General features: G+C 43.3%; 1 protein-coding gene across 1 annotated transcript; it reads right to left on the reverse strand.

The window, feature by feature from the left end:
- Window positions 1-20,093: 20,093 nt before the first annotated feature.
- Window positions 20,094-56,557, reverse strand: LOC119971345 (epithelial splicing regulatory protein 2-like). The gene is given in 17 exon segments (XM_038806758.1): window positions 20,094-20,971; window positions 22,366-22,483; window positions 25,533-25,713; window positions 26,767-26,959; window positions 27,608-27,806; window positions 31,718-31,936; window positions 33,240-33,541; window positions 35,006-35,048; window positions 35,138-35,270; window positions 41,834-41,944; window positions 42,383-42,437; window positions 42,522-42,545; window positions 42,548-42,619; window positions 45,086-45,200; window positions 50,478-50,591; window positions 55,271-55,399; window positions 55,583-56,557. Coding segments are annotated over 16 exon segments (2,112 nt in total). The 5' UTR covers window positions 55,715-56,557; the 3' UTR covers window positions 20,094-20,971; window positions 22,366-22,393.
- Window positions 56,558-72,089: the final 15,532 nt, after the last annotated feature.

Here is a 72,089-nt window from a genome sequence, read left to right on the forward strand (position 1 = left end):
ATTCATTGATCAAGCCCTACTTTGCAGTTGATTAATTTAAATTAGATTAAAATTAAGCTTGCTCCCCTCTGTGGCTCCTTGACCTGTGTTATCACTTTGCGATAGGTTTGTTGTTTCCTTCCTGCTCGATTTGAAGTTGCAGTCCGGGATTCGCCGATTCTCCAAGCTGGCAATGCCAAGGTGGCAGTTTGCCAGGGATCGGGCCCGGGGGTGCCCTGCCCGTATGAGGTGGGGCGCAGTGGTGCTCGATCACCGGCTTATAGCTGCGTTGAAGTATTGTGGGGGTCTGGAGACCACGATGCGCGTCTAAAGATCGGGCGCCACTTAAAAATGGTGCCCCGATCTCTTCCTCCATAGGTCAATAGAGCTCATTGGTGCAGGAAAGTGCAGCCTCGGTCGGGCGCGTTCCTCGCTGAGGCCCCAAAATTAAGCAGAGTACCGTTTAATAGCAGGGTTGCTCTCGATGCTGCCAGTACCGGGAAACACCAGGGTAAACACGCTTGACGCGGGATTCTGTTTCATTGCTGTTAAATCGCGCCCTTAGTCATTTTTTGGGGTCTTGGGGAGTTTCTCCACAGTCTAGCTCACATTCCAAAATTCTTTCAGCAATGGGCAACTGAATTCGCCGGCAAGACAGGCACCTCAGAAATTGGGACGCCATTTCTGAGTGAGCATGAGGGTCCCCCGCACCCTCCCATCCACAGACAATGTCACCCACCTAATGGTTCATTCAAATATGCTCATCTGGATCTCTCCCAGCGAGGGCTACGTCTTGGGAGGCTCAGTTGTATCTCACGAGACGTTTCGGGCGTCACGAATCCCGCAAGACTCCTCCAGCGAAATTCAACGGCCTCATCCTGACACCAAGTCGGGCGCGACATGGCCGTCACATTGCTCCCGAAGGCCCTGTACAGCTGCTGTGAAACCTCCCTGTTTTTATATTCCATTCCTCTTGCAATCAAGTCAACATTCCATTTGCCTTCCTAATCGGGCCTAGATAAGGAAGACAAAGAAAAGCTGTCCCAATTAGCTGAAGGTACAAGGATGATGCAAGGACTAAGAGAATCAGATTTAAGGTTTTTATGCAAAGGGTGATAATTCTGAAACGGACTGTCTGCGAGAGTGGGGAAGTGGAGATGATCAATGATTTCAGAAGGAAGTTGGATGTGCACTTGAGGGAAATTAACTTGCAGGGATAGAGTGGGGGAATGGGGCTGACTGTATTGCTCTATACAGAGCCAACATACATTTGCTGGGCAGAACGATCTCCTTCTGCAAAGACTAGGGCCTGACCTTCCTCATTGTCACTCTGCTCCTACTTCATAGCCCAAATTCTTTTCCATCCTGCCTCTGTGATAGTCACCACTGATGTATTATACTGTATATATGGGTTTTACAGTAAGGCCCCTGTACTACAGGTACGGGGGTAGATCCCTGTCTGCTGGCTCCGCCCAGTAGGCGGAGTATAAATATGTGTGTTCTCCGTACTGCAGCCAATTCGTCAGCTGCTGTAGGAGGCCACACATCTCTGTGCAATAAAGCCTCGATTACATTCTACTCTCGTCTCGTCGTAATTGATAGTGCATCAATTTATTACACAGAGATTTTTCAGAGATGGACCTCCGCATCAAGCCGGATCGCCTGCAGCTACATCCTCAAGCAGACAACACCAAAAAAGACTTAGAACATTGGCTAGCCTGTTTTGAAGCTTACATCGGGACTGCGCCAGACCCAATCCCAGAAGCACAGAAGCTCCAGGTTCTGTACATGCGGCTGAGCTCCAATGTACAATGTCCCTCCTCAGGACCCCTGCCCATCGGGCACCTCATCAGGCCGCTCATCGCCTGCAACCGCCGACGACCAACCGGGTCTCGCTCGGTCACAATTGACCAGTCTCGACCACCAACCTCGCGACCGCTCCGACAAAGGTGAAGGTCGATGGGCACAAGATAGCCTGCCTTCTGGACTCCGGGAGCACTGAGAGCTTCATCCATCCCGATACGGTAAGGCGCAGCTCCCTCGCGGTACACCCCACTAACCAGAGAATCTCCCTGGCCTCCAGATCCCATTCCCCCACACCGTGATGATCCGGGGGTACTGCATCGCCACCTTCACCGTCCAGGGTGTGGAGTTCAGCAGCTTCCGGCTCTACATCCTCCCCAACCTCTGCGCTGCCTTGCTACTCGGCCTGGACCTCCAGTGCAACCTCCAGAGCCTAACCCTGAAATTTGGCGGGCCCTTACCAAACCTTACTGTTTGCGGCCTCGCGACCCTTAAGGTCGACACACCCCGGATTGCAAACCCGTCGCCACCAGGAGCAGGCGTACAGCGCCCAGGACAGGACCTTCATCAGGTCTGAGGTCCAGCGGCTGCTGCGGGAAGGTATTATCGAGGCCAGCAACAGCCCCTGGAGAGCCCAAGTGGTAGTGGTGAAAACCAGGGAGAAAAGCAGGATGGTCATTGACTACAGTCAGACCATCAATGGGTACACGCAGCTCGATGCATACCCCCTCCCACGCATATCTGATATGGTCGATCAGACTGCACAATACCGGGTCTTCTCGACAGTGGACCTGAACTCTGCCTACCACCAGCTTCCCATTCGTAAGGCGGACCACCCATATACTGCGTTCGAAGAAGACGGCCGCCTTTACCATTTCCTTAGGGTTCCCTTCGGCATCACCAACGGGGTCTCGGTCTTCCAACGGGAGATGGACCAAATGGTTGACCGGTATGGACTGCGGGCCACTTTCCCGTACCTGGATAATGTCACCATCTGCGGCCACGACCAGCAGGATCACGACGCTAACCTTTCCACATTTCTCCACATCGCCACTCTCCTCAACCTCACTTACAACAAGGAGAATTGCGTGTTCAGCACAAACCGATTAGCCATCCTCGGCTATGTGGTTCAGAACGGAGTTCTGGGCCCGACCCCGATCGCATTTGCCCCCTCATGGAACTCCCCCTCCCTCACTGCGCCAAGGCCCTCAAATGATGCCTGGGGTTCTTTTCGTATTACGCCCAGTGGGTCCCAAACTATGCGGACAAGGCCCGCCCACTCATTCAATCCACCGTTTTCCCACTGACGGCCGAGGCTCATCAGGCCTTCGACCGTATCAAGGCCGACATTTCGCGATGCACGAGGTCGACGAGACGCTCCCCTTCCAAGGCGAGAGCGATGCATCAGACGTCGCTCTCGCCGCCACCCTTAATCAGGTAGGCAGGCCCGTTGAATTCTTTTCCCGCACCCTCCATGCCTCCAAAATGCAGAACTCCTCCATCGAAAAGGAGGCCCAAGCAATCGTTGAAGCTGTGCAACATTGGAGGCATTACCTGGCCGGCAGGAGATTCAGTCTCCTCACTGACCAACGGTCGGTTGCCTTCATGTTCAACAACACGCAGCAGGGCAAGATCAAAAACGATAAAATCTTGAGGTGGAGGATCGAGCTCTCCACCTACAATTACGAGATTTTGTATCACCCCGGTAAGCTCAACGAGCCCCCCGATGCCCTATCCCGAGGTACATGTGCCAGCGCACAAGTGGACTGTCCCCGGACCCTATACGACAATCTCTGTCACCCAGGAGTCACCTGATTTTAACACTTCATTAAGGCCCGCAATCTGTCCTACTCCATCAAGGAAGTCAGGGCTATCACCAGAGACTGCCAGGTCTGCGCGGAGTGTAAACCGCACTTCTACCGGCCAGACCGTGGCGCCTGGTGAAGGCCTCCCGCCCCTTTGAACGCCTCAGCATGGACTCCAAAGGCCCCCTCCCCTCCACCAACCGAAACACGTACTTCCTCAGTGTGGTGAACTAATATTCCCGATTCCCCTTTGTGTCCTCAACACCATCTTCACTCTGTTCGGTTTCCCCGCCTACGTCTACAGCAACCGGGGATCCTCATTTATGAGCGATGAGCTGTGCCAGTTCCTGCTCAACAGGGGCATTGCCTCCAGCAGGACAACCAGCAATAACCTTCGGGGGCAACAGGCAGGTGGAGCGGGAGAATGGGACGGTCTGGAGGGCCGTCCAGCTGGCCCTATGGTCCAGAAATCTCCCGACCTCCTGCTGGCAGGAGGTCCTCCCCGACGCAGTTCACTCCATTTGGTCGCTCCCGTGCACCGCGACTAACAAAACCCCCCATGAACGTCTCTTTGCCTTCCCCAGGAAGTCCACCTCCAGGGTTTTCGCTCCCAATGTGGCTGGCAGCTCCAGGACCCGTTCTTCTCCGTAGACATGTGCGACTCCACAAAGCGGACCAGTTGGTTGAGAGGGTACAGCTGCTCCACGCCAACCCACAGTACGCTTACATAGCGTACCCCGATGGCCGCCAAACATAGTCTCCCTCAGGGACCTGGCACCCCCCGCCCCCCCCCCCTCTGCCCCAGCGCCACCATCCCTTCCCCCGGCGCACCCCACTGCAGCCCCCATTCCAGGACAACCCGTCCTCCCCTTGCTCCCACCCGGGGATGAAGAGGATTCCGACACGCTCCCGGAGTCACCGAAGACCAAGCTGCCATCTGAGTCGCCACCAGCATTGCGGCGCTCTCAACGACAGATCAAGGCACCGGACCGCCTGAATTTGTAATATTCTCTGTGATTTTAAATGCAACTTGTCTGTATATAGTTCTCCACCACCCCCACTGAACTTATTTCTAACAGGGGGTGAATGTGATAGTCACCACTGATGTATTATACTGTATATATGGGTTTTACGGTAAGGCCCCTGTACTACAGGTACGGGGGTAGATTCCTGCCTGCTGGCTCCGCCCAGTAGGTGGAGTATAAATATGTGTGCTCTCCGTACAGCAGCCATTTCGTCAGCTGCTGTAGGAGGCCACACATCTCTGTGTAATAAAGCCTCGATTACATTCTACTCTTGTCTCGTCGGAATTGATAGTGCATCTGCCTCGCCTGACTGTTCGACTCAGGTCGGGCGAGATCTGGGCATTGCAGTGTCTCCCTGGGGCCTAACGTCGAAAGGCTGTGGAGTCGGATGAAAAGAGACCATGCCCACTTTTTACTGCACTTGCTGCCATAAACCAGGTAAGCTTACGGTCAGCCAAGTTTAAAGGTCCTTGGTGATGGGGGTGGGTTTTCAGTGGGGAGCTATCGAGTCAGTATGGATCATGGGGTGGGGTGTCGGGTTGGGTTGGGTCAAGCATCAGGTTGTGGGGTTGTGGCCACAGGGGGTGCGACAGGCATCGGCGAAGTGGTCAAGAGTTGTGGAGTAGGGTTGGGTCAGACATTGGGGTCAGGTCAGGCTGAGCCTTAGTGGGTGTTGAGTTGGGTCTTGGGTCGGGCCTGGGGTTCGGGTCGGGTATTGGGGGGAGGTGGGGGTGTCAGATGCCGGCCTGGCGGTGGGAGAGAGGAAAGCGTCCTCGCGAATGAGGGAAGCGTCCCGTGAGGGGGGTGTATTGTCAGGTTGGGTGGGGGCTAGAGGCAGATGGGTGTGTCCCTTGCAGGGTCGGGAAAGGGTGAAGGCTGGTTGTGTGGGGATATTAGAAGCATTTTAAATTCTTCTAACATTTTCTGGGTAACCATTTGGAACTATCTGCAGGGCAATTGCCCAGAGGAAGTTTGATCACCTGGGAAACTGCTCTGTAAACTCTTACCTGTCAACATCCTGGGGGAGGGGTTTTTGAACGTATCTTTGGGGTACCCCCTGCCCCCACCCCTCCCCAATAAGATGCCCTGGAACTCAGAAGTTGCAGTGTGACTCAATAACAATATTATAGCAAAATAACGATTTAATAAAATAACATCATGTTATTCAGCTTTTCTCCACATGGGGGAGACTGGTGCACGTATCACGGCTGATGGTTTGTCACAAGTGTATCTGAGCTGAGAAAATCCACACGAAAAACAAGTCTCAATTAACCCTTTGAAGATTGACATTCATTTATTTAATTATGCTCCTTTTTTTGGGTGGGGGGGAAGGTCTGAAAATGAATCGTACGATCCCTCAATGGAGCAATCAATTTAAATTTCACAAATGTGCGGGAGATTTTCCTAAAATTAAATCATTTTAGGATTCTGTTGGATTTTTAAAATGCAATATTCATGCACTGACACAAACAATGTCCCTCTGAGAATCTCTGACACTTTTACCACCTTTGTGATTTTGCATCTTTAGAAACATGGAAAATAGGCGCAGGAATAGGCCATTTGGCCCTTCAAGTCTGCACCATTCAATAGGATCATGGCTGATCATACAAATTCAGTAACCCACTCCCGCTTTCTCTCCATACCCCTTGATCCCTTTAGGCTCTGTATAACTGCAGCAATACATCCCTCCTCCTATACTCAAATCCTCTGGCTATGAAGGTCAGCATGCCATTGGCTTTCCTCACTGTCTGCTGTACCTGCATGCCAACCTCCAACAACTTAATAAAATAACATCAGGTTTTGTTGCATTTCCCCTTTTCCTAATCTGCTACCATTCAGATAATAATTCGCCTTCCTGTTTTTGCCACCAAAGTGGATAACCTCACATTTACCCACATTATATTGCATTTGTCAAGTGTTTGCCCACTGAGCCAGCTTGTCCAAGTCACCCTGCAGCCTCTTTGCATCCTCTTCACAGCACACACTGCCACCCAGCGTAGTGTCGTCTGCAAATTTGGAGGTATTGCATGCAATTCCTTTGTCCAAACCATTAATGTATATTGTGAATAACTGGGGTCCCAGCTCTGAACCCTGCGGTACCCCACTAGTCACTGCCTGCCACTCTGAAAAGGACCTGTTTATTCCCACTCTCTGCTTCCTGTCTGCCAACCAGCTCTCTATCCATGTCGATACATTACTCCCAATACCATGAGCTTTAATTTTGCACACTAATCTCTTGTGTAGGAACTTGTCAAAAGTCTTTTGAAAGTCCAGATATACAACATCCACTGGTTCACCCTTGTCCACTCTACTGGTCACATCCTCAAAAAATTCAAGATTTGTCAAGTATAATTTCCCTTTAGTGAATCCATGCTGACTTAGAGTGATTACATTCCCGCTTTCCAAATGCTCAGTTATTTCATCCGTAATAATTGACTCCAGGATTTTTCCCACTACCGATGTCAGGCTAACTAGTCTAGAATTCCCCGTTTTCTCTTTCCCACCTTTTTTTAAATGTGGGGTTATATTAGCTACCCTCCAATCCATTGGAACTCTTTCAGAGTCTATAGAATGCTGGAAAATGATCACTGATGTGTCCACTACTTCTGGGGCCACTTTCTAAGTACTCTGGAATCCAGAGCATCTGGCCCTGGGGACTTATCGGTTTTTAATCCCATCAATTTCTCCAATACAATTTCATGACTTAAAAGGATTTCCTTCAGTTCCTCCTTTATGCTAGACCCTCTGTCCTCTAGTATTTCCGTAAGGTTATTTATGTCCTTAGTGAAGACAGATCCAAAGAATTTGTTCAACTGGTCTGCCATCTCTTTGTTGCCCATTATGAATTCACCTGATTCGAACTGTAAGGCACCTACATTTGCCTTCACCAGTCTTTTTCTCTTCACATATCTATAGAAGCTTTTGCAGTCAGTTTTTAAGTTTTCTGCAAGCTTACTCTCGTACTCTATTTTTCCCCTTCTGAGTTAAACCTTTTGACCACCTCTGCTGAATTTAAAATTTCTCCCAGTCTTCAGGCTTGCTGCTTTTTCTGGCCAATTTATATGCCTCCTCTTTGGCTTTAACACTATCCCTGATTTCCCTTTTTAGCCATGGTTGAGCCACCTTCCCCATCTTATTCTTGCGCCAGACAGTTATATACAATTGTTGAAGTTCATCCATGTGTTCTTTAAATGTTTGCCATTGCCTATTCACTATCAACCCCTTAAGTATCCTTTGCCAGCTTATCCTAGCCAATGCACGTCTCATACCATCAAAGTTAGGTTTCTTTAAGTTCAGGATCAAGTCTCAGACTTAATTGTGTCACTCTCCATCTTAATGAAGAATTCTGACCATATTATGGCCATTATTCCCTGAAGGATATTGCACTACAACATTGCTAATTAATCCCCTCTCATTGCACAATATCCAGACGAGGGTGGCCTGCTCTCTAATTGGTTCCACGACATATTGGTCGAGAAAACCAATCCTTAAACATTCCAGGAAATCCTCCTCCATCGCATTGCTATCAGTTTGATTAGCCCAATCAATATGCAGATTGAAGTCACCCATAATAACTGCTGTACCCTTACTGCACACATCTCTAATTTCCTGTTTGATATCATCCACAACCTCACAACGACTGTTTTGGGGTCTGTACACAACTCCCACTAATGTTTTTTGCCATTTGTCTTTTTGCCATTTGCGTTAATCTCCTCTTTAACCAGCAACGCTACCTTTCCTTTCCTTCTATTTTTCCTGAATATTGAATACCCCTGGATGTTGAATTCCCATTCTTGGTCACCCTGGAGCCAGGTCTCCGTGATCCCAATTACATCACTTCCGTTAATGATTGTCAGGCTGTTAATTCCTCAACCGTATTACAAATGCTCCTCGCATTGAGATACGGGGCCTTCAGGCTTGTTTTTTTGACATTTATTGCCCTTTTAGGATTATGATGTAATGTGGCCCTTTTTGATTTTTGCCTTTAGTTGCTCTGCCTTCCACTTTTCCCTTTGCTGCCTTTTGTTTCTATTCCCACCTTCCTTCCCTCCAACTTGCTGCATTGGTTCCCATCCCCCTGCCATATTCGTCTAAACCCTCCGGAAGTGCAGTAGCAAACACTCCCCTGAGGACATTGGTTCCGGTCCTGCCCCGCTGCGGACCGTCGGTTTGTACTGGTCCTGTGGGCGCAGTAACAGAAACCAATATAACTTAATCACTCGACCCCTCACACAAAAATACAGTATTGTAGACATGTGTTATGTGTTAATTCTGTGGAACATTCAGTATTTGAATGACCTACAGTAGCTGGATAGAATGGGGGAGGTTTGCACATAATCACCACTCAACAATCCTATGGTGTCAGTCATAGCTCAGTGATAAACTCTCACTTATGAACCAGAAAGTTTGTGGCTTCAAGTTCCATCCATGGACTTGAGCGTAAAATCCGTGCTAAGAGAACAGTGATGTAGAAGGGGATTGCAGTATTGTTGGGAGTGCAGTCTTTTGAATAGGATAACCTGAAGCCCTGTCTGCCAAGTCAGACTTTCTTTCCAATGGCCTGAAAAACACTGTGTGTCATATACCCAATAGGAATGGATGTAAGGTGAATTTGGCCATAGTGCTTTGTATAAACATTTGCAGTTCAAAGTGGCCCGATCAGTTACTGATCAGTTCAAAAGTCTTTGATTGTTATAGCGGGGATGGGGGTGGTGAGGGAGGGGGAGATGGAGAAGTGGTGGGCTGCGGAGCTGGATGGATTGGGGTGGGGGGGAGGGGGGTGTTGGTGTGGTGAGAGATGAAGGGAAGCTGGGCGGGGAGATGGTGGTAGGGTGTTGCTGGATTGGGAAGGTGATGGGTTAGGGTGGTGAGGTGCCAGGATTGGGGCAGTGGTGGGGTGGGTGGGATGTTGGTTGGGGGAATGTGGTGGTCCTGTGAATTTTGTGTATTTCCAAATTAGATATGCAGCAATAATTAACTCAGCAAAGTGAGTTTGCGGTGTGATTTGAGTTCATCATGTCGGACTTATACATTCGGAAGGGCTGGGTTCTTAGAATCCCGACTATGCAGAAGGAGGCCTCTTGGCCCATCAAGTCTGCACCAACCCTTCAAAAGAGCACCCTACCCAGATCCACTGCCCTGCCCACTCCGCAACCTAACTTGTACATCCCTGGACACTAAGAGCAGTTTAGCATGGCCAATCCACCTAACCTGCAAATCTTTGGACTGTGGGAGGAAATCGGAGCACCCGGAGGAAACCCACGCAGCCACGGGGATAACGTGCACATTCCACACAGACAAGGCCGGAATCGAACTTGGGCCCCTGGCGCTGTGCGGCAGCAGTGCTAACCACTGTGCCACCCTGGGATCTAAAGCAAGTACAACAATTTACTAGTCTGCTCCCCTTTTTACCGCAGAATTAAAGGAGCTACAGGCTGAACCTTTGACTGAATTAGGCCATTTTGAACTTCAGATCACAGACAGTGAACACATCACAAGTGGTGGTTATTTTGAACACTTTTAGTGAACACACATGAGAGTAGGAAGTTTCAGGAATCCAAGTATTTCCCAGTGTAAAGCTACTTAATGTGACAACAGTAGGATTATAACGTATATATGCCTCAGGATGTTTTTTTTCCTGAAAGTATTACATGCAACAACTTGCATTTAAATAGCGCCTTTAACACAGTAACCATAGAAACATAGTCCTGAACTAAATACCAAAGTCGACATTAAAGTGAAATACTGCTGCATTCTGCAACTGTACATTTCTAAGGATGGTCTTCATTAACTATAACCATGAATACATATATAAAATATACAGAATCAATACAATAATACTTTGAAAACCTAACTAATCTGTCTGTCTCTCTCTCTGATTTTGGGGCAGAAATATTACAAGTTAAACAGCGATCTCAAACCAAGAATTGAAGCAGAAAATTCTCAGTTGGTCAGGCATCATCTGTGCTGAGAGAAACAGACGGACCTTACACCAGAACCGAAAATGTTCACTGACTCCCTCTCTCATCACGGACGCTGCCCAACCTGTCAGGAATTTGTAGCATTTTTGCTTTTAATTCCAGATTCCCACAGCATTTTGCTTTCGAACTGGAACTGCGAAAATGGTCTCTAAGTTGCAATGCTTCAAAGGGAAGTTTTCAGAACTCATTCCAAAGCAAATGAATTGCGAACTGATGGAAGAATATGTACGGTAACACAAATATTAATAACAAATCTCTAGCTCGGATGATAAAACTTTTGTTTCAGCATTAGCACACCAACCTTTTCGAGTCCAGCCGGGGTTGTGGAGAGGTTTATTGCCAGCTTCCAGCTAATAGCAGAAGCTTAACCAGATTTATTGCTCTGCAAATAATCGCAGACAGTCTCTTGTACTTTGTTGGCAAATCTACACGATCTTCCGGGTCACGCATCATTATGCCAGGACACGGAGGCAGATAGGAATATTATCAAAAAGCTACTTGCATTTTTATCCAGCCATTTATGGAATAGAATGTCCCAGGTTGCTTTGCATGTGGGCAATGGCAACAGGGAGTAAAGCAGGCTGGAAAACAGTCAAAATGAGGAGACCTTTCAAAAGAGAGAGAAATAGGTGAAGAGCATAAACCTCAGTCATCGATAACATCCTCTGTGACTGAGCATAGCATGTTCTCCCTTCCTAACTTCCAGTGTTCAACATAATTAAAAAATATATATTTTTATTCCAAACAATACAAAATGTTTCACAGAGACATAAAAGCACTTTTGTTTTACAAACTAACCGCAATAAACCCAAGACCCCCACCCACTGGCCGACCGATTTCTCTCCCCCCTCCCGCATATGTTCGGGACCTTCCCAAAATTGGTTGGGTTCTGGGGCTCATTCTTTGAGACCATGTTGAAGATCGTGGCGGTTAGGATTAGGCTGGTGCCGTGATCTCTGGTAGCGATGTTTGGAGTGTTGGTCTTGCTGGATCCTCTTGAGGAAAGGAGGGCCGATTGTTCAACATAATTAACCATTCACTCCTTCAGCTCTTTTTCCTTCTCTTGTGTCATCAGCACAACTCCCTGCCTGGCCGCTCAAATAAGTGATGATTCCATCCTGCACGTTTCCTGTTCTTCGATTGCCATGCTGCTCCTCAGTAACATCCCTATTCTTAAGGTCTCTGTCCGAAGGCAAGTCTAACGCACTTGTGTACAGAAGAAACTTAATAAGTGTGCCATCTGGTTAATATCAGATATGTCATCTCCCATCATGGGTAGGGCAAGGAAGGAGGCCCCACGTCCATCCAAACATGAATGGGAATCAAACTCCAGGTTGCTGACACCAATCTGACCCATAGCAGATGCCACGGATAATCTGGTGTTATTGTGGCAATGTTGTATGTCTGAAGCTGTGGATAGTGATGGTAGCAGCTCCAATTTCTTACCACCACATAGCTGACCAGGAATCTCTCCCACTCCTCGAGGATGATTTATATGTTGATAATCGGTCTGTTTGGTGACTTTCTGAACACATCTTCCTTAGTCCTGGAGTGGGACTTGAACTCAGAACTTCTAACTCAAAGGCAGCAACACTACCCAATGCACCACAAGACCCCACTCAGAAATACTGTGCACTAGTTTTACACGCTGACTATACCACAACTTTAATGCATCACCACACTTCATGGCACAATCATCCAGGCTGTCCAATTAACAAGTCATCGATAAGCCAGAACGTTCGGCAACTGAAATACAACATTAAACAACCTGGATTTATATAGCACCTTTAATGTATTGTAACACCCCAAGACACTTCGCAGGAACATTGTAAAATAAAGTATGACACGGCAGAATATTACTGGCCCCCAGGAGGCAGAAATGAAGGGGGAGGTGGGGGATGGTAATATTATGGAGAGCCCATATTGGATCAGTTCTCTGACCATGTCCCGCCACTGGGGTATTAACTGACAATGTTCAATTCCGACCTTGGGTAACTGTCTGTGTTGTTATGTTCTGTGTTGTGGCCATGGTAAAGATGCACACAGAACATCTAGTTCTTGACTAGTAAGATAGTTTATTAACAAATGAACACTTGTTAAAACATTAGGTGGGGTTATGGGGGAGCGGGCCTTGGTAGGGCATGCTTTCAGAGGGTCGGTACAGACTCGATGGGCTGAATGGCCTCCTTCTTCACTGTAGGGATTCTATGATATGACTGGAATTGGGCAGTGTGCCCACGTCAAGGAGGCAGGCAGCCTATTTAAATGTACAACGTCCATTTTGTCAGGCTGTTGACATTGAGCAGATGGTGGGCAGATCCCTGTCAGGTGGGAAGGCTGCCATTAGATGGAGGCAGCCTTCCATTAGCATCCAGAAGTTAGGAGTTTTGAAGCAAAGGGAAGGCCGCACCCTTGGCCTCCAAAGTTTACCTGAAAGGACTGTCCCTGTCAGCATTCAGACTCACGTTTTAATTTTATTTTTAACTTGCCACTGAATGGCACAGGGGTCTCCAGACTGCCTCAGTGGTGGTCAATGCTCTTGGTGGCACAGGTGAAGTTGATGAGCAAGCCAGCAGCTCTGGAGGTTGGTGGTCACCCTGAAAGGACACGCATGCCCGCAACTGGCTTTCCTCGACAATGCCAACCCGGTCGGCAAAATTCAGTCCATTACTCAGGTGACCAAAAGCTTGGTGAAAGAGATGAATTGTAAGGAGTGTCTCAAATATGAAAAGCAAGGTAGAGATTTAGGGAGGAAATTCCAGAGTTCGGAGCCTAGCAGCAGCTAAAGGTATCATAGAATTTACAGTGCAGAAGGAGGCCATTCGGCCCAACGAGTCTGCAACGGCTCTTGGAAAGAGCACCCTACCCAAGATCAACACCTCCACCCTATCCCCATAACCCAGTAACCCCACCCAACACTAAGGGCAATTTTGGACTCTAAGGGCAATTTATCATGGCGAATCCACCTGCCCTGCATATCTTGGACTGTGGGAGGAAACCGGAGCACCCGGAGGAAGCCCACGCACACACGAGGAGGATGTGCAGACTCCACACAGACAGTGACCCAAGCCGTAATCGAACCTGGGACCCTGGAGCTGTGAAGCATTTGTGCTATCCACAATGCTACCGTGCTGCCCCACCAATGGTGGAGCAATTAAAATTGGGGATGCAGAAAAGGCCAGAATGAGAGAATATCTCAAAGGGTTGCAATGCTGGAGGAAATTCCAGAGATAGGAAGGGGGAGATGGAGTATAGGGATCAGGACTTGCTGTGAGTTAAGACGGTTAAACATTTGCATGACTTCAGATATAATGATGTGGAGGTGCCGGCGTTGGACTAGGGTGAGAACAGTAAGAAGTCTTACAACACCAGGTTAAAGTACAACAGGTTTGTTTTGAATCACTAGCTTTCAGAGCACTGCTCCTTCCTCAGGTGAATGTTCACCTGAGGAAGCTGTGCTCCGAAAGCTAGTGATTTGAAACAAACCTGTTGGATTTTAACTTGGTGTTGAAAGACTTCTTACTGTTCAAATATAATGTGATAGAGCAGCCAGGAGTGTGTTGGAATAGTCAAGTCCAAAGGAAACACAATTTCAGCAGCAAATGAACTGAGACAAAGGAAAGTCAGGCAATGCAGAGGTGAAAGTAGGCATCGTAGTGGTGGCAGGACTATGGAGTCCAGAGGCTCATCTCAGGTTGGAATGGGTCATTGACATTGCAAACAGACTGGTTTAATTTCAGACCATTGCCGAGAGGGATGGAGTCGATAGCTAGGGAATGAAGTTTGGAGCTTGTACCAAAATCAGTGGCTTCAGCCTTCTCAATGTTTAATTGGAGGAAATCTCTGCCCATCCAGTACTGGATGTTGGATGAGCTGCCTCATAATTTAGCTGAGGAGTCGATGGAGGTGGTGATGAGATAACACTGGGTGCTGTCTGTTGAACAGAGATGTGTGTAGAAACAAGCATGGAGGCAGTTCCTAGCCTGGACCTTTACTGTATCTGTGTCTATAGTTTCTAATAGTTAATAAGTTCTTCCTGCTGAACTACCCAAGACTATGACAACCTTGATAAAACTAATTGAACTTCAATCAACACCTTACAGCATTTTGCAGTAAAAACCCATCTGATTCACAAAGGTCCTTCAAGGAAGGAAATCTACCGTCCTTACGTAGTTTGCCCCACCTATGGGACGCGATCTTCCGGCTGTGCTGCGCTGGAAAAGCATCTCATTGCAGTGCAGTGTGACCGGTAAAAGCCGGGAGACCCTGCTTCCGGGATCCACCCCGCTTGCAACGTCGCGAGATAACGCAATCTCACAAGAAGTTGCAAGGAGAATCAGTTTTTGGCAAATCTGCATATTAGACAGTTAGCCTTATTCTAATGTGGCAATTCCCAAGGTACCGGAGGCTTTGGGATTCAATCTCTTCACCTTGGGTGAGCACGGTTTGGTACTAGTCCCCAGACTAATGGTAATCAAGCTGTGCGTAGACCCCGGGTATGCAAACACCAAGTGTCACTACATACTGAGGTTCTACCTGTCCCTGGTGTTACGAAGGATGGGCCTGGCCTCATTGCCGCGGAACGCTCCAAGCAGTTGGACCGTGCTGTACCACCTGTCCTTCGTGGAAAAGATTTTGAAGAAAAACACCTTTGACCACAAAGCAATGAAGCAGTGGTCAGCACGTAATGTCCTCGAGACCCTCAGAGAAAAGGAGACTGTGGAGGACATTGGATGGTTCCCTGAGCCGACTGTAAGAGCCATCTGGCAGAACGCCTCATCACCAGAACTTTCAAACAAGCACCAAGACCTAGCTTGGCTGGTGGTGAGAAGGGCCCTCCCCGTCAGATTCTTCATGTACACCCGAAGGCTCAGCGCCATTGCACGCTGCCCTCGGAGTGGCTGTGGGGGAGACGAGACGGTCACACACCTCCTTGTGGAATGTGCCTTTGCAAAGAAGGTCTGGAGAAAGATGCAGTGGTATCTGTCAAGGTTCATCCCGAGCAGCTCTGTAACACAGGACTCTGTGCTCTACGGACTGTTTCCAGGGACACACATCGAGACAAACATCAACTGCTGCTGGAAGGTCATCAACTCGGTGAAAGACGCTCTTTGGTCTGCCCGAAACCTGCTGATCTTCCAGTGCAAAGAATTGTCCTCGACCGAGTGTTGCAGACTGGCACATTCCAAGGTCCAGGACAACGTGCTGAGGGACGCACTCAAGCTTGGGGCAGCTGCCGCCAAGGCATAATGGGGAAAGACCACTGTGTAAGGTCTTACCAGCAAATGTACACCGAGGGGTTGGTAACAGTGTATAACCCCGCGGTCCGGGTCTTCAATACCACAATGTATGCAAGAAACAAAGCAATGTAAATATTTAAGAAAGAACTGTAACTTATAGTAGGATATGTGTGTAACGTTATCCCAATTGAATTGAAGACAAATGAATGTAACTCAGATGGAAATGTACAGACAAGACAATTTGAAATGTTCTGTAAAGTTTATGATAAATTTTATGAATAAAGTATATTTTTTGAAAAAAAAAACAAACGGCACGAGGGTTCCAAGGGTATTGGAGACCCCCAGCATCATGCTCATTGGGCAAGGTGGTGCCCTGGCACTGCAGGTGCCACCTGGGTATCCTGGCACTGCCAAGGTGGCAGGGGAACTATCAAGCTGGCATTTTTTACATGCGTGCGATTAGACTGGAGCTGTCCATCATAGGTGTGAGAGGGGGAGCCCCGTGTTGCGTTTGGGCTGGGTGGAGGTCGGGGATTTTTGTTTGTCGGCCTTGGAGATCGGGGCACCATTTAAAAATGCTGTGCCGATCACTCGCTACAATGCAGAGCTCTGCTCACCAGAACTCCGCACTGTAGAAAAACTGGGCTATGTGTGGCCTCGGCACGTGCTCCCCATTCAGGCCCCTTATTCAACACGAGTAGCGTTGAATAGCCGCGTGTTTCTTGGCACTGCGAGTGCTGGGAAACATGCGACTAACGGCGTCGCTAGGGAACTTTGTTCACTTTGAGGAAGATTGCGCCCATGATTCCAGACTCCTGCAACGTGGTTGTTTCTTAACTACCCCATGAAGTGCTCTAGCTAGCCAGTCAGTTCAATGAAACTGAACTGACCTCCCAGCATCGATGAGAGACAGGAAATAACAATCGGACACCCTGCCCAGTCAACGGTGCAGTCCTCCACACTAACATCTGTGGACTTCATCTGTCCTGCAGACTAATCAAGACAAAGCCTAACATTTTCATACTCATACCTAACAGCCAATATCCCAGACACCACCATCACCATCCCTGGGTATGTCCTCTCCCACTGCCAGAGTGCCAACGGCATTTAATGTACTATTAAGTGGATGACATCAATGCCCACTACCAAGAGTGACTCTGTTGGTCAGCTTAACCAGTAGTGGGTGACTCAGGTCCTGAAGGATGTATGTGCCAGACTGGGCCTGTAAAAGGTGGGGAGAGAACCAACAAAAAGGAAAACTACTGCACTTCATCCTCCTTAATCCACTTGTTGCAGATGCATTTTCCCATGATGGCATCAGTAAGGGTGACCACAGTACACTCCTTGTTGAGATCAAGTCCCGTCTCACATCGAGGATACTCTCCATTGTGTTGTGTGGCACTGCCACCCTGCTCAATGGCATAGATTTTGAACAGATTGAGCAACTAAAAATGGCCTCCATGAGCCACTGTGGGCTATCAGCAGCAGAACCATAATCACAATCAACCACAACCTGTAACCTCAATCGCTCTCTCTACCATTACTAAAGTCAGGAGCAGCATCAGATATACGTTAAAAACGAGGTGGAACCTCGTGAAGCTACCACACAGAACTAATTAATCAGCAGAAGCAGCATGTAATAAACAGAGCCAAGCAATTCCACAACCAATGCATATACTGGAGGAGGCTCTAAAATGGCAGAAAGCACTGAATACTGTAAAAGTTCTGGGACCCGACAACAGCCCTGCAATAGTATGGAAGGCTTATCCTAGAACTTGTTGTGCCTGTGGCTAAGCTGTACCAGTAAAGCTACATTGGCACATAGCCAACAATATGGAAAACTGCCCAGCTAAGTGATGTAAGGGGTCATTAACAGTGCTATAAAGTGACTTACACAGCAGTAACCAGTTTACTGACACTTAGCTTGGGTTTCTTCCAATGCCAATTAGCTGCTGACCTTGGTCAAAATGGACCAAAGCATTGGGTGGCGAGCCGAGAGCGACTGTCCTCAATTTCAAGGCAGCATTTGACCCAGTGTTGCATCAAGGAGCTCTAGCAAAAGTGAAGTCAATGGAAATCAAGAGGGAAAACTCTGCTGGTTGGAGTCTTACCCTACTTTGGGTAAGGATTGTGGTTATTGGACGTCAACCATCTGAGTCCCAGGATTTCATTGTAGAAGTTGGGTCGTGTCCAAGACTCAACCACCTTTAGTTGCTTCATCAATGGTCTTCCCGCTTGTGATTACACAATGCGGAGTACTATTAGCAATTCCTCAAATACAGAAGCAGTCCGTGTCTAAATGCAGTAAGACCTGGACAGCAGCCAGGCTTGGGCTGAAAAGTAGTAGTCAATGAAGCACCAGGCAATGACCATCTCAAATGAGAGAGAATCTAACCATGCCCCTTAACATTCTCCTCTACTATCAACAACCTGGTGCTGCAATTGGACCAGCCATATACCGTGGCTGCAGGAGCAGTTAGAGGCTAGGAATTCAGTGACGAGTAACCCATGACTCTTCAAAGCACATCAAGAGTGCGATGAATATTCCCCACTTGCCTGGATGACTGCAACCCAAAATACTCAACTCAAAAGCGCAACACCATCCAGGACAAAGCAACCTGCTTGCTTCACACTCCCTCCACCAAAATGCAGTGGCAAGAGTTTACCATCTATTAGATGAACTGCAGCAACTTCCAAACCTCTGACAGCACCTTCCAAATGCCCAACCTCTAATATCTACAAGGACAAATGGGTGCATGGGAATACCACCGTCCACAAGTTCCCCTCCAAGTCATTCACCACCCCAACTTCAACTATTATTGCTGTTCCTTCACCATTACTGGATAAAATCCTGGAACTGCCTACACAACAGTATTATGGGTGTTCCAACATCACATGGACTGCAGTGGTTCAAAGGTGGCAGCTCAAAGGTGGGCAATTAGGGGAGGGGCATTAAATGCTGGCCTAACCAGAAGGCCCACATCCGATGAAAGATTAAAAGCCTGAGTCACAGTTCAGCTGACAAGAAATGGCTGGATATGATGTGTTGGTAGCAAGCAATGACATTAATCCTGAATTGTGCGCATTATACCTACAGTCATGTTCACTGCCGGGGTCATGGCCCTTCATTAATAATTTCCATGTTTCATTTCTCAACTTATTTCTGCAGCTGTGAAGTAGCTGTTGGGTATTTTCAGCAAATTAATCTTCTAATGTGTCTTTGGCATGATATGAAGAGGAGACACTTGCCACCATGCACAAAGCCCCTTGTTCATTGTGAATGACATTGAGGCACTGGGCCAAACAGGATGATGCCAAATTCTGGGGAGTTTGAGGGTCATCAACCTTGGAGAAATATAGGCTTAGATGGAATGGAACGTTAATAACATGTGATCAAAATCACATCTCATAAGCAAAACCACATTACATACTTGATGGAACCATCAATTCACCAGACACGTGTTTCCGATGTGAATCTAGGCTTTAATCGACTTACTTCAGAGCCAACCTATTACCTGTCGATGAACTCGTAGTGACCCAGGATGACTCTGGACATGGGTACTTATACAGCTACACTAGGGGGAGGAGTCGTGGGCGGAACCAAGGGTGGATCCCAGTACAAGTTCCTAGGTGCTCCCAGCGCTACTCCCCCTAGTGGTAGGACAGCGCTACTGCGCTTACAACAAGTGTGAATTAACATATATATTAACATATATTACATTCCCCACAATACTAGCAATTATTGACTTGAGAAACAAACTGCCAAGACATCCGGCAAGACAGAATATGGTCCTTAGGTTTTGTTGGGGGATTGGATTCAAGGGTTTTTCTTTTGGTGGTTGAGGGAAGGGGGTGGAGAATGTGGATACAAGGGTCAAATGGTCTTTACACTCTTAGCCGTGCTTATGAAACGTGCTGCTGGTAAAAAATCAATCCCTCCCACACTGTTACAATTCACTCCTTACTCTGTCACATCCAACACGTGGGCACCCCTAAATGGGACAATTTCTAAAGTTTCTGCTAGTTATCCTTTACATTAACAAGCATTCTTAGTGAAATTATCTCTATATAGAGCCTAGAGCAGGAAAGTTATAAGCCAATCCCATTCAAAGATTGTGTACACAATTCACCTTGATGGCTCATACGGATGGAGGGGAACACAAAAGGGACTTCATTTAATTTTTTCTTGTGTTCAGAGATTGAAAGAAGACTTTCATTTCAATGACCCCTCCCAAAAAGAAAATGACTAATGCAGACTCATTTATGCATCTTTAAACTTTTATTGTTTGGCCATACAAAGCATACAATTTTATACTGTTGCAAGTTTCAAACTTGCTCTATTAACTAAAGTACATACAACTCATTTAGCCTCACACGAGGCCTTTTCAAAACGTTTTGTTCTGCTGATATTGCACTTTGCATTAAGGCACAAGGGGAAAAGAATCATGGATAACAAGTTTTAGTGCTCCAACAGCAGATAGTTTGTCACGTAGCCATCTTAAGAGTAAAAAAAATTCATCCTTACAGCTTATAGGCATTTACAAAAAATTTCTATTGCATGCATTAAAGACATTACCTATAAGCAGCGTCCTTGTATCATAATATACAAATGGTTTAACATAAACACTGCATGCAAGTTAAGAATGGCGAGTCTACATGTGGCTCTGAAGCTACTAGGTTTAAATAAAATATATAACTTAACTACACTTAGCATCATCACGTTTTGCAAGTCACTTCCACGTCAGTATAAAGTCAAAAAATCATAAATGCGAGTTGGCAGTTTAAAAATAGGTTGATGCAGAATATTGCAGTCTATTATGGCTTTTGCATTAGTGCACAACCCTTTGGCAGAAAGGGGGTGTTCGACACATGCAATTTCCTCTTTATGCCACATTCTGTACAAGACCACACTCCTTTTCATAAAGGAACGATCAGAGTTTTCCCATTGGCATGAAGGCTGACGACTCAATCGGTGGTTCTCACACCAACCCGAGGTTTACACACTGATGACCGATAAGCTGGCCATTCTTTTCCAACACCGCTCGTGTAGCCATCTCAACGCTCGGGAAAGTCACCAAAGCTTCTCCACTGGGCTGGCCATTAAAGTTGTACAGAACCAAGATTGCATCTGCAGGAAGCTGAAAGAGAAAGACAAACAAACATTGAAGGATGGTTAGAGGTTTATTGATGTAAAGTTGGAGTCTTTAACTCTCCCTTGGTCTTGGATGGAGCAGCGCATTTTGGTAAATGAACTCCCAAGTCAATCTATGGATTTGGTCTGTCCAGCTGGTAAACTTTCAAAATGTTTAGCTCAACAAACATTTGCATTGCCACGGTTTTAAATGAGTCACGGTTTTAAATGAGCATTTTGATTAATGTGTGCTTAATATTGGGCGGCCTTTTATCAAGCTTCCATCTAGATAAATTATGAAGGATCCCCTCTTTTGGACCCAGTTTATCAACTATAATGCTACATTAAATCAGGTACAGACAAAAATGAATAAAACAAATGCTGGAAGAAACAGAACAGGAAAACAGTAGAACTCAGGGAAGCAATGAATTTCCACCACAAGACAGCAAAGTTGCTCTGCAACTCTTCAATACAGAATTGCACAGCAGATAAAACAAGAGTAACAAGAGGTTTAGCAAACGCATCTAGATAAGTGTTTAAAATAAAGATTAAGGGCAGGGCATTGAACTTAAACTTAAAAATGTTAAGCTGCTTAAGCGTTACCACAACCACCACCTTTGCCTGAAGTTCCGAATCGTCAAGATTGCCTCGAGTTTAACAATTTAGAGCTTGGGTGGGCTGTAAAGTGGTAAAAGCAAAGGAATAGTTTGCTCTGGATAATTCAGTAGAACTATTTTCAAAGCCAGTACTTTTATTTGTTAGAAAACATTGATTCAAAATGTCTTCCCTCACACTAAGTCCATTTCTTCTACCAGTGTAGAACTTTCAACCTACTTATTTAATCTCTGGAGCAAATGGAGGTTGGGGGGTAAAATTCCATGAAAAACTTTTATTGCCCTCTTCGTAATCAAGTATCCTTCACTCAACCTGGTCTTGCTGCCATTCATATCTTCATCTCCCCCCCCTACTTCTTTTAAAACTGCAGAGGAACCACCAAGGCCAGTGGACTGAATCATCCTATTCATTTATTTACAATCCAGTTGTGATCACTCCAGCTCCTTCTCAGAAAGTATGTGCAAGAAACATGAAAGAACTTCTTGTTTAAGTTTGCGTGCAAAGTGATTGTAGTGAGAGTGAAGAATTCAGCATTACCTTAGCCATGCAAAGAAAAGTTCAACTTCTTTCCCCGTTTGGAAAAAGCACCACAGCTCAACAAAACGGTGCCTGCAACCACCTCACCACGTCTTTGCAGCACATCATTGGAAGGGGTCAAGAAAGGTGATAGCAGTCCCAGAGAGGAGGTGAAGAGAGAGAAATAAAAATCCCAGTTTTGAAACACCACCTGATGTCACTCGAGAGTGACGCCTGGCCACAGAGCCAGCTGGGAAGTTTCTCTCTTACCTTATTTGAAATTTGTAATGACGGTCATCTACAAACAGACCCACTCTTTGGGTGCCTGAAACATACTCCTTGCTTGTTCGTTCATCTGAATAAGGCCGCTGTAGTCATCAGGTGCATACTACAGTACAAGTTTGAATACATGCATCAGTCAAAAGGAACACAGCTTGGTGAGTTCAAGCTTCACCATAAATCCCAAAACCTAGAAAAAGTTCTTAACCTGGACATTATAACTTGGCAAGAGAGAACTTTTAACTTTTACAAAACTTGTGAATCAATTAACAGTCGTTTAGACTGCAAGACTAAAGGCGTTAATAATTTGTTTTTAAAAAGTAAAAAAGCAAGCAAGTAATATGGATTAGTCAATCAGAACTAATGCAGCTTTAACATACATCTCCATTAAACTGGTGCATTGCAAACATGAGTCATATTCGGATCATGGCAAAACAGGATAAGCCACAGACGTGAAGCTAGTATTTGACCAATATATCAGCCATTTAAAAATTGACATACTCAGCACACATGCTTATAGAGGCCTGTACGATTATCCAAACCTACAGATTATTCATAATAAAGGTTTGAAATGCAAAAATACAATAACATGTAAAGCTTTGAATGGGATCAAAAAATAGAAACAAGGCAGTGAATAATTCACTCCAGCTATTCATTTATAATGGCACCCAAATTCCAATGCCTGATAAGATTTCAAATATGGGCAGCACAGTGGCAGTGGTTAGCACTGCTGCCTCAGTGCCAGAGACTCTGGCTTGATTCCAGCCTTGGGCTGTGTGGAGTTTTCATGGACTTCGTATCTGTGTGGGTTTCCTCTGGTGTCCTCCCAAAATCCAAAGATGTGCAGATCAGGTGGATTGGTTGCAGGGATATGGTGAGGGAGTGGGCCTAGGTAGCTCTTTCATAGGTGCTCTTTCATAGGGTCGGTGCAGACTTGGTGGGTTAATGGCTTCCTTCTGCACTGTAGGGATTCAATAGATACCTCAACCTAGATGTGGCATCAATTCATATTTTCAAAATATGCTGAGAATTCTCTTTTATGGTAAGATGTGAGCACTTCAAACAACATAGTTCAAATGGTAAAATTTATGGTCGGGGGACGGGGAGGGGTAGAAGTTATAATACAGCTATGGGCTGGAGAATAAATGAGATTGGGAAGTGCCTGTTCGGTCTTTTCCATTTTCCAAGATGTTTGAAGCTTACTTTCATCACACCTGTAAAAGCACAAAATTCTCTCCTGCCAATTTGAAGATTCATACTTTGGTAGAAAACTGCTTCAGGCATCTGAAGCAAAAAGGAGTCAAAATTACAATGGAAGCAGATGGTGTACATTCACAAACTCACAATGTAGTCACAATCTGTTGTTGAATCATTAATCCTGGCATAGGCCCATCCACCATTTTATAATAAACCATTACCTTTGTGACTAATCCTGCCCAGCAAAATACTCCAGGTTGGATTGGCTAGGCTGTGCAAATATTAGCATATTACCAGACCTGCTTGCATTGAATGCAATCGTAAAAATGTGTTTTTTTTGTGGGAGAGGATGGATGGCTGGCAGGCAAAGAAAGGAGATCAGCAAAGGATAAGATATAAATATAAATGTTAGCTGGAAACCTCCCAAATAAATGAGCGAAAACAAACATGTTTATTAAGTGAGGGCATTCAAATATTTGACAGCCTTATGACTCAGTTTAATGTTATACAGTCTCACCCTGTGCAATAGTCCAGGCGCAATACAGTGGAAGAAAAGAAAAAAACATCCAGGATTTTAACCTGAACTGCAAACAATGAATCAAAAAGATTAGTTGGTTTGTCTTCCTTGTAGCTAACCTTCTTGGTCTATTCTGGAAGATCTACTTTGAGATATTACGTTGGGATGGTCAGAATTGGCGATTTTAATATATAAAAAAATGGGAAAACGTACAACAACAGCAAATACTAAGACTGGTCTCTGTTCAGAGCTCAAAAAAGGCACACACAAAAAACAAAAAAGAAAATCCAGATTAACTGGTTTGGAAACCAAATCGAGCACCTTTTAAATTTAAAAGTCTTAATAGTGTGTGCATATGTTGCCATTTTCAGGATAACACAACAAACTGTGGACCAGGGACTAAAAATGCTTCATGCTCTCAAGAGGAGGAAATGTGTTGTTTTAAAGTTCCCCTTGCATATCTAGCAACTGATTATATTCTGCCACTGAGTAGGAACAAAAACACTTGGTTTTACTATAAAGCAGTAAGTCCACACCCTGGTTAATAATGACATGTTTGGGACCATAACTGCACAAAATGGCTTCCACATTGATGAACTGTACATCAGGGAAATAGACTCAGAAACTAGTTCTAACTTTACTTGGGTGATTTTACTAGAATGTTTTAAGCTACAAGTCCACAGGCAGAACTTGATACAAGATCGTCAAAACTAAAGCTGGCATCAAGATAACAGAGAAGGGTAGAAAATAATAGCAAAGAATATTAAATTCCAGTCAAGTAAGGTGATGCAAATCACAATGGATTCCTGGATCACATTTAAAAGATGAACTCATTAAATTTATTTGGGTGCAGTTTTGGACATGGTATTTAGAATATGGCAGGTCTGGTATTACTGCAACTGCTCATTATGGTGCTCACACATGCAGTACAAAAGCTCCACAAAACCAAAAATGATTCTATACAGGGGGGGAAAGAAAGAGGTGGGGAGGGGCAGGGAACCCAAAAACCCACCACCATCTCATTTCCACCCCCACCTCCCCCAAGAGATGGTAGAGACCAAACTCCCACTAAATTACATCACCATTGACACCTGTCAGATCAATACCCACAGACAGTGCACTGTAAACTGTGCTCCCATTTTCACATGGCCATACCAAGCTAGAGGCGATCCAAAATGTATTCACTTTAAGATCAGCACGTCATTCAACACATCCAGGAGAGCAAGAGAAATGGAACGCATGAGAAAAGAAATTGTTCAGTTAGACATCCTTACGCCTTCACAAACAAGAGAATTATAATACAGACAAACACACAACAGTTTTAAATGTCTCATTGCAATCCTGAAAAAAAAAAGGAGGCACAGGTGCAGAATATCCTCAAATAAAATCATTCTGTGGTGGATTAGGAAAAAGACCTTCAAGAGTATGAAATAACGATATTTACCTGATATCCTTGGAAGAAGCTCAGGATGTCTTTCGTTGCAATGTTATAAGGCAGGCCTTGCATGCGAACGAGTGCTCCTGGCTGCGGTAACACAGCATGGGTAGCTGATGAGGCTGCAGCAGCAGCCATTGCTGCTTGGGGGGCTGCAAAGTATCCTACTGTCGTTGGAGATACTGGAGGGCTGGAATGAAAGTGGTATAAAAAAAAACGTCAGTCCAAATATTCACAAAAAGGGACGGTAGCTTCCCAAGAGGTTTCAGTACATCACAAACAAACATTCTTGACTAAAAGAGAAAAGTGCAGAGGATACTGGAAGTCTGCAGAGGGAATTGGATAGGTTAATTGAATGGGCGAGGGTCTGGCAGATGGAATACAATGTTGACAAATTAGGTTATCCATTTTTGGTAGGAATAACAGCAAACGGGATTATTTAAATTATAAAATATTAAAACATGCTGCTGTGCAGAGAGACCTGGGTGCGCTAGTGCATGAGTCTCAAAACGTTGGTTTACAGGTGATTAAGAAGGCAAATGGAATTTTGTCCTTCATTGCTAGAGGGATGGAGTTTAAGACTCGGGAGGTTATGCTGCAATTGTATAAGGTGTTAGTGAGGCCACATCAATTGTGTTTAGTTTTGGTCTCCTTACTCGAGAAAGGATGTACTGGCACTGGAGGGTGTGCAGAGGAGATTCACTAGGTTAATCCCAGAGCTGAAGGGATTGGATTACGAGAAGGGGTCGAGTAGACTGGGACTGTACTCATTGGAATTTAGAAAGATGAGGGGGGAATCTTATAGAAACATATAAAATTATGAAGGGAATAGATAGGATAGATGCGGGCAGGTTGTTTCCACTGGCGGGTGAAAGCAGAACTAGGGGGCATAGCTTCAAAATAAGGGGAAGTAGATTTAGGACTGAGTTTAGGAGGAACTTCTTCACCCAAAGAGTTGTGAATCTACGGAACTCCTTGCCCAGTGAAGCAGTACAGGCTCCTTCATTAAATGTTTTCAAGGTAAAGATAAATCGTTTTTTAAAGAATAAAGGGATTAAGGGTTATGGTGTTCGGGCCGGAAAGTGGAGCTGAGTCCACAAAAGATCAGCCAAGATCTCATTGAATGGTGGAGCAGGCTCGAGGGGCCAGATGGCGTACTCCTGCTCCTAGTTCTTATGTTGTTAAAAGTCCAAGCATTAGATTGCCATTAACATTAACTCGGACATGCCGCTGAAACATTTACCTTGGATAGTAGGTTGTGTAGTTCATATAAAGCTGAGTCGCGGTTGCCTGAGCAGGGTAATAGGCAACTGCAGGTGGTGGGGGCGCCGCTGTCCGTGTTGGAGCCAACAGGGCTTGGGATTGATAAAGCGCTGCTTCAGCTGGTATTACAGAAGTACAAGGGGAGAATGTTGGATACGTGGGTGGGGAAAGACCTGCAAGATGAACAAACAAAAATGACGAATGAGAATAGCAAGGTATTTAACCATCTTGTGTATCTGACAAGAGTCCCAAATACCTTGGTGCATTATTGGCATTTAAGGCGTCTGAACTCCACAGGCAGCAGGCATGGCAATGTTGCCAATAAATTCTCCAAATCCAGTTTTGCCTTCATGCATATCCTTCATTGTAATTTGGTGTTTTGCTTATCCCTACATTTTTTAAAACTACACAGGTTCAAAATCGTGCAGGTCAAATGCTAATCTGAACATGCATGACATCTTGGATGTTAAGCATGAGACACACCCCAGTGAATGGCCACCTTATTTTCAACCCATTGGCGATGATGCTCAGAGTTGCCAAAGAGGAAAAATCCTATAACCAGGCAGACCTAATGCAGAGCTCCAGAAAGTACCCCCAAAAGCAAAAAATTGCCCAGTACAAATGTCCAATTTCGCCATTTGGTGAAGGGGGGGAGTGGGGAGAAAAATAAAAATCAAAACTTTTCATTCAGTCTCAAGCCTTGATTAATGAATTGCTGATCATGGCAAACCACAAAGATGAAAAGGTAAACAAAGCCCCAGGCTCCACCTACCACAATTTCAGCCGTTAGCAGCAAGAGAGCATCAGAATTCAAAACTTACATGGTAACTTACATGGCGGCGGAGACAAGCCACTACGATTTAAAGTGCCACCCATTAAAACATAGCTCATTTCATCTCCAGAACACTGAAACACTTCCACATATCTATCCTTCATTGTCTTCTTGTGACATTTCTGTGCAACCATGAAAGCACGATCTGCTGACTTCATCTGAATAAAAGCATCGCCTGAGGGTCGGCCCTGGGTGAGGGGAGATAAAACAAATAATTATTCAGAGCAAGAACCTGATCTTTTTCCTCTTTTTAAGCAAAGCAAATCCACCATTGTAGGGGTGGTGGTGGTGGTGGGGGGGGGGGGGGGGGGGGGGGGGGGGGGGGGGGGGGGGGGGAGAAGGGGGCGTAATAGGTCTCGCATCTGTGGAGAATGAGAAGCAGAATTAATGTTTCGAGTCCATTATGACGGCTCCTGTAAAATGTAGAGTCATTTTGGACTTACTTTGTTTCTCTCTCCACAGATGCTGCCAGACCTGCTGAGTTTTTCCAGCACTCTGTTTTGAATTGCCATTTCATAGAATCTACAGTGCAGGAGGCCATTCGGCCCATCCAGTCTGCACACCAGCCCTTCCCTACTTAAACCCATGCCTCCACCCTATCCCCGTAACCCAACCTAACCTTTTGGGATCTCGACTGGTTTAGCTTGAAGTCAACCCGGAGATCTTGGCCCAACTTGAAGGCAACTCAAACAAAGGCCCCCATCGACAAATCACAGCTCAAACACGATATTAAACTCCCACTTCGAGAGTGATGGCCTGCTTCATATGTAGAAAGTCTTAAATAATGGGGGTGTTTTTCGATTGAAGACCTTCCTCTCCCCTCCCTTTATTTAGGAGCTAACCTCAAGACCCAAGCAAAAAAACCATGAAAAGTCAGAGGATATTCGTGCAAGTTGCTGTGGTGCCAGTGACTTTTTCCTACCCCCTCCTATTGGTTGCAAAACTGCTTCAAGCACAGGCAGTTTTATGAACCCAGTTAAACCATATGCAAATTATTGAAATAAATATGCTAAAGAGACAAAAGGTGCTTTTTAAAAAATTTCACGCTCACGATTTGCAAATACTCCCAGATTTTTATTCCCTCAACCTACCCAAACAATATGCATTTAGAATAATTTACATGCTTTTATCTTGTAGATAGCTGCACCCAAAGTTTGGTTGTTCATTTATTTTAAGTGGCAATTTGAGCAATCAATGTGAAAGCTAAAACAGCAGTCAAGTCGGATCTATTTTACTAATGAGAAGACAAAATTACTGAGAAGACAGAGCATTTTAACACTCAAAATGGAGGACAACCTTCAGTATACTGGCTCATGTGGCAAAACTATTAACGGTGAGATTGTGAATATTTGGGAGAAACCAGCAAATATCAAGGAGACTTAGCAACAGACCTTAAGAAGGGATCTCAGACAGGATGCCTACAGCATAGATATGAATAGGGTTTTCCCTGTAGCAGTGGCTACTCAAGGATCAAGATGGTGGACTGATCATGTCTTTCTACATTGCTGACTCCAGTTGTACTAATATTATGCTCATGGAGCATTGCTCTTTACAGCAAGTTAGCTCACAAGAGCCTCCCTGCCTAAACCTGTTTGGGCTCGGAGCTAGTCCCTGCAACCATTATTTGTTTTGCTCAGTGCTTAATTTGATTAATCCAAAGGCATGTTTGAAAATGAAAACCTGGTGTTAAAAAGAGACGAGGCAAGTGGTTTCATGCAACTCTGTTCAGAATTGGAATATTAAATTTAAAACAGATACAAATTTCATGTTGAATTATGTATTCAGAATTTGTGACCATAAGGCCCAAGTTTTGACATGGTCCATTTTTCGGTAGAAACAAATGTCAGAGTTTTGGCATGGGTTGGGGCTTCAAATTAGAAAAGAGCTGGCAGATCCTTCATGAGCATTCATATACCAAAATCAGTATTTGGATCACTTCAACAATCAACCTTTGACATTCTTGCTCTCGCAATCTCAAATGTACACGCACGTTCTATTAATGTAAAATGCCAATTGACAATGTTACTCGTCATCAAGGGGCTTGAAAGCGAATCTAGACTAAATACTGAAGATGTCAGCTGAGACTGCACCAAATGCAGTTGTTCTGGAATTGAAAGCCATTCTCCATAACGGTGACTATAAAAACCATTGATGGATCACCGAATACAGGGTTAACGGTAGGGTTCTTGGCAATGTGGAGGAGCAGAGAGATCTTGGGGTCTATGTTCATAGATCTTTGAAAGTTGCCACTCAAGTGGATAGAGCTGTGAAGAAGGCCTATGGTGTGCTAGTGTTCATTAGCTGAGGGATTGAATTTAAGAGCCGTGAGGTGATGATGCAGCTGTACAAAACCTTGGTAAGGCCACATTTGGAGTAGTGTGTGCAGTTCTGGTCACCTCATTTTAGGAAGGATGTGGAAGCTTTGGAAAAGGTGCAAAGGAGATTTACCAGGATGTTGCCTGGAATGGAGAGTAGGTCTTATGAGGAAAGGTTGAGGGTGCTAGGCCTTTTCTCATTAGAACGGAGAAGGATGAGGGGCGACTTGATAGAGGTTGATAAGATGATCAGGTGAATAGATAGCGAAGACAATCAGAGACTTTTTCCCCGGGTGGAACAAACCATTACAAGGGGACATAAATTTAAGGTGAATGGTGGAAGATATAGGGGGGGGGGGGGGGATGTCAGAGGTGGGTACTTTACGCAGAGAGTAATGGGGGCATGGAATGCACTGCCTGTGGAAGTAGTTGAGTCGGAAACATTAGGGACCTTCAAGCGGCTATTGGATAGGTACATGGATTATGGTAGAATAATGGAGTGTAGATTAATTTGTTCTTAAGGGCAGCACAGTAGCATCGTGGATAGCACAATTGCTTCACAGCTCCAGGGTCCCAGGTTCGATTCCGGCTTGGGTCAGTGTGTGGAGTCTGCACATCCTCCCAGTGTGTGCGTGGGTTTCCTCCGGGTGCTCCGGTTTCCTCCCACAGTCCAAAGATTGTGCGGGGGGGGGGGGGGGGGGGGGGGGGGGGGGAGAGAGAGACACAGACAGACAGAGACGCAGAGAGGCAGAGAGGCAGAGAGGCAGAGAGGCAGAGAGGCAGAGAGGCAGAGAGGCAGAGAGGCAGAGAGGCAGAGAGGCAGAGAGGCAGAGAGGCAGAGAGGCAGAGAGGGAGAGAGGGAGAGAGGGAGAGAGGCAGAGAGGCAGAGAGGCAGAGAGGGAGAGAGGGAGAGAGACAGAGAGGGAGAGAGACAGAGAGGGAGAGAGACAGAGAGGAGAGAGAGACAGAGAGGAGAGAGACAGAGAGGAGAGAGACAGAGAGGGAGAGACAGAGAGGGGAGAGAGACAGAGAGGGAGGAAGAGGAGAGACAGAGAGGGAGAGACAGAGAGGGAGAGACAGAGAGGGAGAGACAGAGACAGGACAGAGAGGGAGAGAGAGAGACAGAGAGAGAGAGAGACAGAGACAGAGACAGAGAGAGAGGCAGAGAGAGAGAGAGAGACAGAGACAGACTCCAGATCCACAACACTGTGGTGGACACCGAATTGCCCTCTGCAACTGGCCGACATGCGACTCAGTTTAAAGGGAAATTAACAATGGGTAACAATTGCTTGCCTTGCCAGCAATGCTAATGTCCCATGAAAGACAGACCAACCACAAACTCCTCATATGCAATGCTCAGACACTCCCAGTCACAGTAACTTCCTAACTTTAAAAACTCCAGTGGAACAATTAACCCATCAGGCACTAACACAACAGGGAGGTTTACCAAGAGACTTTAATGTCACTCTCACATCTCGCTCCCTCCCAATCACCTGCCCAAGGGACACAAATTGTCCACAAGCCAAAAATCTACACAAATTACAAACATAGTGGCAGTCAGCTTGCTAAGTAAACAACTTGAAATAGGTTTGAATTATTCATAATTCAATGAGCACACTTGAAAATGAGGTGGATGGCATTTATATATAGTTATGTCAAAAGTACAGAGAAATTGGCTAATTGAATGGAAAATTCAGAAAATTTCCTTTTATTCAATCTCAAACAGCAGCTTGCATTCTCAAAAGGGTAAATATATTACATATGGGGAAGAGATTTAAAATTACCTGTTGATTTAGTACCATGTGAACACCATGAGGTTTTATGTCAATGGTAAATTCAGCCATAAAGTCCAGAATATCCTCAATGGTTGCTGTATAGGGAAGGCCCCGTAGACGTATACAGTCTCTGGTATGCCCAGTGGCGATGAACGGCTGAGGTAACACAGGGATGATAGGAGCTGGGAGTGTTGATATTAGTGGCGTAGACATGTATCTATTTAATACCTAAGACATTGGTAAGAAAAGAAAACTGTTGGAAGGAATTTACATGTAGAAATTTAGAAGCTGCTCCAACACTTACACAGGAGCATTAAAGCCACACCTATATTTCAGTTGTGTACACGTGAAGTAAGCTAGGAAGGTGCAGCAGAAGGCTGGAGTCAGAAGCAAACATGACTTGAGATCTTGCTTTGTATTATTCCTTCAGGCTGTACCATCTTACTTTGCTGTGAACGAGCCTCACTTTCAAACTGCAACTTCCCAGCACCTCATCCTAATGTTAACAGCTCCAGCATGCTGGATAATCAGTACAAGGAAAAACTTAGCCCATTTTATTATGGAGAGATTTGCACGGTTCAGATTTTGCAAAACAATCAACGTTATATTAAAACACCAGACATCGCATTCTCTCTCAAAACATTCACATGCCCTACTTCAAAAGGAACAACTTTGTTTAAGGTTTGGGGGAGCAAACATCAAAAATAAAAATGCCAGATGAAACCAGACTCAATCAATATTAAATTTCAATCACGTGTCAAGTTTTGGCATATTTTCTCCTAAGATGTTGAATTTTACTTTCAAAAACTAGTCCATTATCTGAAAGTAGCTGTTAAAATGGTTCCTAAACAGGACATAATGTTCCCCAGAATTGGTTAATCATCACTAAATGGTAGCCTCTACTCACTGGGAAGCAACTTTTAAAAAAGCACCAATTAACACCCTCTACCCAAAATTGAACTTTGAAGAATGTTATTTCAAGAGTGACTTGCATAGTTTGGCTGGCAGTAAACAAAGCCATTAAATAAACATGCACAACAGATTTGAATAAAAACGGAAAGATTTAGAGTTATGGAATGAACTAATAGCTGGCATGGGCAGGATTGATTACATTGTCTATTCTGTGCCATATGGTTCTATGACTTGAAACAGGGCAGTCAGCACCAAAGTTGAGAACTTGCAGAAAACATGTGATGATAGGGCAGCACTGTGGCGCAGTGGGTTAGCCCCGCTGCCTCACTGCACCAAGGTCCCAGGTTCGATTCCGGCTCTGGGTCACTGTCCGTGTGGAGTTTGCACATTCTCCCTGTGTTTGCGTGGATTTCACCCCCACAACCCAAAGATGTGCAAGGTAGGTGGATTGGCCACGCTAAATTGCCCCTTAATTGGAAACAAATGAATTGGGCACTCTAAAATTTATTTTTTTAAAAAAGAAAACGTGATGAAGTAGAAGAGGTAGACCATAAAATGAGAAATGTTTATTCATTCGAATAGGTTACATCAAGATCATAACAACCGCAATAATACCAACCTGCTGTACTTCTGCTGCAGTACTTCTAAACAACTCAATGTAACGCTTCCCCAGTATTTCCTTGTGCTTTTTAAGTGCGTTTTGTGCAAATTCTTCACAGGAAAACACCACAAAAGCATCCCCAGTAGGTCTGCCATCAGGGTACTTAACAAAGAGGAGCCCCTCCTTGCCACCTGTAACAGGACACTCATTTCCAAAAAAGCCAAGGACATCATCTACGGAAGCTGTGAAAGGTAGTCCACGCATTCGTATTATAACTTGGTTCTCCTTCGACAAGAATTGTGCCACTTCATTCGAAGTACCTGCATTTAAAAAGTAATCTTTCAAAATTGTACTAACAGTGCATTGATTAGATAACCACCTTCTAATTGTTCCAAGATCGATGATATCGGCAAGGATCCTAGACTAGTTAAACACCAAATTACATGAATTATGAAGCAGAAAATTTAGTAATTTTGATACGAAATCAATAAAGAACAAACCTTGAGCAGATTACAATGGTCACTTGAATCCCAAAAGGGTTTACAGCCTTGTAATCACTTCAGGGGTTTTACTGAAACAGCTGTCCAATATGAACAGGTTTAATTATTTTACTGAGTCACCGCCATCAGGCGCGAAATAGAAAATGTGGCTATTACGCAATCGTGTTAACTGGGCTCCTGCTTCATAAACTAATTGCTTGGGAGGGGATGATCATGGCAAGATGGTTAAAAAATAAAATAAAATCCCACATTTTCATTAGAATTAAACTACTTCCTCTCTTCCCCCTCCCCCCCCCCCCCAATCACACCCCTTTTGAAAAAAAAACTAGATTAGCAGCACATTCAGGCTTCAGTGCTCGTCACCCATTTCATTTGAAAGAGGAGTTGTAAAACTCGGCCAGTGGCAGCCATCTTAGTTTCCAGTTAGGCTACAAATATTACTCATCGGGAGTGAAATCAACATGCACAGATTCAAGGGCTTAGGACAGAAGGTAGGAGTTGCTATTATGGTGGCAACGCACACATCCCCCATACTTAAAGGAAAAGCAAGACTCATTCTGGAAAGATCCTTCAAGGTGAATTCGGCTGGAGCAGGTGTGTTGAGTTGATGTCTGTTACACTATCTCTACCCCGCTTGAGCAGACTCTCCCCAGCAAGATATTTCTCGTGCCTGCCTACATTGGCAATGTCATCAGAAGATTCAACTGATGGAAGGATAGAGCAGAATTCCAGCTAGTTCTATCCCTGTAAGCAACAGTATCCTCAGTGCTAGTGGTTGCCAGAACCAGGGAGGCGAGACCCACCAGATGCTGCAAGGCCTTAGCGAGGGTAGTCTTTGTATGGATGGGCTCTACTGAAGTTAAGTTCCTACAATGGAGTTAGTTAGCTCATTTTCATCCAGACCTGCTTGCACTCCTCCCTTGCTACCCCTTTCTCCAACCCCATCACTGCACCTCCCCTTTCTCTTCATACCCCAACCGCAAACAAGATGATTCAGCAGTAACACTGCTGGCAGAAACACATTCTCACTAAATGGAGGTGCTCTTCAGCAAAGACAAGAGGCACTTTCTTTTTTAACAAGCAGAGAAATAAACTTGCTTGGCTGTGGTTATAGTATGCAGCAATTTCGGGGTCATAGCATTCATTTGAGTTGTAATAGGCCATTGGGAATGCACCAGCATGTACAATATTTAAGATGGATCCCCTTCAGTATTCAGGGTGGGGGGGGCGATGAGATTAGAAACCACTGATCTCCTGTATTCCATGGTTGTGTTTTAAACTTACCCCCAGCAATTTTTAAGAATTCTTCTCCAGTAGCTTTGTACACCTGAATGGAAAATAATTTTCACAATCAATTTTCATTTGAGCTTTGCCATTTAAGAGTGACATTTAAAGCTATTTCACATTCGTGCCCACCTCAATATATCTACTTCCCATGTGATGCTTATGCCGTTCGAGTGCAAGGTCTCGGTGTTCTGGATTGATGAACCTGACCAGAGCTTCTCCGTTTCTTCTTCCTTGTGAGTTGAGACACAGTGCTACACCACCTCTACAATAAAACCAGTGAATTTCCATTAGAAAACTATTCGCTGATTTATACAGTTTTACCAATCACAAATATTGAGCTTTCAACCCACTTAGCACTTACAATCCTGTTGAAGGCTGTTAACATTCAAGAAGAAATCGGAATACCTCGTTTTAACAAAGAGAATCACGTCACAAGATTTTGCTTCAAAAAAATACAAACTGTTTAAGTTACACAAAACAAGTACCATTACAATATGATTCACTCAGGTTTACAGCAACGGTTATTTACTTTTGCAGGGATCACTCAGGAGTGTGCCAGAGTTCTCTAGACAATTTGCCTCAGCTCCAGCTCAGAAGTAAATCTTTCGGGGACTGTAGATGGCTTGGTCCCTTTTCCAATATTTCAATGCTTAATTTGCTTGGGCTTTCTTTACCACAAGACATTGGTGGGACCATTGTAGACACTTTCACTTGTAGGTGATCTTCCATCTTCAATTGCTTCACAAATGCAAATGGAGATGAAGCCTCACCTGCACTTCACACGTGGATGGAGACTGTTTATAGTACTGCTCTATCTAACTTTCATTTATTTTGGCCATTTCCCTCAATGAACAGCAATGAACAGCAAATTACACAAGGTTCAATCGACAACTAACTCTTCTCAGCAAAAGACTACCAGATGTATTAAACCTTAGACTTCACCCCCCCCCCCCCCCCCCCAGACAAAGTTTGCTCTAGGCTATTAATCTAAAAGTTATTAGTTAATCAATCTATCCCTCATTTGTAATTTATTTTGATCTTTATAACCTTTCAGTGTCCACTAATGGCTTTTAAACTAATTTAGCTCCAACTACCAAAAGAAAACATCTCTCTGGAATGCCCTACATTGGGTTGGATTCTCCGTTCGCCCGCACCAGATTTCTGGTTCAGCACGCCGGTGGGATGCTCCGTTTCGCCAGGTGGTCAATGGGGTTTCCCATTGTGGGGCAGCCTCACGATGTTGGGAAACCCCCGGGCTGCTGGAAAAATGGAGCATCCCGATGGCAGAGAATCCAGCCCATCATGTCTCCACCTGATGCTTAATGATCTTACCTTTCTAGCTATTAGGACAACATGGCTGCGACATGCCTTTTGACAAGACAAGAGCAGGAGAGAAAAGTGCAAAACAAACCTTTGATTCACCACTTGTATAGACTGGCAGAGGGATGTCACCTACACTGGTTACCTTCTTAAAATATTGCATATTTTTTTAAATGATAAAAATGAATTGATACTGGTGTTTCCATCTCCAAGTCTATTCTGTTCTACTTCCACCCAAAACCAACCATTTTCCAGCCAAGAACACACTATGTATTATGTAATTGGTATTAAAGTATTTCCCTCCTTTCACTTCTCCACCCGAGATGTTCTCTCTTGGTCACCTCTCAAAAGTAAATGTCTAGCCATAGCAGAGTGCCTTCATTGCACTCGTGCTGTTGAGACATTTGGCCACGTCACTATTTCCTGGAGCAAAACATTGAAAGTCCTAGCCATAGCCTTCCACCCCACCATGGACTCCACATCCCTTGTCACTGCCCAAGTCTCCCTCGCCTGCTAAGGTCTGAGTCAGAGCTTGGCTATTTGACCTCGAGCAGTGCATACAGTTAATACACTGTAAAGTGCATTACCACAAGCACCAATTGAATCAAAATGCATTTCTTCCAGAGAATTAGATAAACAAAGTATTAAGAAGGGATATGGAAAGCAGCAGGGAAATGGAATCAGAATAAGCACCAAGATATTCGAAAATTATAGACTGATACATCACAGATAGAGACCGTTCATCCAATTGTGCTGGCTCTTTGGTAGCGGTGTTGAATTAATCAGATTCTCCTGCTATTTTCCATAGCGGTGTTATCTCCCCCTCCCTCCCCCATTCAAAAGATTTATTCAATCTGAAGTTATAAATTTGCCTCCACACCATTTCGGAAAGTGCATTCTAGATCACAGCTTCCTGTGTAAGTATTCTCCACATCACCACTGGTTCTTTTGCTAATTATCTCAGTAGCGAGCATTTTGTCACTGGAAACAGTTGCCGGAATTCTACGGACATTGGAATTCTCTTTTCCCGCTGACAGCAACCCCCCCCCCCCCAGCGACGCGGGATGGTTTCCATGAGAAGTTCCATTGACAAGCTGTAGACGAGAGACTCCCGCTGCCAGCGAGCCTGGCTGGGGGACTAGAGCAGTGATTTTCAAACTTTTTTTCTGGGGACCCATTTTTACCGACCTGCCAACCTTCGGGACCCAACCTGGCCGACCTTCGCAATCCCACGCCGGCCGACCTTCGCAATCCCACGCCGGCCGACCTGCGCGACCCACCATTTTCTCTTACCTTGTTTGTTGCGGACAAAAATGGATTAAATGGTTTTTGGTCCCTTTGGCCCCAATGGTCACTTTGTTTCCCCCCCCCTCCCCGAACTTGAAAAAGAAAAGGCTGCGATCGTATTTTAAAAATGCAGGCGTATTGCGCATGCATGCCCGATCATCAATGCACATGCACATAGTTTTGCTCATAGGCACCGATGATCGGGCACTCATGCGCGGTGCGGACGCATTTTAAAAAAATCTGTTCCTGGCCATTTTGAAGGCCGCTCGCAGCCGGCATTATTAAAAGCCAGCTGTTGCGTGCGGATTTGCGTGATCGGGAGCGCTTCGACGGACGGCTCCGCGACCCTCCCAACACTCGCCCGTGGAGTTTGACAATGCCTGGACTAGAGAACCCTACCCAGTGCAAATAAGGAAAAACTAGAACTTATTGATTTTCCACTCATTGCGTCTATTAATAATGCCAAAGATCAGTATACCTCTAAAATAGCCTTCTCAACTTAAACCCCCCCCCCCCCCCACCAGCAGATAATCTGTTGCTGCCAACCACATTCAGCATTGAACCAGAAAATTGACATTGTCTGCTTCTCAATCTGCCCAAAGTGCATCATTTCATGTTTCTCAACATTAAATGTTTGTGCCTGCCTATTTGTCTATGGGTCCCCTAGAAGTCCATTATCCTCCTTCATGGTTTGCTACATTTCCCAGGTCATGTGAAAATTTTGAAATTATGCCATGAATGCTCAAGTCAAGGACACATCAAGTAGAGCAGTGTTCCCAAAACCAACCCCAGATGAAGGTCACTACTTTCCTCCGGTCTGAAACACTATTTGCCCGCGCTGCAATCGTTGCTTTCTGTCCCACAGCCAATTTTATATCCACACTACCCATGTTCCTTTAATCCCACAGGCTTTAATGCGGCTAGCAAATTTGGTATCTCCTCTCTAGGAAGGTCTTGCAATTCTGGGAACTTTTGACTGCCAGCCCTCCTCTTATGTCTAAAAAGAATTGCATTTACGAACTGAGGCAATGCCACCAACTAAACAGGGCGGGTTCAACCCATCCATATCCAGAAACAAGTGACAGGCATCACTCAAACTAAATTGTACACATATTGCTAAATCTCCTGAAGTGGTCACCAAAATGGTTTCAGGTTAACAGTCAACAACAGGAAGTACTGGGGTTTTTTTCAACCCCCCCCCCCAACATGTTTATTAAGGTTCTACATTTTAGCAAACAACGCAACTAATTACAAAATACATCATAAGCAAAAAAAGCACAACATATTCATATACCCGAGTGGGGGGTGGGGAGGAGGAGAAAGATAATAGGATAACATGACAACCGAAATGAAACACGACACAGCTAAATACACTTAATAGCTCCAGAGACAGGATGAAGCCATAAAAACATGGTAAAATGGTGCACACCCTCCCACGATGCCTCTACTCACAATTACCATGAGAGCGCAGGATGTTTGCACCATGTTGGGGTGTGCACCAATCTCCCTCAGTTCTCGCAGTACTAATGATACATCACAGCCTCCTCTCATTACCCAGGTTCCAATATTTCCCAGCACACACTGAGCACCCACTAAAGTGAACAGGCTGCTCATTCAAACAAGTGGGTGCGACGGTAATAATGAAAAAAGAAACAGGATATCTATCAAAGTTTAAGATTCTGCTCACCCCCAGTCCCCATTAAGATGCAAAATCCAGCCTCTCAGGATGTCTTCAAGAAGAGACATCCGAAGACCCTGCGTTATAGCAGGATACTAACATCTGCACCGGACTTGGCCCAGGCCAGCACATGTCGACACACAGGAATGGAAACCCAGAGGACCTCCAACATTTCCCCAAACCGACACCCTGGATGAAATGGACCTCTTCGAACCACAAGCAAGGCAATGCCCCACTTGTATCAAGGAGTAATTACTCCAGCCCCAGCCAGGGGTATCCCATCACTGAAAAAAAAAGAACCTTCAAGACACCCAACAAATTGGGAGCCCTGGGAGGGAGGGCTGATTCGCTCCTCCCTGGTACAAGGGGGAACCTCCCCATAATCACCAGCCAGACCAGGATGGAAACACTCTACTCACCCGGATGACAAGAAAAAGAACAACCCCCTCAAGGGAGGGGTGCCCGAACTGACCTAAAAGCATCCACCACCACCCCACACTATTTGCAATCACACAAAGGATACCAAGAACAATCCTCATCTTCAGCAGGCCAACCAGATTGACCAACCTCACCTCAGCATACGCCATTTGCAGTTACTCAACTCCTCTAATTTGAATAGCTCTAAAGAGGAGAATAGAGAAACTACAACCTCAAGGAGTAATGAGGAGTCCTATCCTCTCCATGATCAAACAGATTAGTTCTAACTGGGGAGCTGTTCTCAATCTAAGAACTGAACTAACCCTACCATCCACTATTCACCCTCCCCTTGCTCCACCCATCCTCATCAATAACAAGGAGTAAAACGGTGCACAGACCACATTTCATATAACCGACTCATATGATTTTGCCAGAACAGGATGACGGGTGACACTCTCCCTCATATCCTTGCAGGAAAATACAATAATCGACAATATAATCAGAGGGCAGTAACGTCCAGGACTATAGAAGAATTGTAGGAAACCGACACCATTGACGATGCTCCAGAAGGTAGAGGTCAGGACAGGACCAGCGAACACTCATCAAGGATTCCAACGAACAAAGCACCATCACTTTCACCACGCCGTCGCTCCATCACCCAGACACCCCACAGCCTAGGCCCTGCCCAGGGGGAATGACGCGACGCACTTGGCCATTTCCAACCCCTCACAATGAGCAGCGAGAATAGGATAAAGGAGGACCAGTGATCGAGGAGCCCGATTGACCCCTGGCCTCAAACCAATACAACCAGCTTCCAAATCAAGGTCATTAAAGAATGGCAGTCTATTTGCAAACTCAGATCGGCAACTCGCCTTACACCTCTCGCCAGAAACAGGGTTCCGGGAAACACCTTCTGAACCCGTCAGAATAGACCACATCATGCAGCCTGATCTTGACAACATGGGAGGTGAGCCTTTACCAGGGAAAGTGCTTTTTCAAAAAACAAGAAATCTCTCATGCGCCTTGACCATTCTCCCAAGGGTACCTCGCAAATCCTCAAAGTGAGCTCCAACAACCTACAAAGAGCCCCAACATTCTCAATGGCAGCCATCGTCAGGGTGCAGTAAGAAGTCTCTCAACGCCAGGTTAAAGCCCAACAGGTTTATTTGAAATCACAAGCTTTTGGTGTTGAGACCTCTTGCCATGCCCACCCCAGCCCAGCGCCAGCACCTCCACATCATCATCATCAGTACGCACACAGCACCGCTGAGGTGGAAGGCCACTCGCCAGCAACAATGCCACTGCAAGGAGGCTGGGTCTCACCCCCCTCTAACCACCACAGTCAACTGAGCATTTTCACTATTGATCTTGCAAAACACTAATCAAGATCCTAGAGGGATGTCGTGCAAGCCATTTATCCCAAGTAAAAGCAAATAAAAAATATGCCCCAAGATAAAATAAAGGATTACAAGAGGAGCAGAACCAGAGCTCGCAAAAAACACAACCGTTCCTGTGCTCACATTACATGTCTTCCCCCCCCCATTCTCAGTTTTGATGGCAAGGCTGGCATCAGAATACAAGTGGTTGAACACCAAGTAGCATTGGCACAGTACACTTATTACAAGGGGCATCCCAGGGTGATTTACAGATGGGGATATGGAAAGCAGGGTGGTGAGGAAAAGGTTACACAGCAAAAAGTAGGCTTCAAATGAAGTTACTGTGAAAAGCCCCTAGTCGCCACATTCCCATACCAGCCTCCCCGAACAGACACCAGAATGTGGCGACGAGGGGCTTTTCACAGTAACTTCATTTGAAGCCTACTTGTGACAATAAGCGATTTTCATTTTTCAAAACATAAAAGGGAGGCAGAGAGTTGAAGGAACACCGGATAGCCTCATCCAGGCATTACAAGACTAAGATATTTGTTTCCCCACTTTTCAGCTCGACTTGTATTCATATTTCAAAGGACAAAATTGACTTCAGAATGTGGACAATTGGAAGGAAATCCCAATAAAAAGGTATTTGACAGCAATCACATCTCTGGAGACATGCACTCACTCATTTAAACTTAAAAAGCCACAAAACATTCACAGGACTGTATCCTGATGCCAAAGTACACTTACTTGGCTATGTTTAGTCCTTTAAAAAATCTTGCAATATCTTGGTCAGATGATTGCCATGGTAGACCTCTTGCCCTAATTACAGTTTCACCATTTACTCCTTCAGCCTTGCTACTGTAAGAGAACATTTGACATCAATTTCAACCAATTACTGTTCCTTGGAGAAAAATAAATGACCATTATGCAACAATTGTTTAATCACCTTGTAGAGGAAGTCATTTGTCTAAACTGGCTTTAATAAATTGCAGCATGCATCACTTCCCTTGAATGGTGTTTTCTCCTTCTCTTTGGTCTTCCCCACATCATTCAGACCATGTAGCCTTGGCAACTACTGCCGCTGCTCAAAAGCTAGCAGCTGGGGTATGAGCAAGAGTAGCCCAGTTAATTTCCCTCCCTCCTTCACAAGTGGCCAATATTTGCTCAACATCGCCCCACAAATGAACTACAACAGGGACATTAAACGCACAATTCAAAAAGTATTATTTTTTGGTCATACATTTTAGAACTAAATCCAACATCTTCCAAATGCAAATATACAAGTATGCCACCTACCAGGGACCCGTTTCAAATTTGTACTTGACAGTTTCAAAGTTCTTGAACTCATAATCTGAAAGAGAAAATGAACTAACTATACAGCAATCAGTCACTGTTGAAAGACTCAAATATTTAAAAATCAAAAAAAAAATCTTACTGTGAGGTTCACTTAATAAACTCAAATAATTGCACCCATGGTAGTAACTTCAAATACACCACTTTCATTGGCAGTACTCTCTGTGCTTAATGCCAAGTCTGTAGACAGTATTAAGGAAATTAAATTGACAAGGTCCTCCCAACTTCCCATTAACAAAACCAAGATCCTCCCAACTTCCCATTAACAAAACCAAATCAGATGTATGTTTTCTTGCAATTCAGGAGTAGGATAGATTGCAGAGCAGACATACTCCAATACATTGGTAAAAAGTCCCATTTTTAGGGGGAAGGGACAAAAAGGGAAAGTGGACATAGAATAGAAATCCTTGACCAATACGCTAGCTAGAATTCCCAAAATCCATGTGCATATCAACTTTTTCTTTCTTCACGCGTGGGATGTGAGTACCATTGGCATTTATTGCCCATCCCAAATTGCCCTCGAAGGTGGTGGCGATTAGCTTTCTTGAACCACTTTATTCCACGTGGTGTAGTTATGCCCACAGTGCTGTCAGGGAGAGGGTTCGAGTATTTTGACCCAGCAACAGTGAAGGAACGGCGATATATTTCCAAGTCAGGATAGTAAGTGGCTAAAGAGGGGAACTTCTAGGTGGTGCTGTTCCCATGTGTCTACTGCACTTGTTCTTCTAGACATAATAGTTGTGTGTTTTGGGTGGTGCTGGTTAAGGAACTTTGGAGAGTTCCTGCAGTACAGCATGCAGATGGTACACACTGCTGTCACCGTCGGTGGTGGAGGAAGTGAATGTTTGAGAAAGGGTGCCAATCAAGCGAGCTGCTTTGTCCTGGATGTGTCGAGCTTCCCGAGTGATGTTGGAGCTGCACTCATCCAGGCAAGTTCAGAGTATGCCATCGCACTCCTGACTTGTGCCTGGTAGAAGGTGGACAGGCTTATCTACTTTATCATCAGTAAAGTGATGATAGGTGTCATCAACAGTGCTATCAAGTGGCACTTGCTTAACAATAACCTGCTCACTGCTCAGTATGGGGAGTCAGAAAATGAGTTACTGACTGCAGGATTCTTAGCCTCTGACCTGCTCTAGTAGCCACAGTATTTATACAGCTGGCCCAGTTTCTGGTCAATGGTAATCCTCAGGATATTGATAGTGGGGGTTTCGGCAATGGTAATTCCATTGAATATCATGGGGAGACGGTACGATTCTCTCTTGTTAGAGATGGTCACTGCCTGGCACTTGTGCGACACAAATGTTATTTTCCACTCCACAGCCCAAGCCGGAATGCTGCCCAGGTCTTGCTGCATTTCGACATGGTCTGTTTCAGTACCTGAATCACGCAAATGGTTGTGTAGTAATGAGCAAACATCCCCACTTCTGATCTTATGATGGAAGGAAGGTATTTGACAAAACAGCTGAAGATGATTGGACTTAGTATACTACGCAGAGTAATTCCTGCTGTGATGTTCTAGGACCAAGATGAGGGACCCCCAATAACCACAATCGTCTTCCATTGTGCTAGGTGGAGAGATTCTGCAAACCACCCCCCATTGCCATTGACGTAGGGCTCCTTGATGCCATACTGTAAATATAGTCTTGATATCAAGGACAGTCACTCTCACCTCACCGCTGAATTCAGCTCTTGCTGTCCAAGTTTCAATAAAACAGGCTGTAATGAGTTCAGGAGTGGGATGACCCTGGTGGAACCCATACTGAGCTGTGAGCAGGTTATTGTTAAGCAAGTGCCATTTGATAGCACTGTTGATGACACCTACCATCACTTTACTGATGATATTAGAGTAGACAATGGGGCAGTAATGAACTTGGTTTGGTTTTATGCACAGGACATACCTGGGCAATTTTCCACATTTTTTACACTGATGCCTTACAAAAAGTCGTGAATGTTGACTATACATTATTTGTTGTTTTAGCTATCAAGCAGGTCCCTGCAGTTTAGCTGGATGTGTGCAAAAGCAGGAAATAAGGCCCATGAGCTTTTTGTGCCTTCAACTGACAAGATCCAAGCTCTAGAACACCAAACCTAAACTGGTCTCCTTCTCCTTTCAGACACTCCGCAAAACATACTGTGGCAGTGTGGCCCCTTTAAGGGGGCAGGCTCCACAGACCAAGTGACCAGCATGAGACTAATCATGTGGGAGCTGCCGAACCCTAGCCAATGGGAGTTTGCGTGGGGTCCTGGGAGCAGAAACCTGGGTAATGTGGACCAGGGAGCAATGTTAAGACCTGTTGTACAGTATTCAGTGCCGGTTACTTAACTGCCTTTGTCTTTCATCAATAAACCCCTTTGTCCACTAATGGAAGCCTCCAGTGTATGTCTCGAGCCACCACATATACCTCTTTGACCAAGCTGTCATCTTCCCCAACATAGCCTGGTGTCAAGTTTTGGTTCATAATACTGCTGTGAAGGGCCTTGGGAACACTTGCATTAAATGGGATGCTATAAAATAATTTTATACTGTAGTCCAGTAAACATACATCCATTGAGAAAATTAACCTCTGATCAGAACTGTAACCACAGAAAAGCCAGTTAAACCTTTTGAAATGAAGACAGGTGGTTAACCAGAAGGAAGGATACGTTCAGCCATGGAACTGATGGAAAGTTCTTTCACGGAGGCTGCATCTGGACAGCACTTGTGAAATTCCTTCTGCAGGTCATAAAACGAGTAGAAACAGTCAGGGAGCACCAAATTCTACAAAAAGTTAAAGGAAAATCAGTGTTAAATTAAAGTGCAGGAAATCTTTATGGTTAGGGTCTTCACAATAACAGTTTGTGTATTTTAAATCACAGTGATTTTCAAACCAGATCACAAGATTTATTACGGGATGAGTACAAAGTTACATTGAACACTAACCCCCCTTCGGGCACAGGAATCTGCTGCAAGGGACCCTTGTAAACACAGGAGAGAGGTTCCTAGATAGTGGGCGGCATATAGCACAGTAGTTAGCACTGCTGCTTCACAGCACCAGGGACCCGAGTTCGACTCCCGGCTTGGGTCACTGTCTGTGCGGAGTCTGCATGTTCTCTCAGTGTCTCCCTGGGATTCCTCCCACAAGTCCTGAAAGACGTGCTGTTAGATGAATTGGACATTCCGAATTCTTCCTCAGTGTACCCGAACAGGCGCCAGAATGTGACGACTAGGGGATTTTCACAGTAACTTCATTGCAGTGTTAATGTAAGGCTACTTGTGACACTAAAGATTATTATATGGATCATTATGGACCAGCAATCAAGGACTAGGAAGTCAAACCATTTTAGGCCACTTCCCCATTACAACAAAAAAAAAAGAATCTCACAAATAATTGCTAAAGAATCATCAAAATGGATGATGCTACAGTTTGAAGTTAGTGACTCGTATTTCTGTTCTTCTATTGCCCATTTTCAATAGACAACTTGCTGAAATCCGTTATAAACTCTTGGAGGATCACTGAAGTGAATTACATATCGATTTGCGCAATAAGTATATTGAGAGTTGGATTGGCAGGATATGGCAAGGTGCTTGTTGGAGCAGCAACAGCAGGCATCACTGTAAAACATAGGCAGTGTTGCATACAAGTCACATTCCTTATTGTGACAAGCACTGCAAGTTCATTATGACCCAGAGACTATCAGATTATGCATCATGGATAGTGTTGCACCTCGAGAATAAATTAGATTGGCAAAGCCGCCAATTCATAGTTTTCCAGCTATAAATAGACAGAATCAGAATACGATCCCAAAATACTCAAATCCTGCGTAATTTGCCCTATCCAGTTACTGAAATTCAATACCCATTGATATTGCACTTCAAGGGGGACATTGTCAAGTTCCACTCCCAAATTCTCATAGCCCTGACCATTTTTCCTGTGCAGGCATTTCAAAAATCTATTCGAGCGACACTCCTAGGAAACCTTTCAAACATCGACTGTCCATGTTTTGTCACCTTTTTAGGTGAAGGCCAGCAAAATAACATCCGTAGGTCCAGAGTTCACAACTTGCATTCAAAGGTCAAGTCGACTAAAACTTGGTCTAGAAGTCTTATCCCCAATGGTAAAGCAAACTAGGAAAGAGATTTGCAAGACATTGACCAACCCTTCAGTGGCAGATACACATTTGTGAGGTCTTCAGTTCCTGGAAGATACGCCGCGCCGCCCCCCCCGGAATTTAGAAACAACCAGGTTGCAGTAGGTTGAGATAAGTATAACCTAGGTAATTATAATTTCATCATTAGCAAGTAAAATAAATTGAAACGGATACCAAAGATATAGGCAATAGGCACTACTCCATAGAGACAGCCAGCAGCATTAGAAAAGGACCCATTTGGGAAAAGTCTCTTGACTTAGTAAAAATGTAAAATAGCACAAGTTCCTAATAGTATATTTTGCTTTGACTTCCAAAAAAATCATCAACAAGGCAACACAAGACTCATATAGAATGATACAAGAGGCCATTTACCCTGCTCATCCCAGCTCTTTGTTACATCCTATTGAATTTGTCCGGAGACATTTTTCCCATAGTAGACTCAGCATTCATCCAATTCCCTTTTGAAAGTTACTGCTTCACCATCCTTTCAAGGCAACACACTAGATCACAACAACTGTAAAGTTGTCACTAGTCCTTTTGCACAGCACCTTAAATCAGTGTTCTCTGGGCAATGGCCCTTCTACGACTGGAAACACAGTTTGCCCTTATTTACTCTTTCAAAATCATTCCATGATTTATAATACCTTTATCAAATCGGCACTCAATTTCTCTGTTCAAAGAGAACAACCCAGCAATGTTGAATGAATCACAATACATATCCAAGTAATATGCTGCACAACTTAGGAGGAGAACTTGATGATCTTCTGATGTGCCTGCTGCCCTTCTTCTAAGTGAGAGAGTGCATGGCTTTGGACAGTCTGTTAGAAGGGTCATAGCAAATTGTTGCAATACACACACCATTGTGCAGTGGTGGAGGGAGCGAATGGTTACGGATGGTTTGCCAAACAAGCAGATAATGTCATGCCTCAAGTGTTGTTGGAGCTGCAATCAATTGTGCCAGCCAGTTGGTGATATTTCACCACACTCTTTACTGTGCCTGGTCGATGGTGGACGGGCACTGGGGAAATCACCAATTACTTGCATCAAAATTCTATGACCAAATCTTGTGACTGGTCAATGGTAATCCTTGGGATGTGGATAGTGGTGGATTCAGCTTGAATGCCATGGGGTGGAGATGGCTAGATTCTCTTTTGGGAGATGTTCATTGCCTGGCACATGTCGCAAGTAGCATTCATGCACACATCAGCCCAAAGCTGAAATAGCCCAGGTCTCATTGCATATGTACTTACAAACGGGAGTAGAACACTGATGTCAAAGAACATCCCAACCTCTGTACTCATGATGCAGGGAAGATCATTGATGACTGAAGCTGGTCAGACCTAGGACACAGCCCTGAGGAATTCCTGGAACAACGTGCTGGGGCAGTCTCCAACCAATAGAACAACCTTCCTTTGTGCTAGGTTATGATTTCAGCTAAACTATGCTTAAACTAAAAGGAAACAGCACTCTTGGGAGCACCATTGTTAAGCAGCAAGAAATACTAAACAAAATATACAGGGAATCAATATCTGGATGACTGCATGAACCCCAGCTGCAGGCAAGAGCCAATTTCACAAGCTTGTTATTTTATGGATGCAAGAGGAGGACTGGAGGATGAAATTAACACTTGCTCAAAGTTTATATATGATATGCAATCACGATACTAATGAAATTTGTTTGGCAGAATGAAAGGCATTTCATTTCAGGCAAAATGAACAGCATATGCAGTGTGCACTGAAAAACCATGAAAGGGATCAATGGGAGTTCCCACATTTTCACTGTTGAGACAATAAAAAGCTGAGAATGGTGGTCTGCATAGCCAGAACAAATGGAAGTACGTCTATAAAAAGGTTATGCTGTTGTTTTAACAGACTGCACTTAGAATTATTTATTTCTGATGCATTAATTGGGAAGGATACAAAAGAAAAGAAGATCCTACGAACAAAAAAGAAAAGAGGAGATGTAGGCCTTTCGGCCCCCTCCAGCCTGGTCCACCATTCAATAATATTATGGCTGATCTTCCATTATGTCAAAAATGTATTTATCTCTGCCATGAAAACATTCATTAACCCTGCTTCTACTACTCTCTGGGGGATTCCATCTCAGTCTTAAATGGGATCTCCCTTACTAAACTGTCTCTACTAGTTCTAGTCCCTCCCACAAGGGGATACATCCTTTCAGCATCCAACCTTCCAAATCCTGTCAAGATCTATGTTTTAGTAAGACACCCCTCAATTCTTCTAAACTTCAATGGAGACTCATCATATTGAACCTTTCCTCACAAGATGCCAGATACCTTGGAAGGGGGAGGCGGTTGAAGCAAGTCTTTGAATTGCTTTGAACGCATTTGTACCCTTTCTTAAACAAGGAGACCAAAACTATTCACTGCACTCCAGATGTGGTCTCACCAGCACGCTGTGCAACTATAGCAAACATCCCTACTTTTATATTCCATTCCCCTTGCAATAAAAATGACAACATTCCGTTTGCCTTACTAACCACTTGCTGCACCTGCATATCAACTTTTCTCGATTCATGCAGCAGGTCACCAGATCCCTCTAGATCTCTGACAGAGTCAGCCAGACTTGAAATGTTTACTCCCTTATCTCCCCCACAGATGCGGTCAGACCTCGGGGATTGTCCGGTATTTTCTGTTTTAATTTCAGGTTCCAGCATCCGCAGTAATTTCCTTTTAAACCTCGATCACAAGTTTGGCAATCTCTCTCCATTTAAATAACATGGTCTATTCCTGCCAAAATGGACACGTTCACACATTAAACTCCATCTGCCAAATGTTATACCCACTCACGAACCTATCCAATGTCAATTTACAGGCTCCCGATGTCCTCTTCACAACTTATTTTCCTACATACCTTGTGCCATCAGCAAATTTAGCAACCATACACAAGGTCGAAAAGAGAATTAGAGGACAAAACATACGAGAAATAAAAAGTCTTTATGGTTGGTAAATATGTGGAATATTTTAACCAGCTACCAGTAATGAAGTTGTACACATTGAGTGATGTCAGAGAAGGGTTCTAAATTAGCTGCTGGATTCGGATGGAGTTCCAGCGGTATGAACGTCACGGAATGACCATTCCTGATGTTATCTGTTGTCTCTGAAGTCTATAGTCATTGCAGGGTAATAAAGTTTTGAAATTAAATGAAAATCGCTTATTGTCACGAGTAGGCTTCAAATGAAGTTACTGTGAAAAGCCCCTAGTCGCCACATTCCGGCGCCTGTTCGGGGAGGCTGTTACGGGAATCGAACCATGCTGCTGGGCCTGCTTTCAAAGCCAGCGATTTAGCCCTGTGCTAAACAGCCCCAGTGTTTTGTTTAAAAGATTCAAGTTACATACAGGGTTTAAATTGTTTTTCTTTAAATTGTCGCCCATCAGCCATGATCCAGTTCCATCCATGATCAATCAAATCTCACTATACTGAACCCAATTCCTAGAACAGCAACACACTGGGCTTCATGGGACAAATTATCTCATTAGCTGGTCAGGTCAGTTTTGAGTTTGCATGTTCTCCCAGTGCCTGCGTGGGTCTCATCCCCACAACCCAAAGATGCGCAGGGTAGGTGGCCACGCTAAATTACCCCTTCATTGATAAAAAAAATAATTGGGTACTCTAAATAGCTGGTTGGAATCTTGTGCACCAGGAAATCATACCTTAAAATAAAGGTTGTTGAATTTGACATTGCAATAGGAGGAAGTTGGAATCTGTGGAAATGATGTTATCACAAGCTAGCTGCATCACTGCATGACAGTACGCCATAAAAAACAGAAACAATGTCACCGTTGGTCCAGTATAGGTTCAGATTACACAGATTTATCACCCAGTGTTTAAATTAAACGTTTTGGTTACCAGACAATGGCTATAACAGCTTTCAAACTTTCATCACCTTTTTGGATGCTTCTGGGTGTAGGACCTGTCGAACGAGTAACTGGCCATCAGTACAAAGGCAATAAGAACTCCTCCCAAGTGATTTCAACTCGCTTGATAAAGCCTGATTAAACTGGAAAGGAAAGAAAATGATTCATGTATTTATTCAGTGCATTTACAAGTATTTGTTTGCACCTTCTTGGAGAATGTGGGAGGGTTCAACATTTAAAACCACAAAAAGTTGCATTGGCCAACATATCGCAAAGTATCAGCTTCCTAAATCATGATCATTTATAGTTGCAGTGCCACTCGGGCGTTAGTTGAGTTTGTTCAGACTATGAGTGGGTGGAATATTAAGAATCAAGAGGTAACTTGCCTACTTCCAAACCTGCAAGCATGTTCCATTTCAAAATAGAGCCTACATATCTGGGAGGCATCGCACGTAGCCAGGTTCAGTTTAGCATTTTAAGCAGCATGCTCAGGATCTGGCACGATTTTAGTATCTGTTGCTACTACTACTTACACAGTGCTTTCAACATAATGAAATGTCCCAGGGCAATTCACAGAATTTCTCACAAAATTTAACACGCAAGGCGATATTAAGACAGATAATCTAAAACTTGATCAAAAAGTTTGGTTTTAATGGGCATTTTAAAAAGGAGGAATGAGGCCGAAAGGCTTAAAGATTAAGACAGAGAGAGGGAGTTCCAGCATTTAGGGCTGAGACATGAATGCAAGTGGGGTAATTAAAATTGAGAATTCAGAAGAGGCCAGGATTGAAGGGAGTACAGAGATGATGGAGGGTTGTGGAACTGGAGGTGGGGAAAGAAGGAGACAACAATAGAGGAATTTGAAAATAAAATGAGAATTTTTAAATGGAGAGGTTGCCGCACCAGATGCTGATGTATATCAGCGAACAGGACGGTTAAGGGTGAACAGGGCGTGACACAAGTTAACAGACAGTTTTGGGTGTTGAATTTATTAGTTCAGTTTGAGGTGGGTGGAGAGGAATATCAAGAGACAACTCCCATACCTATTGTCACATTGCATTAAGTGAAACAGACCTAACAGAAGTAGAAATACAGCAAATTTATTTATAAAGCTATTGGACTGAATAGGGACCATTTGCTGCAAAAGATCTGTACAAAGTTGAGGTTTGTGTGAGCACCAGTTTAAATGCAGCCTGCAAAGAACAATTGCTTATTTAACAGGTTGTGTCTGTTGGGGGACGGGAACAAAACCTGCCAAAAATCTACACACCAAAATAAAAAAGAATATACAAACAACTTTACCAATAGTTAGGAGAATTGGGGAAACTGCCTGTCACTTATTGGGTTAAATCTGATGAAAGTCAAATTGCTCAATGTCTCAAGACAGAAAGCCACCTACTCACTCAAGAGCTTTGCACAGTGACGTACATACTATATCTTTGATTTCTGCAATTGATGACACCTTCCCCCAAAGGAGGATCAAGGCCAAATATTAAAAAAGGATCAAATCATTTGAACATGCCCCAGAAGATTCATCAAGTTATCAATTTTGAAATCGCTCTAACATCTGCAAAAACATGCCATCCCTTTCATTACACGTTTTAGACCACAAAGCACTGAACCTGAAGTGTCCTTCCCTAGTAATTATGGGTGGCTCCACAAAGTCTGCAAACATCAAGTGGTCTGCACTGATGGCAGCACCAAAATGACAATCACCTGCATCACAAACACAGCACCTTCAATGTCACTCCATCAACTGGATCTTTGCTAGACAATTAAACTCAGGTTAAAAAGGAAACCAAACAATATATTCTCAAGACATCTCGAGCCTATTTGCTTCTTAGTTCAGCTTTCAAACTTTAAAAAAAACCCTGACCCAGTTGGGAGAGGGTTAAAAGGAAATACATAAAAGTTTCAGGAGTGGAAATACTAGTTTGGCAGCTTTCTGTCATTGCCTGGACCACAAGGCAGAATAACATGTTAGACCGCTTAAAAAAAAAGACAACTAATCTCCCACCAACTATGCACTCCACAATCCGACATCCCCAAATGCTCAGATTACTCTAGTTCAAAACACCTTTTAGAAGAAAACTGAACAAGCAGAATGTTTGGAAAAAAAATCTCAATTCAAAACACCTACAATTACAGTTTAAAAGCCAAATATACTTCAGCATTTCAATTCAAGTTAATGGAATAATCTAGTTAACGCCCATTCTTGATAAATTAACTATACCACAATAATATTGTTTTAAACAAAGTCATTTAACTCAAGACTTCACCTCTGGAAACAGTAACCTTTAACCTGCCTCCTTCAGGTGTTAGCTATAGCTCTATTTAACCTCTCCTGTCAGGAGGTTTCAAATTGAAATCTGACTCCAGGAATTGAAGACAAAAATCTCAGTGCAATACTGAGAGAATGTTGCACTCAACAGGTACCATCTTTCAGAAGAGACGTTAAACCAAGACCGTCTGATTTCTTAGGGAGGTGCAAAAGATCATCCAACACCGCTTCAAAGAGGAGCAGAGGAGGTATCCCCAGTGACCTGGCCAATGTTTATCACTCAAATCAACATCACTAAGGCAGATTATCTGACTGTCAGTGCTATTTGAGAGAGCTCGCTGTGTTCAAATTGGCATGTATAATTTCTACCTACAAAAGGAGACTACACTTCACTGACTAACAGGGGACTGGGGAACTGAGGCAAATCTGCCACATGAACAGTTCTGGGTCTCTGGTTTAGAGTGATCAGAGGGGACAGGAACACAAATTCTGCAGGCAAACTGCTTCCATTTTCCCCATCACAGTTTAACAAGTGGTCCAAAAACTAAAATGGTTACAAAAAGGATTTCTACTCCAATAAAGGGTGTTTCCAACAGTGTTAAGAAAAGGATGTGTAAACATACAAAGAGAGGGTATTAGAATCAAGTCAGCCCCCCCCCCCAAAGTGGCTGAAGCTGCTGAATTAATTGTTTTTAGTGTTTTGCCAAAAATAGAGTCACACACAGGGAAGAGGGGAGAAATCAAACGCATCAAAACTGGGGGGAAAAAAACAAGGATGATTCTGATTTACACAGGCTGGTTGTCCTTCAGTCATGAAAGGGCAGGCTAGCATTGGGGGTAAGGCCCCCAAACACTTAGCACACCTCAAATCTATTCTTTATTTCCCCTATTACAGAGGCTGACAAATGATTGTTCATTTCCAACAGGAAATAAGAGCAAGCCATAATGCCCATTGAAATAGACTCCAAATTAGCCACCTTTAAAATTGGGATCCTCGACTGCCGTTAAAAGACCTGCTTGAAACACAAAAATGGAGCTTAGGCCTAGCTTTGAAACTTCTCGTCCATTGCCTCTTGGGTTTTCAAACATTGAGATTCCAGAGGGTATAAAATCTCATCATGGAACCAGGGCTGGTGTTCAACAGATGTTTCAGACTGTGGGGTTGTCAAAATGCCTGACTGGTTTAATGAACACTGCAACAATCAGTCTTCTTTTGGGTAGATGTCACTTGTTTTTGACATTAGCTCAAGGAACCCTAGACAGTGACAGATCACAGGGGAGGCTTTCCCAGTCTCCATAAAGTTTGAAAGCCAAAGAAGTACACAAAAAAGTACAGTAAAAATCAAGTGAAACCATCACTTCTGTCCAGGTGAAGTGGAGCTTGTTTGGTGAAGTGGGTGATGAAGGAAGCAGAGGGAGGGAGGAACTTGGCAGCGATTAAATCAAGAGGGATGAAATGAACAATTTATTTACCTTCAACTAAAACCAGCACATCTTGTTACTGCTAAATGAGCATGGGCCTATCTAGACACGTGTTCATTTTACATACAAGATGAGCGAAATCTGCTACAATAAACAAGCTGTGGGTTTCACGGGGGGGGGGGGGGGGGGGGGGGGGGGTGGTTAAGTTGAAATAACTACAGGCCGGTTACAATCCACTCCTTTAAAGGTCAACTTTCTATTTGATCGCCACATTTTACAGTGAGCCGTACTCAAGACGGAACTGATAAGAGGGCTTTGCTGTTCTCGTTATATTGACAGATTAGAAGATGGAAATGGGCAAAAACATGTCTCGCCTCCCAGTTCCCGTCCACGAGCAAAAATGATTTCCGTTTCTCGAGGTTACATTTAAACTCAATAAACTTTAAACAACAACAAAAAATCTTTAATTTAAACAAAGTCTCAAAGATGGCAACGGCGGGTTTGAACTCGCTTCCTTTTGCAAACCCCATTTGAATACGGTTGAAAAACATTTGTATTTTTAAAGAGAGAAGATTCCCTCTTTCCCAAACAGCTGAGAACATTTAGTTCAGATCAGTTCCAGGTGAATACAGTCCAGCATTGGCCAATTAAGCTTAACTAACTCCCCAGTCTGTCACTTAGCCCAGGACTCAGTGTTGGTTCTATTCAAAACAAGTTCCGGGTCTTGGATTCGAAGTTCACACAAAACAAATTAACCTAAAAGCCTCCCAACTGGTTACACCCGGCTCATACTCGTTACCCCCCCTCATTGGTGTTTTAATATGCTTGCAACAAAACTAATACTACAAACATTTCTGGAACTGAGCTAGTAAGTTTTTCAAAACAGGCTTGCTCCAAGATTCAGGTGGGTCACTCCCAGCAGTGGATCTGCTTCCTGTATTTGAGAAACAGGTTTCGATGGCGCTTTTCATCCAGGGGTTTTAATGCACCCAACCCCCCTAGACTAAACTCTCTGCGTTCTTTCACTCGGAATCTCGCCTTTTGAGACTGGTTTGTCTGTTCAGTACCCCCCCCCCCCCCCCACAAAAAGCCCCAGCCCAGGTGGGAAAGCAGACTCACCTGTTCAAGGACTCGATCGAGCGGTTCCGCCTTGTCGAAGTCTTCGGGGCTAACGCCTATCTCCTCTTTGCACTGTTCACTCAGCTCCAAGCTGTCGGCTTTCACCAGCACCTTATGGACCTCACCCACCTATGAAAGCGGGAACCGGGGGGGGGGGGGGGGGTGAGAGGCAGCAAATGTTCCGTCAAACAAGTCATTCGCATAACACAAACAGTACACAAGGGGCAAAGTATTCACCAGTGTGGGCAGGTTTGTACAAAATCAAAAAAAAAGGCAGAAGACACAGACAAGAGGAACAAAAATCCAGCGTACCTTGCTGTTGTGTAGATCCACAACTTGCCACACCAAGAGAATTAATTCCCTCTCATCGGAACCAAGTTTAGCCCCACTTGCACCAGCTGTTGCCCCATACAAAACCACCAGAGAATCGTGCGAAGCCATCATGATGAAAAACTACAATAAGCAAAAGGTTCAAACACAAAAACAAAAAAAAAGTGTTCACCTTTCGAGTGATCACCTCTACCGGTCTTAAAAAGACAGAAATGTAAAAAATAAAGGAAGAGAAGATAAGAAAGTCTGTTTTTTAAAAATCTCTCATACAACAGAAGTTCCTCTAAGTCTACCTGGTCACAAGGCGTTTGTGGATTTGATGGCTCACAAGGCGAAACTGACAAAAGCTTGTCTCTTTCACTCTGACATGGGGAAAACGATGGCTGCTCTCTCGTCCTCGGTTACCTGCCCACAGATCAGACCATGTGACAAGCAAATCGCCGGGGAGATTCGATTGGCTTATTGCAAACAAGAAAACAGGGACGTGGCATTGCATATGCAATGAGACAGCCCAATCCGGTGTTTCACCTCTTACTGGGTTTAGTAGGTTCCAAAGAACCCTCTGCATGTATCACCTTTATAACTTTACTTACCAGGTTTTCTTACTATGTAGGGTAACGACTAGTTTGGTTGGAAGAGCAGCTCACTTCCAGACATTTAAAGTATGTCAGGATGTGTACTGGCACCCGCCTGTTCAGTTATCAATTATTGCCAAGAGATTGTTGTTTCCTATTGATCTACGGTAACAATATCGTCAAACCCTATTTGGAGTTTTTTTTCATATTTCTATTTTGGAATCTCTGACGTTATAACTTTAGAAAGTTTATTGTTGAGTTTTGCAGGTTTCTTTCAGATGTCATGTGGCTCTTAAATATTCTGCTGGTAGGGCTTGAATGAGTGTCTGCTCTAAATGAAGGTTCTCGATTTAAAAGGTAATGGAATCTGACGACCCAGTGTCCGGGGCGTCACCCTTCTGCTGACACATTAATCCGATCAATTTGTGAGTTCTCCAAAAGTTGAAGACTCGGCACCTCGGGTGCACGTTTCCTGGAGATATTGACTGGGCACGTCCTGGTGTTGTGGTGAACACTTCCCTCCCCCAACAACAACAATTAACACCAAGGCAAAACAGATTAACTGACAACTTGCTTCATTGGTGTTTGTCAACATGTCCTGGCCTCGACTGCCCACTATGGTCAATAAGATTGAACCAGTGCAAATGGAAGTATTTACATTATCCACACGTGGAAAAGTAGCGTTCTATCACAATTGACTTGCTTTAAGCATAAATCTTCTATTGACGGTGGTTTATTGACCCAATTTCGAGCCAGGTTCTTAAGAAATTCCAATTAATTGAGGTGCTTCCCAATTGGGGGATATTTTAAAATTGTTCTGCTGAAAATGATAATAGCTTTCAACTCCCTGAATGAAGATGTTTGTTTGTTATTAATCCCCCATCTCTAAAACTAATAACCGCCACATTGCAATTACACTTGCCGTGATATTTACCACCGAACCCTTAAAATAAAGAAAATAAATAATAGTACAGTCGATTTCTTTGACGCATTTTTAAGGCTGGGACAGCATATTTTATAACGAAAGACAGTCGGGAACTAGTCTTTCTGGTTGTCAGATAGCGATTGAAATTTAGATTTAATTCCGGGATTCACTTTTTCTATCGAAAGGAGACAATTGGTTATTAAAAGGTATTTGGCGTAATGGCATTTTGGATTAGTTTTGCTAAATTATATTTGGTTATCAGCATGTTAAAAAGTATACACTTCATCAATATATAGAGTCACCGCTTGAGAATTATTTTCAATATAAGTAATGCCAAGTATTGTAACTTCAAAATGATAGATGTGTTCCTGGTGTGCTTGTTAACATTATCGCATGTTATTGTATTTTCGTTACAATAAAAATCATCTGCAATTATTTCTATTTTGGGGTCTGAAGCGGAATTGCTGGAAATAGTTGGTCTGGTCAAATGTTTTGCTGTTTAAAAATCGTATTGCTTGGTGGCTGGAAGAGGCTGCTGTTTATTCCTTTGGAATGAAATCAGTGATGATAGGATTTACTTCCGCATAGTGTGGGCTGAACACGTGCTCCGGCCTCCTGGCTGACTAGGTTAAACAATAACCAGGTCTATCTGCCGTTCACCCCAGACAAATACCCAACTGACTTGCTACTGTAAACACGGTGCAGTTCCAATGGCCGCTTCAAACTCCCCAGCAGCAGAAATCCCCAAGCGAAACACACACACGAAAATAAATGCTCCATGCAGCGACATACCCAGTTAAAAAGGAGCCTGCTGTCGCACCTTTTACAGCACTCGACAGGTTTGTTTGTTTCAAGGAATTATTTGCAGCCGTGGGATCCCCATAGAAACGGCGCCACGCCTTCAGAACAAACCTGAGTACAGTAGCAATCATTGCAGCAGACCACATTGTATGGCTGGAGTGTATGAACTTGGGTAACACTTCCAGTTAAGTGAACTTAGGATATCCACTGCACTCTTACCCATTTACTGCGATTTTTAACTCTTGCTCTTAGTTTTTTTTAAGTTAGTTTTTTGGCCGGGATTCCTAACTCATTAATGATTTCACTTCAGATAAAAGGGTGCCTGTCGCAAATAATGATTAACTAGTTTGAACTTGACGCTTCTGAAATAAGGCAGGCGGGTAGAAAAGATTTTGTTTGAAGCCAACTGGAATTAAAACGAGCTTTATGACCTCAGACAGCAGCTAACTGCACGAGTGTGAAAACTGGTTTTGTTTTTTTTTAAAAAGGAAGCAGCATGTTATTTGCGTTCACGGTGTTGATTTATTCACGCATTTCTGAGCAAATCTTTACGTGATGAGACGGATTCTGTCATCTCACCCGCGGTCAGAATGAGAAGCAACCTGGCGAGCGCAGAGGGACACTCCCTGTGCTAAACAGACTGTGATGTAGAATGAAAACCAGCAAGGACATGTTGGAGACCTTCGCTCAAAGAGACATGTAGTACAGCTGCTCTCCCATTACACTGTTAATGTTTTACTGCAGGTAGTGTGGGTATTCCACAAAAAAGATCATTGCAAAGAGAATATAGTCTCCAGTCGAAAGTGAAAGTTCTGAAAAGCGCAAAGATTGTTTTTTAAAAGCAGAAATGCTTGACAAAGTGGCGGTAGGTACAGTAAACCGATTGATAAAGTTGTGGTAGGTACAATAAATCTACTCACACAGTTACAGTAGGTACAGTAAACCTATTGATAAAGTTGCAGTAGGTACAGTATACCTATTGACAAAGTTGCAGTAGGTACAGTAAACCTACTCACACAGTTACAGTAGGTACAGTAAACCTATTGATTAAGTTGGGGTAGGCACAGTAAACCTATTGACAAAATTACAGTAGGTACAGTAACCCTATTGATAAACTTGCAGTAGGTACAGTAAATCTACTCAATTACAGTAGGTAAAGTAAACCTATTGATAAAGTTGCAGTAGGTACAGTAAACCTATTGACAAAGTTGCAGTAGGTACAGTAAACCTATTGATAAAGATGTGTTAGGTACAGTAAACCTATTGATAAAGTTGCAGTAGGTTCAGCAAACCTACTTATACAGGTACGGTAGGCACAGTAAACATATTGATAAAGTTGCGGTAGGTACAGTAAACCTATTGATAAAGTTGTGGTAGCTACAGTAAACCTAATTATAAAGTTGCGGTAGGTACAGTAAACTTATTCATAAAGTTGTGTTAGGTACAGTAAACCTACTCTCAGTTACAGTAGGTACAGTAAACATATTGAAACAATTACAGTAGGTAAAAGAAATCTATTGATAAAGTTGTGGTAGGTGCTGTAAACCTATTGGCACTGTTACAGTAGGTACAGTAAACCTATTGCTAAAGTTGAAGTAGGTACAGTAAGCAACGCACAGTTACAGTAGGTACAGTAAACCTAATATAGTTGCAGTAGATATATTAAACCTAGTGACACATTTGCAGTAGATACAGTATACCTACTGATAAAGTTGCAGTAACTACCCTAATCCTCTTGACATATTGGCGGTAGTTACAGTAAACTGATCGATAAAGTTGCAGTAGGTACAGTAATCTTACTGACACTTACGGTAAGTACAGTAAAACTATTGATAAAGTTATGGTAGATACTGTAAACCTATTGATAACGTTGCAGTAGGTGCAGTAACCTATTGGCACATTTGCCGTAGATACAGTATACCTACTGATAAAGTTGCAATAGGTACACTAATGCTACTGACACATTTGCAGTAGGTACAGTAAACCTATTGATAAAGTTGCAGTAGGTGAAGTAAACCTATTGGCACATTTGCAGTAGATTCAGTATACCTACTGATAAAGTTGCAATAGGTACACTTATCCTATTGACACATTTACGTTGGTGCAGTAAACCTATTGATAAAGGTGCAGTAGGTGCAGTAAATCTTGTTGATAAAGTTGCAGTAGGTGCAGTAAACGTATTGGCACATTTACAGTAGATTCAGTATATCTACTGATGAAGTTGCAATAGGTACACTAATCCTATTGACACATTTGCGGTAGGCATAGTAAACCTATGGATAAAGTTACGGTATGTACAGTAAACCTATTGTTAAAGTTACGGTAGGTATAGTAAACGTATTGACAGTTACAGTAGGTACAACAAACCTATTGATAAAATTGCAGTAAGTACAGTATACCTGGGCAGCACGGTGGCCTAGTGGTTAGCACAACCGCCTCACGGCGCTGAGGTCCCAGGTTCGATCCCGGCTCTGGGTCACTGTCCGTGTGGAGTTTGCACGTTCTCTCCGTGTCTGCGTGGGTTTCGCCCCCACAACCCAAAAAATGTGCAGAGTAGGTGGATTGGCCACGCTAAATTGCCCCTTAATTGGAAAAAATAATTGGCTAATCTAAATTTAAAAAAAAAGAACAGTATACCTATTCATAGAATTATGGTAGGCACAGTAAATCTATTGATAAAGTTACAATAGATATTGGAAACCTATTGATAAAGTTGCAGTAACCTATTGGCACATTTGCAGTAGATACAGTATACCTACTGAAAAAGTGGCAGTAACTACATCAATCCTCTTGACACATTTGTGGTAGGTACAGTAAACCTATTGATAAAGTTACGGTAGGTAGAGTAATCGTACTGACACATTTGTGGTAGGTACAGTAAACCTATTGATAAAGTTATGCAGGCACAACAAACCTATTGATAAAGTTGAGGTAGGTACAGTAATCCTACTGACACATTGGTGGTAGGTACAGTAAACCTATTGATAAAGTTACGGTAGGTAGAGTAATCCTACTGACATATTTGCGGTCGGTACAGTAAACCTATTGATAAAGTTACGCAGGTACAACAAACCTATTAATAAAGTTGCAGTAGGTACAGTAATTCTACTGACCCATTTGTGGTAGGTACAGCAAACCTATTGATACAGTTATGGTAGGTACTGTAAATCTATTGATAAAGTTGCAGTAAGTGCAGTAAATCTATTGGCGCATTTGCAGTAGATTCAGTATAGCTACTGATGAAGTTGCAATAGGTACAGTTATCCTATTGACACACTTGCGGTAGGCACAGTAAACCTATGGATAAAGTTACGGTATGTACAGTAAACCTATTGATAAAGTTACGGTAGATACAGTAAACCTATTGACAGTTACAGTAGGTACAACAAACCTATTGATAAAATTGCGGTAAGTACAGTATACCTATTCATACAATTATGGTAGGCACAGTAAATCTATTGATAAAGTTACAATAGATATTGGAAACCTATTGATAAAGTTGCAGTAACCTATTGGCACATTTGCAGTAGATACACTATACCTACTGATAAAGTGGCAGTAACTACATTAATCCTCTTGACACATTTGTGGTAGGTACAGTAAACCTATTGATAAAGTTATGCAGGCACAACAAACCTATTGATAAAGTTGAGGTAGGTACAGTAATCCTACTGACACATTGGTGGTAGGTACAGTAAACCTATTGATAAAGTTACGGTAGGTAGAGTAATCATACTGACATATTTGCGGTCGGTACAGTAAACCTATCGATAAAGTTACGCAGGTACAACAAACCTATTAATAAAGTTGCAGTAGGTACAGTAATCCTACTGACACATTTGTGGTAGGTACAGCAAACCTATTGATACAGTTATGGTAGGTACTGTATATCTATTGATAAAGTTGCAGTAGGTGCAGTAAATCTATTGGCGCATTTGCAGTAGATTCAGTATATCTACTGATGAAGTTGCAATAGGTACAGTTATCCTATTGACACACTTGCGGTAGGCACAGTAAACCTATGGATAAAGTTATGGTATGTACAGTAAACCTATTGATAAAGTTACGGTAGGTACAGTAAACCTATTGATAAAGTTACAGTAGATACAGTAAACCTATTGACAGTTACAGTAGGTACAACAAACCTATTGATAAAGTTGCAGTAAGTACAGTATACCTATTCATACAATTATGGTCGGTACAGCAAACCTATTGACAAAGTTGCGGTAGGTAGAGTACACTACTCTCACAGTTACAGTAGGTACAGTAAACCTATTGATAAAGTTGCATTAAGTACAGTATACCTATTCATACAATTATGGTCGGTACAGCAAACCTATTGACAAAGTTGCGGTAGGTACAGTAAACCTATTGACAAAGTTGCGGTAGGTACAGTAAACCTACTCACAGCTACAGTAGGTACAGTAAACCTATTGATAAAGTTGGGGTCGGCAAAGTAAACCTATTGACAAAAGTACAGTAGGTACAGTAAACCTATTGACAAAGTTGCGATTGGTACAGTAAATCTACTCACAGTTACAGTAGGTACAGTAAACCTATTGATTAAGTTGTAGCAGGTACAGTAAACCTATTGACAAAGTTGCAGTGGGTACAGTAAACCTATTGACAAAGTTGCAGTAGGTACAGTAAACCTACTGATTAAGTTGCAGTAGGTACAGCAATCCTACTCACAGTAACAGGAGGTACAGTAAACATATTGATAAAGTTGCAGTAGGTACAGTAAACCTATTGGTAAAGCTGTGTTAGGTACAGTAAACCTACTCACAGTTACAGTAGGTACAGTAAACATATTGATAACATTGTGGTAGGTACAGTAAACCTATTGACACCGTTACAGTAGGTACAGTGAAACTACTGCTAAAGTTGCAGTAGGTACAGTAAGCTACTCAGTTACAGTAGGTACAGTAAACCTAATATAGATGCAGTAGGTACAGTAAACCTAGGGACACATTTGCAGTAGATACAGTATACCTACTGATTAAGTTGCAGTAACTACACTAATCCTCTTGACACATTTGTGGTAGGTACTGTAAACCTATTGATAAAGGTGCGGTAGGTACAGTAATCGTACTGACACATTTGCGATAGGTATAGTAAACCTATTGATAAAGTTATGGTAGATACTGTAAACCTATTGATAAAGTTGCAGTCGGTGCAGTAGCCTATTGGCACATTTGCAGTAGATTCAGTATACCTACAGATAAAGTTGCAATAGTACACTAATCCTAGTGACACATTTGCGATAGTTCAGTAAAACTATTGATAAAGGTGCAGTAGGTGCAGTAAATTTATTGATAAAGTTGCAATCAGTACACTAATCCAATTGACACATTTGCGGTAGGCATAGTAAACCTATTGATAAAGTTACAGTAGGTACAGTAAACCTATTGATAAAGTTACGGTAGGTACAGTAAACCTATTCACAGTTACAGTAGGTACAGCAAACCTATTGATAAAGTTGCGGTAAGTACAGTAAACCTATTCATACAATTATGATAGGTACAGTAAACCTATTGATAAAGTTGCAGTAGGTTCAGGAAACCTATTGACACAGTTGTGGTAGATACAGTAAACCAATTGATAATGTCGCAGTAGATTCAGTAAGTCTATTTGCAAAGCTGCAGTAGGTACAGTAATTCTATTAATTAAGTTACGGTAGATACAGTAAACCTATTGACGCAGTTACGGTAGCTACAGTAAACCTATTAACACAGTTACAGTAAATCAATGGCTACAGTTACTGTTAGTACAGTAAATGTGTTGATAAATTTGTGGTAGATACAGTAAACCTATTGATAAAGTTTCAGTGGGTACAGTAAACCTATTGATGTAGTTAGTGTGCATAGTGAATCTATTGACGCAGTTACAGTATGTATTGTAAACCTATTGATAAAGTTGTGGTAGGTACAGTGAAACTACTGCTAAAGTTGCAGTAGGTACAGTAAGCTACTCAGTTACAGTAGGTACAGTAAACCTAATATAGATGCAGTAGGTACAGTAAACCTAGGGACACATTTGCAGTAGATACAGTATACCTACTGATTAAGTTGCAGTAACTACACTAATCCTCCTGACACATTTGTGGTAGGTACTGTAAACCTATTGATAAAGGTGCTGTAGGTACAGTAATCGTACTGACACATTTGCGATAGGTATAGTAAACCTATTGATAAAGTTATGGTAGATACTGTAAACCTATTGATAAAGTTGCAGTCGGTGCAGTAGCCTATTGGCACATTTGCAGTAGATTCAGTATACCTACAGATAAAGTTGCAATAGTACACTAATCCTAGTGACACATTTGCGATAGTTCAGTAAAACTATTGATAAAGGTGCAGTAGGTGCAGTAAATTTATTGATAAAGTTGCAATCAGTACACTAATCCAATTGACACATTTGCGGTAGGCATAGTAAACCTATTGATAAAGTTACAGTAGGTACAGTAAACCTATTGATAAAGTTACGGTAGGTACAGTAAACCTATTCACAGTTACAGTAGGTACAGCAAACCTATTGATAAAGTTGCGGTAAGTACAGTAAACCTATTCATACAATTATGATAGGTACAGTAAACCTATTGATAAAGTTGCAGTAGGTTCAGGAAACCTATTGACACAGTTGTGGTAGATACAGTAAACCAATTGATAATGTCGCAGTAGATTCAGTAAGTCTATTTGCAAAGCTGCAGTAGGTACAGTAATTCTATTAATTAAGTTACGGTAGATACAGTAAACCTATTGACGCAGTTACGGTAGCTACAGTAAACCTATTAACACAGTTACAGTAAATCAATGGCTACAGTTACTGTTAGTACAGTAAATGTGTTGATAAATTTGTGGTAGATACAGTAAACCTATTGATAAAGTTTCAGTGGGTACAGTAAACCTATTGATGTAGTTAGTGTGCATAGTGAATCTATTGACGCAGTTACAGTATGTATTGTAAACCTATTGATAAAGTTGTGGTAGGTACAGTAAATCTATTGTAAAAGCTACGGCCTGTACAGTAACTCTATTGTCACAGTTGCGGTAGGTTCAGTAACCCTATTGACAAAGTTGTGGAAGGTACAGTAAACCTATTGACACAGCTACGGTAGGTACAGTAAACCAATTAACTCAGATATGGTAGGTACAGTAAATCAATTGATAAATTTGCGGTAGGTACAATAAACATGTTGGCATCAAGTTGTGGCAGGTACAGTAAACCTATTGACACATTTGTGATATATACAGAAAACCTATTGACACAGTTATGGTATGTACAGTAAACCTATTGATAAAGTCGCAGTAGGTACAACAAATTTAGTTATAAAGTTATGGTAGGTACAGTAAACATATTGACACAGTAACCGTTGGTACAGTAAACATGTTTGCATCAATTTGCAGGAGGCACAGTAAACCTATTGACAGAGTTACGGTAGGTACAGTGAACCTGTTGGCACCAAGTTGCGGTAGGTACAGTAAGCCTATTGACACAGTTATGGTAGGTACAGTAAACCTGTTGGCACCAAGTAGTGGTGGGTACAGTAAAAGTATTGACACAGTTACAGTAGATACAGTAAAGCTATGGACACAATTACAGTAGGTACAGTAAACCTATTCACACAGTTATGGTAGGTACAGTAAATCTAATAATTAAATGGTGGTACATACAGTAAATCTAATTATAACATTGCTGTAGGTGCAGTGAATCTATTGACTCAGTTAAGGTAGATACAGAAAACTTGTTGACACAGTTAAGGTAGGTACAGTAAACCTATTGATAAAGTTGCAGCGGGTACAGTAAACTTAATGATAAAGTTGCGGTAAGTACCGTAAACCTATTGACATAGTTACAATGTGTACAGTAAACCTATTGCTAAAGTTGTGATGGGTACAGTAAATTTATTGATAAATCTACGGCCGGTACAGTAAACTAATTGATACAATTGTGATAGGTACTGTAAATATTAACAGCCTCTCGCAAGCCAAGGGTCAATGACTGTTACGTTTGCTATTGATTTAATCCCCTAAATTGTGACCTTTCAGCAGTGGGCATTGGTTTCATGTTTCTTCCATTGAATACTTTGAGTGTTGAATGTGTTATTTTAAATGGGCCAAAATACACATGCTTTGACTGGATTTTGTTGCATACTTTCTCCTTGTGCCATGTAGACCTTTCCAATTGTGAAGGGAGATTTGGTGGGGGGAATTGGCCAGCTAGTAGAGAGATGGGCATATGAATGATAAAATAGAATTTCTACAATGCAGAAGGAGGCCATTCAGTCTATCAAGACTGCACCAACCCTTTCGACCAGCTGGCCAATTCCCCTCACCAAATCTCCCTTCGCAATTAATTTACTTTAATTTTGTTAAACTTTTAAATTGTTTTATTACAATCACCTATGTTCATCTCTGGTGTGAGGTCAACAGCATTATGCATTCATCCTTCTCAATTATACCTGCAAATTCCATTCAATCATTGTTGATTGCATTTACCAAGTGGAGGAAGGTACGTAATTCTTGTGTTCATATTTTAATAAAATATTATTGAAAGAAGTGTTTAAAATTCTAACAGGTCTAGACAGGGTAGATGCAGGACGGATGTTCCTAGTGGTGGGGGTGTCCAGAACCAGGGGTCACGGTAAGATATGAGCAGACATTTTGGACTGAGATGAGGAGAAATTTCTTCACCCAGAGAGTGGTCATCCTGTGGAATTCACTCCCACAGAAAGCAGTTGAGGCCAAAGTTTTCATGAAGGCATTATATATAGTTCTTTGGGCTGTAGGGATCAAAGGATATGGGGGGAAAGCGAGGACAGGTGACTGAGTTGGATGATCAGCCATGATCATATTTAATGGCCGAGCAGACTCGAAGGGCCGAATGGCCTTCTTCTCCTGCTCCTATTTTCTATGTTTAACAGCAGAATGTTTTTTGATTACCCTTCATAATTGAATATGTTATTACACCTTTTATTTCTCATTAAAAAAATCTAATAGCCCAATTTTGCACTTTGCCAAATTTATTACAGTTTTGATCAACAGGTTTCAATGCATTGCAATATGCAATTAACGTATATTAATTGCAGTATGCCATTAAAGTATTTTCTTAATTGAGCTGTCAATTTACAGATGTAAATAAAGTGTTATTCAAGCACAGTAATATGATCGGCATCATAGCATCTCACCATGCTCACCTGTTGTGTTGTGTTTGCTGTACAGCTATTGCCTAGTCACTGCAGTACATTAAATATATAAACCAAATATATGTACCACATAGAGCTGCCTTGCAACTAGAAGATCATTGTACCTAACTGCCTTAAATACTGAATTAGTCTTGTGGCATAAATATTGTACTGATTGTGATAGAACCTGATGCACACAAATATACCCACGCTGGTATTGAATTTGACAATATCTACATTTTCACAGGAGATCTTGTAGTGGAGTGAGTAGTGTCCTCACCTCAGAAACTGAAGCTCCGGTCTCAAGTTCCACCCCAAGATTTGATGACCACAACATGGCCAATAGGGTTGCGTATCCATCTGCCAATTCTTCCAACGCACACCAAGGGCAGGCAGCAAGAGCAGGAGACATGCTTGGTCAGCCATGTAAGGGGAAGAAGGTTGGAGCCTTTACCATAGCCCCAGACATGCATGTGAAAGTGTACATTGCCACAACAATTTATACTTCCTGGACGTCCTGAGTGAACTGTAACACACCACTACATTATAATACATGGACACTATTTCAGTTTTGGCACTAGTGATGTTGGGTTGGGCGCCTGACTTTATTCACATCTGTTTAATCATATTTTTTAAAAATGTGTTCATGAGATGTGGATGTGGGGGTCACTGGCTGGGCCAGCATTTATTGCCCATCCCTGAGGACATTTAAACGTCAACCACATTGCTGTGGATCTGGAGTCACAGGCAGGTCAGACAAGGTAAAGATGTCAGATTTCCTTCGTTAAAGGACATTAGTGGACCAGATGGGTCTTTACGACAATTGACAATGGTTTAATGGTCATCAATAGACTTTTAATTCCACATTGGTAGGAAAAACAGATGGGGAGAGATGGGAAAATGCTCTTGTTCACAAGTCACAAAAAGCTAACATGTAGTCACAACAAGCAAGTAGGAAGGCAGATGGTATATTAGCCTTTATTGCAAGAAAATTTGAATATAGGGATAAAAAAGGTGTTGCTGCAGTTGTATAACACCTTGGTGAGACCACACCTGGAATATTGGCTTCCTTACCTGGGAAGGATGTACGGACCATAGAGGGAGTACAACAAAGGTTCAGCAGGTTAATCCCAAAGGTGGCAGGATTGTCTTATGAGGAACGCTTGAGGATAGAGAGCCTGCATTCTCTTGAATTCAGAAGAATGAGTGGTGATCTCATTGAAGTGTACAAAATTCTTACAGTGTTCAACACAACATAGGAGTAGGTGGTGAAGGCCGCAACCAAAAAGAAAATGCTGGAAAATCTCAGCAGGTCTGGCAGCATCTGTATGAAGAGAAAAGAGCTAACATTTTGAGTCCAGGTGACCACTTTGACAAAGGGTCATCTGGACTCGAAACGTTAACTCTTTTCTCTCCCTACAGATGCTGCCAGACCTGCTGAGATTTTCCAGCATTTTCTTTTTGGTTTCAGATTCCAGCATCCGTAGTAATTTGCTTTTATCTGGTGAAGGCAGCAACTGGAGTATTGTGTGCCGTGCTGGTTGCCACATTACAGGAAGGATGTTATCGCTCTGGAGAGAGTGCAGACGAGGTTTGCAAGAATGTTGCCAGGGTACGACAAGTGTGACTCTGAGGAGAGATTGGATAGGTTGGGGTTATTTTCCTTGGAACAAAGAAGACTGATGAGTAACTTAATTGAAATGTACAAAATTATGAGGGGAAGAGATAGGGTGGACAGGATAAAATTGTTTCCCTTGATGGAAAATTCTAGAATCAGGGGACTTAGATTCAAGATAAGTGGCAGAAGGTGTAGAGGGGACATGAAGAAGAACTGCAGAGGGTAGTGGAACGGAATTCGCTGCCTGAGTTGGTGGTGGAAGCAGAGACCCTAAACAATTTTATAAGGTACCTATATCTGCACCTTAAGTGCTCTAAGGTACAGGGCTATCGACCGGGTTCAGAAAGGTGGAATTTGAAAGGGCACCTGGGTGCTCTCGGACTGGCATGGACAAGATGGGCCGAATGGCTTCCTGTGCTGGAACGTTTCTATGATTCTAACAGTGTAGGTGCAGGAAGGATGTTTCTCCTGGTTGGGAGTGGCTAGAACCAGGGGACAGAGTGGTCGGCCATTTAGGACTGAGATGAAGAGGAATATCTTCAGTCAGAAGGTGGTACACTCCTGAAATTCTCTACCCCAGAGGGCTGTGGAAGCTCAGTCACTGAGTATGTTCAAAGCAGATTTCGGCAGATTTCCAGATGCCAACAATATCAAGGGATACGGCAATAGTCAGGGACGATGGCATTGAGGTAGAAGATCAAGCATAATCTGACTAAATGGCAGAGGAGACTCGAGGGACTGAGTGGCCTATTCCTGCTCCAGTGGTACTAAGTATTCCATGTGTAATTACTCATAGGCAGGGCGAGTCAAAAAGTAAAGAAATGTTTTTACATACAAACAAATTACTTTTAAATACATTTACTGGTAGGTAGGTAAATGAGGCAGCAACTTTGCACAGAGCATGATCTCATTAATGCCAGAACACCAGTTAATTTGATTTTGATGGTGTTTGTTGTGGAATGAATGTTGCCTGAACATCAAGCAGTTGTTTGATTAGTGCAATTTTATCTTTAACGTAGACTTTGGACAAAGGCTGTGTAATGCATTAAAACATCCACTGGGCACTAATATAAATGGATTTCTTCAATCATCGTGTCACTGTCCTGGTGCGATCTGCAATACTATTTCTGGAAGGAACCTAATGGCAAGGTAAGGGTTTTAATGTAATTTCTTAGTAAAATTCTGTATAGATTCATTTTGAACTATATGTTTTATCAAGGCCCATAACTAGTGCAAATGCTACGTAGATGTGTGTAAGGGTCCTTCCCATTTATTCTCTGTTCATTTGCTTATTTTCCCTTTTAGTTTTGCCATTAAATTTTACGGCAAGCAGCCTGTATGAGCTATCTTTTATCTTTAATTCAAGCAGGAAGAATCCGTAAGGCTGTGCTGGTTTAAACAGAACCTGCAGACTGGCTGGCATCAGCGACAAAGAGATGGATTGCATCTCGGTTTGATTGATTGGCTGTGGCCAATAAATTGGCCCAAAAGGCTGCGCTCTGCCGGTAGCAGGTGTTGATTGGATCTGATCTCACAGAAATGTATATCAGTGTCGCAAGGTTTAAGTTTGGTATTGGTTTTGATTCTTGCAGCCCGGTGAAGAGATCCAACTAACTCTCTCCTGAAAGATCTAGATAACTCTCTTCAGAGGGCCACTGACTCTCTATCCAGAAAGCCTCTTGGCGCTTTCTCCTGGAACTACAGAGGCCTGAAGACAAACCACAAACTGAAAGCAACGTTTTATGTGAAATAAGATGACTCTCCAGGAAACGCTGTGAACAATGTAATTCTCTCCAGAGAGCTGCTTTCTTGAACAGTATTCTTGAAACCACAGATACTTGAATGAATCCACAGTGAAAGCCTTAAACTGAAGGCTGGAATTGAAGCAAAGCTGCTAAAATAATAATTATAATGCTAATAATCTTTATTATTGTCACAAGTAGGCTTACATTAATACTGCAATGAAATTACTATGGAAAGCCCCTAGTCTCTACGCTCCGGTGCCTGTTCGGGTACACAGAGGGAGAATTCAGAATGTTCAAATTACCTAGCAGCATGTCTTTCAGAACTTGTTGGAGGAAACTGGAGCACCCGGGGAGAACGTGCATTCTCCACACTGACAGTGATCCAAGCCGGGAATCGAACCTGGGACCCTGGCGCTGAGAAGCGACAGTACTAACCACTGTGCCACTGTTAAAAAAAACACCACCTGAAGCACAGACTCTTATCTTTTGACTTTCATCCTTATTGTTTTTAACCCCTCCCCCTCCCTGTGTGTGTCTGTCTTGTTTCCGTGGGTAGAGGCAGTTAAAGTGGGAGTCAGCAATTAAATGATAGTTAACAGTTGCATTTACTGCATATCTTATAGTTCTTCTGATAAATACACAGTAATTGTGTTTAAACTTACAAACCTGGTGACTGCAATTATTGGACAGCCAAGGGCCAAAGACTTCAGATATTTTTATTAAAATGGTCAATTTACTTGTGTTGTGACTCCAGGGAGCGTGGGGTTGGAATTGACACACACTAGCCCAGAGAGTCATAACATGTGGCAGAATTATCAGTTGCAAAGTGCTACTGCCTTTGTGCCTTCTGAGTGAGCTCTTTGCTAACAGTGTTGCGAAAACAAAGGTAGTTTTAAGGGATTTATATTTGTATGGGTAAATATTAGAAATAAGGTTAGTTTTAAGTGGATTGAATATAATATTTCTGTGCCTGGAAGGATAAAATTTATAGTTATATTCATGTTGGAAAAAGACATTTGCATGTGTGGGGGTTGATTAAGTTCCACCTGTGTTTCTATTGTTTTTAGGTAGCACATGAATAATAAATAAAAGATAGTGGGGGTTGCTTACCAACTGGAGCCTTGTAAGGTACAGACACTTTTTAAAGTTTTAATTACTCCAATTTGATTACAGTGGAGATATGAAGTGAGAGAGAAGGCATCTCTCACAGCTCTGTTAGAAGCAGTTGGTTTGGAAGGTTAAAGAGGAAACAACTCTCTCAGCTCTGCTAGAAGAAAAGCCATGCCATGGCATAATGGCTAAAATACAAGTATAGGGATCTGAAGAGCAGCTAGATAAAGTAACTTGAGAAATGAAAAGAAGTGTCCAAGAAGTCTGGAGTTAAGTGAACAGAGACCAAGGTGCTGTTCAGAAGAATTCAAGGAAGCGTGAACAAAGTGTTCCGAGTTGAAGAGACAATTGCAGTAACCAGATTTAAAACGGGACAACAGCCTTCAAAGGTAAAACAAAAGTCTGATGCCATCTTAATTCATCTGGTAATTAAAAGTTAAAGTAATAGCGTGCAGTTTGCACAGCAGTCAAGACAAAGACATTCTAAAGGGGTTGGTGTGAAATCTTGGACTGGATTCACTGTTCAAAATG

Source organism: Scyliorhinus canicula, chromosome 9 (assembly GCF_902713615.1).
Source record: "Scyliorhinus canicula chromosome 9, sScyCan1.1, whole genome shotgun sequence".
In the NCBI taxonomy this organism is placed as follows: domain Eukaryota; kingdom Metazoa; phylum Chordata; class Chondrichthyes; order Carcharhiniformes; family Scyliorhinidae; genus Scyliorhinus; species Scyliorhinus canicula.